This window comes from Bidens hawaiensis, unplaced genomic scaffold, assembly GCF_021521415.1.
Source record: "Bidens hawaiensis isolate Kalapana, Puna unplaced genomic scaffold, B.hawaiensis_p1.1 tig00063219_1, whole genome shotgun sequence".
Classification (NCBI taxonomy): Eukaryota; Viridiplantae; Streptophyta; class Magnoliopsida; order Asterales; family Asteraceae; genus Bidens; species Bidens hawaiensis.
Genome location: NW_027501302.1, coordinates 1,316 through 73,404, shown reverse-complemented (window position 1 = coordinate 73,404; position 72,089 = coordinate 1,316). Strand labels below are relative to the sequence as shown.

The 72,089-nt window shown below is 37.5% G+C and overlaps 1 protein-coding gene, 1 long non-coding RNA gene and 1 pseudogene across 3 annotated transcripts; 1 reads left to right on the top strand and 2 right to left on the bottom strand.

Annotated features, from left to right (window-relative positions):
* Positions 1-15,921: 15,921 nt before the first annotated feature.
* On the bottom strand, positions 15,922-21,798 carry LOC143603856 (F-box only protein 6-like). Its single transcript, XM_077080531.1, has 2 exons — positions 21,428-21,798; positions 15,922-17,330 (listed from the first exon to the last, which is right to left on the bottom strand). The coding sequence occupies exons 1-2, from the start codon at positions 21,541-21,543 to the stop codon at positions 16,091-16,093; spliced, it is 1,356 nt and encodes a 451-aa protein (XP_076936646.1). The 5' UTR covers positions 21,544-21,798; the 3' UTR covers positions 15,922-16,090.
* Positions 21,799-29,773: 7,975 nt separating this feature from the next.
* On the top strand, positions 29,774-34,870 carry LOC143603857 (4-coumarate--CoA ligase-like 1; annotated as a pseudogene). The gene is made up of 6 exons (XR_013148153.1): positions 29,774-30,336; positions 30,964-31,539; positions 32,519-32,702; positions 33,579-33,724; positions 33,809-33,876; positions 34,615-34,870. The product of XR_013148153.1 is annotated as a 4-coumarate--CoA ligase-like 1 (transcript).
* A 25,266-nt stretch (positions 34,871-60,136) lies between these two features.
* On the bottom strand, positions 60,137-60,964 carry LOC143603855 (uncharacterized). Its single transcript, XR_013148152.1, has 2 exons — positions 60,410-60,964; positions 60,137-60,314 (listed from the first exon to the last, which is right to left on the bottom strand). It is a non-coding gene; the product is annotated as an uncharacterized LOC143603855 (long non-coding RNA).
* Between the last annotated feature and the right edge of the window lie 11,125 nt (positions 60,965-72,089).

Here is a 72,089-nt window from a genome sequence, read left to right as displayed (position 1 = left end):
ATATTCGAATAACCATATTCATGGTGGGGTACATGAACCCAATAAGTGCGTCTATGAGTTAGGGTGTAAACGAGTTGAGTCGAGCTGAGCCCGAGATCAACTAGGCTCAATTAAAGTTCGTTTTCTAAAGTGTGTGCTTGACTCGTGAGTTGTTTCTCAAGCTCGGGTTCGACTTGTGTATCATTTATTAATTAATTTATATATGTTTTTAATTATTTTTATGAATTTTGAGAAAACCCTTAAACAAGCCAAGGCTTGAACTCGTGTTGTACGTTAAACAACCCAAAGCTCGGCTTGAGCTCGGTTGGGAAATGTAAACATAATACATAGAAGTTCGAAAAAGAAAAAAAAATAAAAAAATACACAAGGTTCTATAAGACTCGATAACTAAACGAGGCTCAACTCAAAAAGGCTCGCTCGTTTCAAGTTATTCTATAGATATTGGCTCATGTAATTCATAAACAGCTCGACTCATTTACACCATACTGTCACACCCCCATTCTAGGCTTAGGAGTGTGAACCATAGTTGGTACTATATTTGTAAATAAATCAGAGTAACGGGTTATAGCGGAAGTCTTTATAAAAACATAAGGATCGATAATATAAAATATTTACATTACAAAAGACGAAACAAAAGTATCATTTAGTATTTACTTGTTTATAGTTTACAAAACCACCATGTTTTAATATTTACACAAAATTATCTGAGTCATCGGATTCTAGAGCTTCTTTGTCCGTCAAGCTCTACTCTTGATTACCTGCAAAATGTTATTAAAATACGTCAGCAACGAATGCTGGTGAATATGTTGACGCTAAAATATTTTCTTTACTTAATTACCCCTCGAGACCACGTAAGTCTCGGCCCATCTTGGCTTATGAATAATCAAGTTAAAATAATCATCATAAATTCGAGTCTCTGCACTAGGTCACCTCAGCGAAACACCGCAGCGTTTATGACATAACTTAGGTACCATAAATATACACATGGTCATTCCCCACTCGGACGTAACTTAGGTCCGGCCCATCATGGCTGGAGGTCGTGACCAAGCGTGGTGCGATGTGTCCACCGCGTTCCACATATGTAAGGATCCAGACAAACGTATACCATAGCCTGAGGGCTGGCTTATACTCTTATTTATAATGTTTTTAGAGACACGTAGCCTCATGTAAAGTTTTACACATAACATGTTTGTTTGTTTGAAAACAAGTTTGTAAAAGTGGGGCGTATTCACCTTTCAAATGGGATCGGCTTCCAACACCGTCCGTTGAGTCTTTCTCGCTATCTCGCACCTATAGTACGAGTATAACTTTCATTAGTCGGATACACGATCCGGCTTAAGACCTTTAGTCTTATTTATCTCTATGAACCTTTAGTTCATAATCTCTTTTTACTTTAAAATCTTTAGTTGAAAAGTAATATTAATAAACCTTCAGTTTATTTATAAAAACCCGACGTTTCTTCTTCATTAAGAAACGTATTTCTTTCTTTATTATTTAAGTACACCCATTACACTTAAATAATATATTTTATAACAAAGAATATTTATACATATATATATATACTCATATATATATTTTATTTCTCTTTCTTTATTTTCTTTGTTTATATTCATCGAGTATAATTCCGACTTGGGATTAAGCCTTTATAATATTTTAATATTATTTTGGTCGGGCATTATGCCTACCTTGCTTGGCTTGGCAACACCCTAGTCACTTGGGCAGCACTTCAACGCCGTTCAATCGATACTCTTTTCTTTTCAACTCCTTCTCCTTACTTGGCACGCTTTTCGATACACCAACACTTTTGGCACGCACTTCGAGTCAATAACCGGGTTATCGAGGCAGTATTTCCTTCTTGTTCGAGATGTCGGTGAGTGGCACGGAAATCGAGGTGGATTGATGGCACGTATTTCGAGGTGTAGAGAGAGAGTAGTGAGAGAGAGTAAACTGAATTTTGGTGTGAGTTTGGGAAGATCCCATGGCCGCTATTTATAGGGCTGATTTTGGGTCCCATCGCGGTACGCGATGGGTTCCTTGGCTGGCCCATCGCGTACCGCGATGTAGGCCTGGCCAGTCACCCACTAGGCTTGCCACGTGGGGACACGTGGCGGACGTGTTGCCACTTGGCGACATACGCTGCCATGTGTCAGACAACCCCATTGCGGCTTCTCTGATCCATCGTGTAGCGCGATTGGTCAGAAATTTCAGATTTTGCAATTTAGTCCCTGAGTTTGGATTTTGACAAATTTGAGCCTTTGACTTTTAGAACTTGACATTTTTGACCCGAAATTTACGTGATGTTACACCTACATGCAATTAGTCCATGTGGGACGGTGTTACTTATTTTCATCATAATATAATGTAAATTATTTTTTTTTTAGTAATTTTGGTTTTGTTAACCTACCTTCATTGAAACATCCCGCCTAACCTATATTATTATACTATTATGTTTTCTTTTTCTTTCTATAATTTAATGTTTACAACTATTATGATTACTATTATTATATTTAAAAAGTTATTTGAATTTAACCTTATATTGGGCTTTCTTAAATTGAATCAAATATTTCTTTATGGGTTCAATTAACATTTTATTTATTTATCTAATAACCACTTCATCTTCTTAAAGTGTGTGGTGTTGGAAGTAAAAACAACTCATACAAATAAGTGTGTAGAGGGTTTGCAATGATTATCAAATAAGAACAATTCTTTTAGGGTCTTGATTCTTATTTATTTTTTTGTGATTATGTAACTTTGTTTGAAAAAAATGATATAAATATTAAAAGATTTGTATTTAAATAACCATAAAGAGAGATCGTGAAAACATGAGTAAAGTGGAATTGTATCTCGCTGGACGACCCCGTTCTTTGACCCTCTTTTTATCTCTTAATTAATTCGTTGCAAAGAGCCCAAAATGGATTTTAAAACTTTTGGTCATACTTTAATTGTGATTTCAACCTAATTTGACATGGATATTCAAAACAAAATTATTTGTAATTAAGGATAATCTTGTTAATAATAGTTAATAAGTTTTTGTACCCCTTTAAACAATACTTTAAATAATATATCTTATTTAATTCTTTTATATAACGTATAAAAATAGATATGGAGTAGCATGATTAACTCATGTCATCAATTGTTATAACTATCATCCTATTATTTTAAAAATATGATGAAACTTATAACTATTTAAAAGTTAGAGAGTACTCAAATAATAACGAAAGTCAAGACTCTTGAACTCCTACCCCCAAGAGCGTAGACACTCGAATGTCGTTTTGTGCTCACAAACGCGCATGTTGCGTTAGTATGTCACCCATTCAGTGATACATACTTTGACGATGTCATTCTTTTAATAACGTGTTATCTGAAAACACGACAAAAATAATAAATTTAATAAGAAATGACAAAAAAAGGACATTGAAAAATGACATGATGTCAATTCTTGTGATGAGGGCAAAATTGGAAAAGGGTAACTAGTGATGTTTATTTTCTTATAAATGTATAAATGGGGCCAAACATGAAAGCAACTACCCATCTTCAAGCTAAGTACAACTTGTTTTAAATATAGAGAGGATTACTTGTAGCATCCTCAATATGACAAAAACCCTAAAATTGTCATTTTCAAATAATTGGTCATGGGCTATAAATGGTGAAAAAAATATAAAATACAAACCAAGAAGACACCCAAAAGTTTTTTTATCTAACTTATATTTTCCTCGTGTTTTTATCATTTGAGTTTATGAATAGTTTAAATTAAACTTATAGTTGAGAATCTTGAGTTTTGTAAAAGATATCAATATACTATTGGTTGTATGCAATAGAACGAGATCTCGTGTCATAGAAGTTTAGATACAAACGCACGAAAATGATCAACACGTTGTCATCTTCGTATTGATGAAGTACATTCATGTTCAACAATGAAACTATCGCGTTTGTGATTTCGTGGTGAAACCCTCAAGTGTATTTTGCACCCATAAGTGTATTGAACTTCGGTTTAGACAGAGACCTCCAAACTATGTTATATTTTGCACCCATAAGTGCATTTTAGCTTCATAATCGATTAGGCTTGTAAAGTTGGCCTAATCAATTTAATTTAATAAACATAATTACAGTTTGTGGAGCCTATATCTAACTAGGGGTGTTCTTTGGGTTGTACTTTCAGGTTATAAGTTTTTCGGGTTAGGTTCCCAGGATTTGAAAATTTTCAATCTAGAACCGAACCTCGACCCTAATCTATCATGAATCTTTTTAGGTTAATCGGGTTTTGAGTATTTAACCTATTTTAGTCTACAAACATCAATAATCAATGAGCCTAACTCATGAAGATTGGGCTCAGGATACATACGCATTGGACTTTGGGCTTATAAATTGTGTTATTCATTTTAGTCCAAAACCACAATTTCTATTTTTTTTCAAGCCCAGTGTAATTGTTAATACTTAATACTTCATGTACCTTACCAACAATTGCTCTACAGTCTACACGTCCTAGTGCTACATTGTGCCAAGGTAGCCAGACGTCAGCATAAATACCACTCATCCACAGAAAAAATGATAAAACGTCTACCCTACTTTTACACACTTCCTTGAAAACGAATACTTCAACTCCTTGAGTCCAAATTAGTCATAATAGTCTTAATTTAAAGTTGTTTTCATGAGTGTAACCGACTACGGATAAATTAGAATGCTAGATTCATGAATTAAACGTATTAAAATCGAACACATGTATAAGATTCCATGCTTGCATAAATAATAAATGATGATAAACTACCATCGAAACCAGTTTGAATAACTACAGTATGTTTTAATAAATATTTAAATAGAAGAGTTAAGTGTCATTTTAGTACCTGTGGTTTGATCAATTACGCAATTTTAGTACTTTTTTTGAATTTTTCGCAACTGGCTACTTCAGGTTTCTAAAACTTGCAGTTTTAGTATTTTTTTTTAACTCCGTCTATTTTTGTCCGTTAAGTCAGGGGTATTTTAGAAATTTTGTTATTTTTAAAAAAAAAATTATCTTTTTTCTTAAACGTCTTCCCCCTTTATATATAGTTATTTGGTTAGAAACTTATTTGCAAATTCTAGGGGCCATACTTACCAAACACACAAACCTAACAACCCGCTACTCCTCGTTTTTCAGTGGTGATATCATGGAACAAATCAATTGGTGGACCCTACTCCCAACTACTCTCTAATTTCAAGAAGCCTAGACGAACGGGTAATTGTTATATGGCTTCTGCTCGTTTTCATGCTTTAATCAAAAGCCCCCTGTCAATTTTGATTGACAGAGGCGCTTGGTCGTTCAATTGGAGTAGTTTTTTTTCTAGGGTTCCTCGAGGTTTTGAGTCTCCGCCTTTGATGCCACTGTCTTTGAGTCTCCGACTGAGTGAGGTTTGTGGGTCTCGGACCCCAGCTCTGCCTGAGCACAATATTGACTTGGATGATCTCATTGGGTTGCAGTTAAAATTCAATGTGGTGGTGGTGGGGTTAGGCGGCTGTCATTATAATGGCCTGTGTTGGCGGAGGAATGGTTAGTTGTAGAGATGGGTGTTAGTGGGGATTGGGGCCATGGTGGGTTAGTTTGTTTATTTAGAGTTAAGTGCCATTAAAAGAAAAAAGTAAATAAAATAATTAAATTTATCATTATGCCCTTGACTTAACGGACAAATTAATCGGGGTTACCAAAAAGTATTAAAATGGCCAGTTTTTAAAACATGGGGTAGCCAGTTACAAAAAATTCAAAAAAAGTACTAAAATTACGTAGTTGATTAAACCACATGTACTAAAATGACACTTAATTCTAAATAGAATAAGTGAGTACTTAATATACTTTTTTTTCTTTTTGCTCTTTTTTATATCTCAAAGACAACATGCACAAAATTACCTTTTCTGAGTAAAGTTAAAAGAAAATTTGCCATATAAAATTGTAATATATATATTAAAAATATAAAAGAGGAAAAAACATAGTAGGGTCCATGCATGCTTGAAACGGTAACAAGACACTTATTATTGTATCCCTACCTATCTAGGTTTTGTATTAGACCAAGATAGGGGGTAGCATGATATATGCTTTTAAATTATAATAATAAATAAAAAGTAAAACAAAATCAATCGGTGTTAATGCTTATCGTATTTTTAAAGATAATGCTAGCTCTTCTGACTGCGGGGCCATCAATCGTGTATCTAGCCCACAACGAAAACAGTTCCACAAACTGGCTACCAGTGTGCCAACAATATGGGGACTTTTGTCAAGGTGCATCCGGTTCCCTCATAGGGTCATTTGGATCGATCGTCGTGCTTATATTAGCAATATTGCTTGGTGCCATAGCGTTATCTCGACAAGCGAAACAAGTAATTTGATTTGTACCCAAATCGTGTGGCTTGGACTACAATCTTGTTTAATTTTATCTTTTGTTTTGTGATCCATATTGTGTAACATATTTGAATGAAGTGTAACGAAGTTTAATTTAATTTTCTAGTATATTCTCATTTTTTTTAAAAGAAATGGATCATTTGACATTGTTTAATTATATACAATTTGCTAAGCTAGTACGACCACAAGATCATCAATCGATATTAAAGTCTTATCGTAGTACAGATAAGATTCGTATACTTTTGACGTTCGACCATAATAACCAAACAGAGAAATAATAATAGTAGTAGTGGTAGCGGTAGTGGTGGTGGTGGTCATGGTAGTAGTCGTGGCCATCATCATCTGATTCATCACTCTCGCTCTCATAGATGTCGATGAACTTAAGTACATAACTCCTTTTAAACCTCATAGATCTCCTATTAGGGAACAATTTTTTTTGAAGTGACATTTGATCGAGGGGATCTAACAAAAATATTGTGAACTCTTCTAATTTGCCGGTTTTTTAGATTCTTGATAGCATACATACTTCAAGATCAACATACTCCAATTTATATAAAGAAAACATAAGTAATAAAATGGACTTTATTTCGACAATAATATAAAAAAAAGGCTATTGATAATCTCAAAATTGGTAATGGTAAGTCACATATATTTTTCCGAGACAATACCCAGATCGTTACGCCTTTGTACGGGTCGGACAAATTATTTCACTACCTTACTGCCATGTCGTACTCTTGTTCGAACCGGGGACTTAAACCAAACTTCCTCTCAGAAGGATGGATGGGTGATTTAAGTGAGATCCAAATTACTTTTTATAATGCATTTTAACAATATGACGAAATTTGAAAATTTACATTAAAGTTAGTTGGTAACATGATATGTCTTTAGAAGTTTAAGTTGTTTATTTAAATTGTTTTCTTGACTATCCTTTACAAAATGTGGATTCTAACGTATTGAGTTCTTTTATATGTCGATTCTAAAGTCTAGTTTTTTTTTTCTCCGTACACATGTATGTAAGATCAATACTATACTTGTTCAAGAGTGGATTTGGTTCCAACATCATGGTACTTTGATGTTGATCAAGGTTTTCACTAGACAACCTTGATGCATTAATCCTTGACTTTCAAAGTTTATTTTATTCATAATCAGTGTGAATATAAGGGGTTGTTTGGTAATCTCATAAAGGTCAGTAAGAGACTACCTATTATAATGATTCATGCCGTCAAGATCAGGTAACCTTTTAAGATGCGTCAAGGTTGTCTAGTGAAAACCTTGACATCACTATATCATTAGAATGGTTATCTCTTAACCATTCAGACTTAGTATTATCTTTTAATCATTAAGAGGCAATACTTTAATGGTCACACAACCCCTAATCAAGTGAAGAAATAGACTTAGGCTAATGTTACTTTCTAAGTTTGGTGTTCCTCTCACCTTTGGAATGGTGAGTCACAATCCTCTTTAATAAGCATAAACTTTAAAAGTCTTTGATAATAGTCGAGCTTCTAGTTCTTTTTCAATAAAAAACAACGATCACTTGTTTGTCTTTTACCACATTCTATCATACCGAACTCGTCTTTCACATGCACGTTAACTCCTTTATACTATTATTTGAGTTTCCGTGTTTCAGTTGAGTTTCGATCCTCATCCAGAATCGCATCCAAACGTCTACTTTTATTTAAGATATATTTTAGTTTATTTAATTTAGAAAAAGATACATTAGACATTTAGACATCCATTCTATGTGTGTTAATTATAGCATTTGCTTTAACGCTTTTCAAACGGAAAATATATAAAGAAAATTTGAAGATTTATAGATGAAGGGACCACAAATAATTGGGAGACAGGGAAGGGTTGGTTGGAAGAGGTCTCAGGTGTTTTATATCCGGGTTAGGCTAAATATATCCTCCCTGGTTGCTTGTTATATCCTCCCCTTCTTGGAAAACTAACTTTCATATTAATCCTTGAAATCATATAATTACCAAATTAGCACAAAAGTAAGGATTTAATATTATTTTTTTTTACAAGTTGCGTTTTCTTTTTATGATTTCGAGTTTAGGGTTTTGGGTTTCGGTTTTAGGGATTAGGGTTCGGGTTTGGGGTTTAGGGTTCGGTTTCGGGTTTAGGGTTTCGGTTTTAGGGTTTAGGGTTCGGTTTCGGGTTTCGGGTTTAGGGTTCGGTTTCGGGTTTTGGGTTCGGTTTCGGGTTTAGAGTTTAGGTTTTAGGGTTTCGGGTTTAGGGTTTTTGATTTATTTTGTAAAAGATAAAGTGGTAAAGTAAGAATATTATAAATACATATACTATTAAAATTTAAAAAAGATATTATAACTATTTATAATATTAATATTAAAAATATTAATATTAAACAAATAAATTAATAGTAATACTTGATAGTTTTTGATTTGATATATGTAGTGGAGATTATCAAATGAAAGTAATGTTGTAGGGACTAGTATGTATATAAATAATGTTAAGAACTCATTGTAATTTATATAATAAGTTCATGGGGGAGTATATTTAGTAAAAAATAAAGTAAGGGGGATACGTTTAGCAGCACCCTTTATGTCCACATTAATATAACTTGCATTGAAAAGTTAGAGAGACCGAGTAACAAAGTATCACATTAAAAAAATGAAGAGAGACCGGATAAGACTTACTTATAATAGTTAATATGATATACAAATTTGTCTACTGGTTACTAGTATTAAGAATTGAAACTTAATCATACATATAGTAAATAAATTAACATGTAATAAAAAAATTAAAAAATAAATAAATTAAGAAGTCAAAAAGTTATTCAAAATTTTTTAACATGGAATGAATTAGTTTCAACACGTCATTAATTTGAACTAAAAATCTTATATCTGGCCTTACCGAAAAACAAAATTTTTTTTCATTATTGTAATTGTAAAGGTCGATGGGGAAAAGAAGACTCCCCACCACCAAAATTTGAGTGAATATATGCTAAAAATCAAGAAAAAGTTTTGTATTTTTTTGTTGATTTTTTTTTCCGAAAACAGAAAGAATTATAGATAAGACACTTATATTTGCTTGCCACCACCATTTGACGGTTGGCATAACTTTTCTATTTTATTTTTTGATAAATGCTAGAGAAGTAACTGTATATTAGTTAACCTTTCATTTAAACTTTAACCATTAATTTGTTAACCTTTTACATGTTTTATAATTCAACCAATAATTTTTAGTGTCTTACCCTTCTACTCAAAGACATGCCATCATGGTTTTACATAATTAACCATCACGATGGTTTTGTAACTATGTAATGAAACATGGCAAAAAGAGATTGTAACTCAAGATTAATTAGCTTCAATTATTAGTCTAAGATATTGCAAGAAAAAGGATATTAAGTACTTTAATAAAAGTATGATTAAGTTACTTTTTTTTCGCAATTGTTTACTTATGATATATATGCCAGCATGAAAGTCGTTTTCTTACTTCTATTTGTAAGTATAAGTTGTTGCATCCATCTTATGTTTATAAATTTGGCTCCTCGTGCCAAAAGAGTGGGTCCTTTAGTCAATATTGATAATGTGTTCAAACTAGATTGATTCGTCACATACTTTTCATTTAAGATTGAAGATTCTATAAAATTATTAAAGATAGACGGAACTGATTTATATAGTTTGAAATGGATGTTAAATAATTCACTCTAACGGAAGATATCACCAATACACTAACTTTTCCCTAGTTTAAAGATAGTAATCACCTTAGTACAATCGTTTCACTAATCTCAAGAGGTAGTGACCGTCTCTCTCTCAAATCGTCAAACAACTATGGTGAATCTCTCACAAACTAATCATTGTTACAAAGGCATTGATAACCACTAGGGCCGTAAACGAGCTGAGTCTAGCCGAGTCAGAGTGTGCTCGAGCTCGAACTTAATCGAGCTAGCTCGAGCTCGGCTCGTTTCTTTATCGAGCTGAAAAATCAAGCTCGAGCTCGGCTTGTTTAAAGCTCGAGCCGAGCTCGAGATCGTCGAGCCAGTCTCCTTCAATTTTTTAATTTCTTATTTTACAAATTTTGATATATAAAAGATAAAAAAAAATATAGTCTTAACATACATATTATAAAAAAATTAATAATTAAAACTTTATATGTATTATTTTCGTTATTCTTTTATAAGGTTTTACGTATCGAGTGACATTATATATGTATAAGTATGATATTATAATATATAGATATTAAAATTTAGGGTTTAATCTAAACGAGGCAACGAGCCGAGCTGACCCTGGCTCGAGCTTGACTCGTTCAGAAATTGAGCCGGGTCGAGCCGAGCTCATTTAGAATTGAGCTTTTTCGAGCCGAACTTTTTTCAAGCTATTTCGAAATAGCCACGAGCTTTTTGAACACCCCTAATAACCACACAAACAAAATGTTATCACGTGTTTACTTAAAAGGTTTGTTAATACTTGGCCACCATTTGAAATTCATTGATGATCCCACTTCACCTTTTGGGGGTATGCTCCCCACTACATTAAATATCTACTTACATGCACTTTAATTTCAAGACTATAAATTATAGTTTTGTCTCACCTTACTACTGAAATTTGGATCACTTTAGTTAAGTGTTATTAAAATCAAAATTTGACACTTTCCTTCTATATATGATCAGTTATAAGCATTTGATGAAGAAAGGGCTAGACAAATAAGCATTATAACATTTTGTTCAAATTTAACTCAACTTGATGGAAAACCAATAAAAATAAAAAAAAAACATTAAAAACCGACCTATTATGTGACCATAAATAACATAACATCTATGATGATTAATTTAATTGTTCATGCTGACTTAATAAGTTTATCTTTCAAATAAAATGTAAGGTTAGTAGTTAACCACGTGATTTCGTAAATATTTTTTATTTAACGCTTAGACAAATCCATTATTGGTCGTGATTAGGATATATGTTGAGTTTATACGAAATGGCATGTCTTAGATTCACCGGTGCGTTTTGAATGCTAATTCATTAGGTATGGATAAGACGAAAGTTATACACATCAACGGATATAGGTATAGATTAATACGTCTTGTTCTTTTGTGAACGATATTTTTATTATTTTTTTCGTTTAGTTAAAGGACGGACATAAAGCATGTCTCGTTCATTCATTTATGAGCATGAGAATTCCTTTATGTTTGCTTGTTTATGTATTCATTTAAGTTTTTACGACCGTTACCTTAATTTATGAGTTTAAAACCCTAACTTATTTCAGTCAGGAGATCCACAATTTCAGACCTTTACTGCTCTTGTTTCTGCCTCACCACCCTTCCGCCCTTCGGAGTCCGGCCAGCCAGTCGACCACCTCCCACCTGAGTCCCGACGACCAACCATAACTGTTTCTTCTCCGTCAAACATCAGGTACAACAGATACTCGATCGTTCGAAAGTAGAGCTGCTGCTTGTGATTTGTTGGTGGGTCTTCTTCAGTGATCTCGAAAGTTCAGTCTCCCCACTTTGAATGAAGAGCTCTCGGAAGGATACAGTGGCGATGGTTCTGGCTGGTCAGATACAAACCCCATCTACAACTACAATATATATATATATATGAAGGTATAGGCTGCTCTTTGGTTTTCAAGTTCATTAGGTTGAGTGGTTTTGTAAATTACTAAGGGGTAAATGGGTAATTTAATCTGAAAAGGAGAAATATCTATTTTATGCTTAGAGGTTGGGGAAATATGTAATTAGTGGTGTTAAATATGTAAAAAACCCATACGGAGTCTTACAAATTATTAAGTAAATAAATGTCTTACACACGAAAGTACGAAACAGAAAAATCATTAAGTTTATTACACACCAAATAAAAAAGCTAGGTTCATAAAGTCTTGCAATATAGTAAATAAAAACAATAGCCCTCAAATCTTCAACGCTGATCCCGTGACAGATCTGCAAAAAGGATAGCTGCATAAAGTCTATGAAAGATAGGGTTGGAGACCCAAACCGATTTCATACCCGGAACCGGGTTTTCAACCCTATCTTTCATAAAGTCTTTATGCAGCTATCCTTTTTGCAGATCTATCACGGGGTCAGCTTTGAAGAATTGAGGGCTGTCATATTACAATGCGTCACGACTGTGTAAACACATGGACAAGTAAGTAGTCTTAAATGATCTAAGCCGAAACAGCGTATGGCAAATTTGTTGCTTCAGATAGGAAAGGCAATTCATGGACCTTAGTAGACTTTGGTATGTTTTCTTAAAGTTGTTTTATAAAAACTTCTTGAATGTGGAATTACTTTCTTCCTGTTGGTTCTATAATGAAATGGTGTAAGAATGTCTAAAAACAGGTTGAACATGAATAAGTAAAAGTCAAATAATTATGTTTCTAAATTGAACAAACTACAACTTTTGATTTAGGGATTAAAGTCAGTAATCTAAAATTTCTCAACACCCAAAACACCAATAACACGAAATGAATACCCAATAACACACACCAATGAGCTGATTAGACAAAAACACCCAAAAGCAACAACCTAATTCATAAATTGCAACAAAAGTGAAGCATAATTCTTTTAGGGTCTTGCTTTTTTTATTTTTTTCTTTTTTTATTTGTGATTATGTAACTTTGTTTGAAAAAATATGATATATATATATTAAAAGACTTGTATTTAAATAACCATAAAGAGAGATCGTGAAGACACGAAGAAAGTGGGATTGTACCATGCTGGACGACCCTGCTCTATGACCCTCTTTTTATCTCTAAATTAATTGTTGCAAAGAGCCCAAAATAAATTTTAAAACTTTTGGTCATACTTTAATTGTGATTTCAACCTAATTTAACATGGATATTCAAAACAGAATCATTTGTAATTAAGGATAATTTTGTTACTAATAGTTAATAAGTTTTTGTACCCCTTTAAACAATACTTTAAATAATATATCTTACTTAATACTTTTATATAGTATAAAATAGATATAGAGTAGCATGATTAACTCATGTCATCAATTGTTATAACTATCCTCTTATTATTTTAAAAGCATGATAAAACTTATAATTATTTAAAAGTTAGCAAGTAAAATAATACGAAAGTCAAGACTCTTGAACTCCTACCCACAAGAGCGTAGACACTCAAATGTCGTTTTATGCTCACAAACGTGCATGTTGCGTTAGTATCTCATCCATTCAGAGATACATACTTAGACGATGTCATTCTTTTAATAACGTGTTATCTGAAAACACAACAAAAATAAGAAATTAAATAAGAAATGACAAAAACGGACATTGAAAAATGACATGATGTCAATTCTTGTGATGAGGGTAAAATTGAAAAAAAAAAGAAAAAGGTAACTAGTGATGTTTATTTTCTTATAAATTTATAAATGGGGCCAAACATGAAAGCAACTGCCCATCTTTCAAGCTAAGTACATCTTGTTTTAAATATAGAGGATTGCTTGTAGAGTTGTAGCATCCTCAATATGACAAAAACCCTAAATTTGTCATTTTCAAATAATTGGTCATGGGCTATAAATGGTGAAAAAAAAATAATAACAAACCAAGAAGACACCCAAGAGATATGACTTTGAAGTTTTTTAATCTAACTTATATTTTCCTCATGTTTATATCATTTGAGTTTATAAATAGTTTAAATTAAACTTATAGTTGAATAGTTGAATCTTGAGTTTTGTTAAAGATATCAATAAACTATTGGTTCCCTGCAATAGAACGAGATCTCGTGTCATAGAAGTTTAGATACAAAACGCACGAAAATGATCAACATGTTGTCATCTTCGTGTTGATGAAGTACAATCATGTTCAACAACGAAACTATCGCGTTTGTGATTTCGTGTGAAACCCTCAAGTGTATTTTGCACCCATAAGTGTATTGAACTTCGCTTTAGACAGAGACCTCCAAACTACGTTATATTTTGCACCCATAAGTGCATTTTAGCTTCGTAATCGATTAGGCTTGTAAAGTTGGCCTAATCAAATTAATTTAGTAAACATACATTTCAGTTTGTGGAGCCTATTTCTAATTAGGGTTGTTCTTTGGGTTGTAATTTCAGGTTTTAAGTTTTTCGGGTTAGGTTCCTCGGATTTGAAAATTTTCAATCTAGAACCGAACCTCGACACTAATCTCTCATGGATTTTTGGGTTAATCGAGTTTTGAGTATTTAACCAGTGCCAACTATTTTAGTCTACAAACATCTATGATCAATGAGCCTAACTCTTAATTACTAACACATGAAGATTGGGCTCAGGATACATACGCATTGGACTTTGGGCTTATAAATTGTGTCATTCATTTTAGTCCAAAACCACAATTTCTGTTTTTTCAAGCCCAATGTAATTGTTAATAGTTAATACTTTATTATGCTATGTATAATGGAGGACCTACAAAATGAGGCGTTTTGTGTTATGTTACGTCCAGTCAGCAAATGATAGGTTTTTGTTTTTGGGGTGTAATGGTGTTGTAGGCATATATATATATATATATATATATATATATATATATATATATATATATATATCACAAACACAATATAATAATAATAAAAACAAAAGGAAGTGAGGCGATAAAAACTCACCCCCCAATTTCGCCTAGGAAGGCGGTGTTCACGCCCCAAATCGGCCCACTTGGTCGCCCCTTTCCTCGCCCACTACGAATAGTCTTAGTGTAATGAGATTTTTTTAACATTTCAAACTGAAATTTAAAAGTCTATTTTACTTTGAATAAGTTCTCTGTCATGATAGTAATCAGGTAACTATTAAATTTGTATAAATTATTGTTTATTTTGCTTTAAATATGACCAATACTCATTAAAACTTAATGGTATTTGCTAATCATCAATTACTTAGCAACTTTGGATATGTATATTGGGACCAACTTAGGCGTGACGACAGAGCTGAACATGTTACTTTTGGAATTCAACAAAAAGGTGGGTTAAAATTGGACCCCTTCTATCTCTCTTAGAAAAAAAGGGTCATTTTGAAAATTTTCCTGTCAAAATTTATGGCATACTTGGCGTATTCCTATCGGCTGACATGATATTATTTCTACATCCTAATTGGGCATTATCTATATGGTCTATAAACCCATTAAGTAGCACCCTAATTAGAGGTGCACAAAATGGTTAGTTTTGAACCCGACCCGTAACCGGTTCCTACTTCCTACCCGTACGCGACTCATGGGTATGACCTGGTATTGGAATTCTCCCCATACTTGTACCCAAAACCAGAACCGGTTCCGCCATTACCCGGTAAATACCCGACTATACCCAAACCAGTTCCCATCCGACCCAGTTTTGATTTTTGTTGACCATACCCGAACCCGGTTCAGGTTCCTAAAAATACCCGTTTGTGCATCTCTAACCATGATATTAATATTAATTTTGTAGTTAAATATTAATCTTTTTAAGAGCTCCTCCACGCTTAATTCCAGCTCATTAAAATAAACAAGCCGTGTTTGCTCCTTTGATTTTGAACTCGAGCCCGAACTAAAGCTGGCTTAACTCGACTCGGTCACTATAGTTCACAACCCATGATCAATATAATATAAGATTTACTTTTAAGATATTATATAGTTGATTTTATTTTATTTACTATGAAAAAGAGTTAATGTAGTATTTGTAATTTTGTAAAAGATAAATATAAAAATCTGAAAGGTGAATTTTGAATTATTACAAAGATACATATAACACTACAATAGAGTTTTTAAAAAAGTGATTAAAATGTAACATACAGAACATTACCTACATGGCAAACAACGAACGGCTAAGCCTTAGCCGTCAAACACGGATAAAAGCTCGTCCCACAAGCGACCCACTGTCGTTTTCGACTATGTGGAAACACACAGTTCGGAACTTTAGACCATTCTTTCTTTAAAACATCATAAGTAACCAAGCGGTTCATCATTTTAGACCGAAGCGATAACATAAGCAACCCTCGGTTACCCAAACACGACATTTTAATGTGCTTACCGTAAAACTCTAAGCACCATACATTTGGCATTCTGTCAACCTCCTTCCACAACAGACTCATTTTCTGCAACTCCCATATGCAGACACATGTGGCGGCGTTCTTACTCACCAACCCGACCAACAATATCCTGCCGCCACACTCCGCCAGCGCGTGATCGCTGAGGTGGACAGGGGCCGGAACCGTAAACTGCTTCCAAATTCCCGTTTCCATGTTATACGATACAATCCCATCTGGATCGTACCGCAGAAAATACATACACCCGTCTACGGTCACAGGCTGCGACTTAAAGTTTAACGACAGTGGCAGTTTGATACACGCCGGCATGCCACCTGGACACGTCCACTTGTCGGTACTAGAATCGTAAACCTCGTACTCACCGTCAGACCGGACCCACATGATCTGGTACCCCAGTTTACCGGATTTGTGATTTACAGTCATCCCGACAACCACCCTTGACCAAACTTTGACCGATCGAGCCTGTAACTCACGGCACGATTGGGTTAACGGGTTACAGACATAGAAGCTTTTATGACCGATTTCTAGAAAACATATTAACCCTCCAGCAGAAGCCACGGGTAATATTATCAGCTTTGTGGGGACTGCAGGGGCTGTCGGGTGGTGCCATTTTCGTGAGACCGGGTCGTACATGGCACCCGTGTTGACATTTTCATGGGTACGCGTGTAGAACCATGGCTGAGTTTGAGCCACTTGACCACATTCAATTGAAAAGCTGTTGGAAGTTAATAACGAGTTCCAGTTCTGGCAAACTGATCTGAACCGGAAGAAGGTATCAACCGGGAGTCGAGCGATTACGGCTTCATATAAGTCTTCTGGGAATCTTTTCCAGATTTCTGGTTCCATGGTTTCAGTTGGGTTAGAGGTTTCGGGTAGTTTCTCTCGAGATCGATCCTTTCGGGCCCGTTTCGAAGGTGGGCCTTTCCCCGGCTCTAGCATTTTAAACTTTCCCGCCTGCATTACGAGATTATAGTATTCATCTTCTGATGGTTTATCTTCAAGGTTTAAGAGACACCATCTGCAAAGAAAATAAACTTAATATGAGTAATTTAAAAATCGTGTAACCTGTTAAAACAACTTAAATGGATACATTAACCCATCACAACTGGCTGCCATAATAAAAAGTATAGCAGGCGAACATTTTGATACCCCTTTTTTTATTCTAAAATGATTAATTTCAACTCGAGCCCGTTTTAGTCAGAACCTGTTTTAACCCGAATCAACTTGATACTTTTTAGATATTTTACCCATTTTGGCCCTAGCCCATATAACCCGGCACCTGTTTTGACCCGTTACCTGGTACAGCACGCCCCGATTCGTTCCCCTGGTTAGTTATTTTATAAAAAAGATATTTTGCTACACTTGAGGATATAGGGTATGTAGGATCACGGAACTCATCATACTTGATAATAATGTGATTATACAAATTTAACAAACCTATAAATCTTGAGTGCATGACTACTTCTAAGGGTCACAATGGAAAATATTTTGATATAAAAAGCATGAGGCATGATAAGATACTTTTAAACAACTACAAATCTTTCAACTGATGTAACAGGAGTTATTAGAGATAACTACAAATAGTTTTAACTTTGTATATGTGGATTTTGTTATCTAGGAAATAGTACTAGAGGCCCGAAAGCAATTTTTTAAATTTATCATATATAAGCTATAGGAAAGGAAACAGAGATGAAACTAAAGCTCACAGCAATATAAATTACAGTAATGAAAAGTTAAAGGATTGAATGGTCACTACATGAAATCACCGGCATCCCTTTTATGAGTACTAAAAGAACGGTGTACACACAGTTCAATACGATCCTAAATGTGACATTCCTGCCCAAAAGTGATGTTCTTTATGACCCTAACTGTTTTGGAATTAAAGCTGCATATGTTGTACATTTGTTAATTCACATTTTTATTTGTATTTTCATCCCATTTTAGATAAACCAGTGAATGCGAGTGTATATTGTTTGCAAATATAATAGGGTTACATAGACCTGTTACATAGACCAGGTAATTACACATAAATACCCTCTAGTTTAAAACCACATAACTAGTCTCATAGTGCTCTTAAGTAGATCCCCTGTTAAACATATACTGAAATAATACCATAATAGTTCGATTAAAATTCTTTCATGATGCCTGCTATAAAGAAAATTTAGCTCTCTTGTCAGCAAACCAAAGTGTTTTTTGTTGAAAAAGAGTAAAAGTTTAAGACCAATAGACAGAAACTACTATCAATTTACATATGGCTTAGCAGGGACACGCCTAATCTGATACTTTAGTTTAGGTGTCCTTTCCCTGATTTTAAGTGTTTAGATCTTCCATCATATGTTTATCAAATATCAACCTTAATGGATTTATCTGTGTGATTTGTTATCTGTTATGTTTTAAGGTAGAATTTTAAGTGTTTGATTGCTGTTTACAGACAATTTGTAGATAACCAAAAACTTGCATTTGCCTAAACATAAAAAGTGTCTTGAGTTGTGATAGGAATCATGCTATAGTTAGCCTCTAAGTGTCATTTGTCTATTCTAGAAGGGTATTAAGTGTAATTTCGTTTCTATAAATAGGTTAATAACTTCTTAGGAGGCAGGGATTAATTTTGTCAATGATAGGGTTTGATATATGTTGAGTGTGATAGATTGGTTTTAGGGAAGACAATAGGAACAAAATACACAAACGACGATTGTATTAGTGAAACGAGTTACAAAGATATTCCAGGGCTATGCCCTCTCTCCATCATCGGAGCCCTAACAAACTTAACAAAATTAATCCCTGCCTCCTAAGAAGTTATTAACCTATTTATAGAAACGAAATTACACTTAATACCCTTCTAGAATAGACAAATTACACTTAGAGGCTAACTATAGCATGATTCCTATCAAGTTGTCACTACTGAAATGAAGTAGACAGACGTTTGAGGTAGAAACAAAAACCAATAATGCAGTCTCAAGAGATGTGTTCAAACTTCATAAAATCCTTAATGAAAAGATGAACTGGTTTGAGCGATCACAAATGTAATAAGGACAAAAGTTGTAGGTAAACTTTTCAAGCATTGAAGATTTGATGATGGTATAATTTTATGATTGAGGAGGAAGATAAACTCGAATGGATGAAAGATTTACTTAAAGATAGAGTCATAGAGCGCAGTATTTAATGTTGTGCAGTTGTTAGAACTTTTTTATTCTGTTCATGCTCCATAACTATTACTCCTGATTTATTATCTTGTTCAATGATGTATGAGTAACAAGTAACGTGTTTTTGGAATTGTTTTGTTTATGTACATGTATATGTGTTTTAGTTTTGATGTTCATTTGTCTAATCGTATGTTTTTAGCTTTGATGTTCATTTGTCTAGTCACAAATGTTGTATTGCAAAAGAACATGCTAACACAGTTCTCTTAGGATATATGTACTTTGATCATTTTATTTTGTTTATAAGGTTGAACTGTTAATTCCATTCAAATATATAAACCAAGCATTCTAATGAAATATAGATCATTCCATTCCCTCTCTATTCCATTCCTTCCTCTCTCCATTCCATTCCATCATACCAAACAAACAATAATTAAATACTTAAAAATTCTCAGTTTACTGAAGGCCCCTAAACCTGATTACAACAATAATTCGATCACAATAGCACATGTTACTATGAATTAGAAAAAAATCATAACAAAATCACTCACAGGCACAAACAGGACTACGATTAACAACGTATTCAAATAATATCAACAATTCGAGTAATAAACGAACACTATCCACACAATAATCAAATTCGGCTTAAAAACACAACAGATAACAATCAATTACATCTCAAATTATACGCATATGTAAAGTATAACAATCGATCTACACAGCTAGGTAAACAAATTCTACCTTAAAACACAACAGATAGCAATCAATTACACCTTAAAAATTATGCGCATATGTGAAGTATAACAGTAAAAAAATTCAACCTAAAAACAAGACTAGATAACAAACAATATGTGAATTATAACAATTTCAGCCTAAAAGCACAATAGATACAATCAATTATACGCGTATGTAAAGTATAACAATCAATTGCATCTCAAATTACACACATGTGATATGTGAACTATAACAATCAATCACACCTCAAATTACTCGCACATGTGAACTAAAACAATAAATTACACCTCAAATTATATGCATATGTGAAGTATAACAATAAATTACACCTCAAATTATACGCATATGTGAACTATAACGATAAATTACATCTTAAATTATACACATATGTGAACTATAACAATCAGTAAACAGATTCAACCAAAATATACAACAAATTACAATCAATTACACCTCAATTTATCCGCATATGTGAACTATCACAATCAATTACACCTCAAATTATAAGCATATGTGAAGTATAACAATCAGTAAACAAATTCAACCTAAAACCACAACAAATAACAATCAATTACACCTAAATTATACACATATGTAAACTATAACAGTCAATTAAACCTCAAATCAGACGCATATGTGAAGTATAACAATCAATAAGCAAATTCAACCTGAAAACACAACAAAAAACAATCAGTTACACCTCAAAATTATACGCATATGTAAAGTATAACAATCAATTACACCTCAAATCAGACGCATATGTGAAGTATAACAATCAATAAACAAATTCAACCTAAAAACAATCAATTACACCTCAACTTATACGCATATTATGAAGTATAACAATCTGTCAATAAATTCAACCTAAAAACAATCAATCACACCTCAAACTATACGCATATGTGAAGTATAACAATCAATTACATCTCAAATTACACACATACGTGAACTATAACAATCAATTACACTTCTAATTGCACACATGTGTGAAGTATAACAATCAATTACACCTCAAATTAATCACATAAGTGAACTATAACAATCAATGAACAAATTCAACCTAAAAACACAACACATAACAATCAATTACACCTCAAACTATACGCATGCGTAAACTATAACAATCAATAAACAAATTCAACCTAAAAACACAACAAATAACAATCAATTACACCTCAAATTATACGCATATGTAAACTATAACAATCGATCTAAATAGCTAGGGCACAAACCGAATCACCTGTCACGGCGAGGTTGCAGCGGCGGCGGCGGTTGAATCACCGGCGGCGAAGGAGGAATATGAGTGCCGTAGAGGTCAATAAGCTCCTGAACTTGACCGATGAGTTGCCTCAACATATGGCCAGCTGAGCCCTAACATTTACATATTAATAATATTAATAATAATAATTAGCTGCTTCTTCTTCATCATAATCATCATGAATCATCTATCCGCCATCATCATCATTATAATACACTGGCTCCACACACACACACACACTTTCTCTCTCTAGAACACACACACTTTCTTCTCTCTTTCTATATCTATATGTTGTATCTATCTCTGTGTGTGTGGGTTTTGTTTTTTCTGTTTTTGTTTGGAGAAGAGGGGAAAATGAAGTTTGCTTAATTTTTATTTACTTTTTCTTTAACCACCAACCATGCTTTTTGGAATTGATGAGCAAATTTGATACCGGTATTGATTGGTAACGGACAACGATATTGGTGTCGTTGGTACTGAATCGATACCAAAGTTTTGAGTTTCGGTATCGGTACCGGTACCGGTACCGGCATCAGTATTTCCTGATTTTCGAGACCGGGATTTTTGGTACCGGGACCGGTCGGTAACTGATCTCACCCCAACTTTGGGATAAGCCAATGACAAAAGTCAGGAACGTAAACAAACCGACCTGTTTTGAGAGAGACTCGGAATTAGAAAAAACTCGATCGAGCCGAGATTAAACGAGCCAAACTCGAGCCTAAAACCAAGCGCGTTTAATAAATCAACTTGAACCCGACCTTCATTTATGAAACTCGAGCCGGCTTGTAAGCCTAAACGAAAATATGTCATCTATATAGTTTTTATAATATATATATACCATAATTGTTAATTAATATGTTATGAAAAATAACCAACTGATGTATTATGTGTTATAGAAAATTATTATAACTGAAACAAAATTAATTGTAAGTATATAAAAACTAATTAATAAATAGTAAATAAGTCGAGTTTGAGCTTCAAAACGAGCCAATCTCGAGCTAGAGCTCTGTGTATATTAACGAGTCGAACTCAAGCCTAGTCAACCTCGGGCATGGCTTGGCTTGGCTCGGCTTGTTTGCCCCCTAGAAAATGGCAACGCTCTTACACGAGTGATCACAAACAAAGTTGGGTAGTTTAAGTCCGCCATCACCTGTTTCGGGAAAAACCAGTCGCTTAAAGGCACACTACAATAATATTCGGTAGAAATCGAATTTAACTTAAGACTTTGTAGCCTACGGCCCAAACCTTCACTTATCTTTTAATGCTAATTGAGCTAAAATTCATTGGCAAATTTAATTTGTTAATTGTATATATAATAATATTTTGTTTTTTTATCAGTTTTTGGTTTGTTATGTTTTAGTTTCCACGTCAGCAGGCCCAAAAAGAGAGTGTGTGTACATTATAGTATTGACCAATAAGCTACTTTTGGCCCCCTTTTGTTCCTCATAAACTATATTTTACAAATATTAATATTTGGTAATGGTTAAATTCTTGAGTTTGGTGTAAACGAGTTGAGTTAGGTCCGAGCTTGAATCCAGTTACATTTGAAGTATTTTTTGAAACTCGAGTTCGGCTCATGAGTCAGTTTTTCAAGCTCGTAGTTAGCTCGTTTATTATTTAGTATTTAATTTATACATTTGTTTATTATATTTATATGTTATGAGGAAAATCTTAAACGAGCTTAAGTTCGGCTATGTTATATGAAGTCAAGGCATAGAAGTCTAAAAATGCAAAGTTTAAAAATACATAAAGCTCGATAACTAAACGAGTTTTATCTAATTCTTGGGTTCGGCTCATAATTCAAGTATATTAACACATTACTAAAAGTTATACTCGCTCCGTTTCGGTTAAAGTGTCTTAGTTTGAAAAACACAAAGTTTAAGATAGATTAAATTGTTGTTTTTTTTTTTGCTTACCAAATGACAATAATGCCCATGGAAATTGGGTCCATAAATATTGTTTATTAATGTTAGTTGTGTGTGTTTAATGGTAAACTTGGAAATTAGCTAATAAATTTTGAAAATATACATTTGTAATGGGACAAATAAAAAAAGAAATGTAGACGCTTTTAATGGGACGGATGGGGTAAATAATTTAAATTTAACATAGGCACAATATAGTGTTAATGAATCATTTTTTATTTTTTATTTTTACATTTTAATAGTTACTTTACCACTAAATTCAAAACGATTACGATAAGGTGTCAGGCAAACAGACAACAAGTTATGCCGCAACCCTCTTTTAAATAGCAAAGTCAATCATACTAAAAACAACGCTTTAGAACCTATAAGTCGAAGATTTACCATGCACAACACGTTAAACCGTATACATGGAATCATTTAGAATTAACATTTTCAAGGAGAAAAGGTGATTTAAGGCATATTAACTTTAATCATGTAATTGGTTGATCCTAAAAACAATGAGCAAGTGAGACCCACAAGGCCACACCTATGACCAAACGTCAAGTGAGAGAGACCCACAACCTATTGAACACATCATGAATGATTGAATTCAACAAACAATAATCCAAAAATATATTTCCATTTGTATACATATTTTCATAATCTTTAATTATAAATATAAATTTAATAGTAACATTTATAGTCTTTTATTTATATTTTCTAACCTAAACACATTTACAATTTAATTCATGGAAAGTTAAAAAAGTGAGATGAAGCATACAACGTATATAAGATTTATAAACTGAACTACTGAAGTTTTGTTGTTTTGATTGTTCTTGAGGCCGTCAACAAAGACCGCGGCGGCCATGTTAAAAAGTCTAAAGGCAAACGTAAATGAAAAGATCCTCGAGTTTGTTAGACATTATTCGAAGATCTATTGATATAACTCAAAATATCATTCTTAGAAGATCTGCAATTTTACTTAATTTTTTATTTGGTTTAAATTTTTTTATTCAGGTTGAACCAAACTCAATTTTTTTGAAACCGAAAACCAAATTACCATGTCGGTTAAGTTCCATCCGGTTTTACAAACAATGTTCGGGCTTCTCCCATTTAGTTCATACTTATATTACCGACTTACTCTATGATATTCGTATAATCTTACATGCATGTCACACGGATGCAATCGAAACTTTTGATTATTAACTTGTCTGGAAGCTTAACAATCGGTATCTTTAATTCTTAAATAAGTGTGAAATTAATTTGCACTTCCCATTTAAAAAGCATGTATCACTTTTAATAATCCACGGTGATAACAAACATTTCAATAACTTATCTTTGGTCTAATTGTATGCTGCTTACTTATCCAATTGTAAAGTGGTATGTTTAAATCTTTGCGAGTGTAAGGATAAAAACAAATAAAACGTTTATTTTATATAAAAAGTTTCGGATATATAAATTATCAATATGTACTTACTTCAAAGGTATTTTAGTGTTGCCACGTAAGCCAAGAATGGTCTGGTGAAGTTGGTTATATAGTGGAGTGAAATTGTCAAATTTATTCGTTAAATATATTTTATTTTCATGGTGGAACACACCTAGAACAAGTAGTTATAACGAATTCAAATGTTTTATTAAAGATCGTATGGTACTATACTAGCTCAATAATATTTCTCCAACTATGTAAACTAAGGCTATTAAGTGTGTTTCGAGATTTTCTTAGCTGCCTAGTCAAACATCACATAATATCCATACAAATCCTTTAAAGTAATAGAAAACCTCAAGTTTTAACGAACGTGAGAGGGGGGGGGGGGGGGCTTTAAAACCCAAGTTAAAACCACTATATCATCAGCGCCACGTATATACATTTACTTACTTGCATTCAAAAGTATGTGATGACCTAACCGAAAAAGCATTTATTATTAAATCATTTTTATATATAAAAAGATCAGTGAATATTTTGATTGGAGACAACCTTGCCCCATCAAATTTGCCCTTGTGGGTGTCACTGGGTGGCACACTAGAGGGGCGGTGCCCCTCTATGTCTTTTATGTAATGGTTAGGCGTCATTTTTTGTAGATGTGGCGAATACATGGGCTTTGACACCTTACGTGTGGTGCTCAATGACTCATAACACATTAACACTAAGCCTCATAGGGTAATTTAGTTAAAGCTCCATCACATTCTAAGTTACCCCTTTAATATTAATCGAACACAAATAGTCTCATAACATTTCTCTATTTGTGTTATCCTTGTTAGTAGATATATTTTTAACAAATTTATTTTATTATTATCCTAAACGATTAATAATTATTCAAAGGGGTTGTGGGGCCTAGTTATGATACTAAAGAGGGTTGGAATTTGAGGTAATAATGATTAAGGGGTGGGTAAAATAGTAATCATGAGTCATGATGACCATCATTATGTTGAGTGCAATCTCTCTTTTCACGTGTGCAGTCAAACTCATTTTCCTTTTTTTTGACGGCCCGCTAAGTAACGCCGGGTACCCTGTACGCGGCCCTCATTGGCTAAAGGTAGTCCGAGCCGACCACTAGTTCGGACGGACGGAGCCCCTAGCGGTCCACCTGTTGAGGGATTCACCGGATAAAACACGACCCCCACGCCCGCCAAACGGCACGACAGCGAGGAGCCGGTAAAACCGGATGAGATCAGGACTCGAACCCTGGCAAGCCAGGGTCATCCCTCATATCTCCTATATAAGTTGGTGGTAGTGAGGTTTGATCCCCCTACCTCTCACTTGTAAAGTGAGTGATCTAACATTGAGCCAATACCAACTTATCAAACTCATTTTCCTTAGTTTCACATTTCTCAAATTCACATATTCACGCGTACTTTAAAATTGGTTTAAAACAATTAAAAACAAATTTTACTAAAAAGAGACATACATGATAGATATATAGGAGAGCTAAGCAAAGTTTGAAATTTATTGATCGTTCACCCATTATTCATATGTTGCTTGGTTTGTATTATATGTTAATAAAATTTACATAAAAAAAAGTTCGTGTGTTTGTCTGAAAACCGATAACATGTTGTGTTATGCTCAGGGTCTATAAGTCGATCACGTTCGGATTGATCAAAACAATAAAACATGTTGTGTTATGCTCAGGGTCGTATCCAAGAATCACTTAAAATTTTGAGACATGAGACGAGTAAAAAAACGGGCCCCTAAAATTATGTTCTTAATTATATGATCATTTGACAATTTTACCATTAGGATTGACTTTCAAAAGCTCAAAATAGACTAAAACAAAAAAATAATAATAAACAAGTTACTAAAATAACTCATACAAAACACATATTAAGTTTTCCGTTATAAAAAAATAGACTCGTGACTTGGGGAATTGAACCTGTGAGATTGATTCAAACATTTTTTCCATTCATTTTATATGAGGTTATTTTTAAAACAAAATCATATTTAAAATATAAATATATACTTTTTAATAATAACGGCCCTCTCGAGAGAGTGAATGCTACACAGGTTTAGCTCATTTAACTAAATAGGTTGACATGTCAACCATTATAATTAAAGATTTTTATCTATCAACTCGTTTAACACATTTACAACTACATTACATCTCATTCAGAACACTTTCAATTCATCATTTTGATTTCTTATGAGATAAATGAACTAAACATATCATGTTTGGATTATGCATATTTAAGTTTGTCTAAATTAATGTTGTGGCGTTATACATTATTTAATGATGGAAAACAACTACAACTACCCATTAACTTTTTTAAAAACTTATATTTTCTAACATGTTGTGTTTAAATCGAAATAAAAGGTAAACGTGCAAAAGTTGTGTTGCTAGCTCTTTTTCAATAGCAAAACCTAAATCATTTGAAAATTATATTTGTTGATATTGGGTCATAACATTACTATTTATGAGCCGTTGGGCACGATTAAGTAGCTCCAAAACTATACGTGCTGATAGTATATATATGTAATATCGTGTTTGATCACTTTACATTAAACAACTTTTAACTCAAACTGACCCACCGTTGGACATTTTGAAAAGGCATTGATAAGCTCATCAACCAAAATTCAACAATATTTATATTGGTAACATATTAAAACTATATTTGTAATTAAATTTACCGTACGTTTTTGTTAGAATAACACTATTTATCATATAGTCTTTTAATGTGATTTCTATTGAAAAATGTAAAAAAAGTGAATTACTTTTTGAATCTTTTTCTCAACTTGACATTTCCATCTTGAACATGCATTATTGCTTCCCACTTGAGCTTCATCATTCTTTCCCTTACTCTCAAGAATTTGCCTTCCTACTCTTTCTCAAGAATAGCGGTATGAAACGTCTCGGGTTGACACATTGAAATTAACGTACTCGTATGTGATGAGGAACTGATCTAAAAGTTAGCAAACACTATATGAATATGCTTCATAAGAGAAAACATATAAGAAAGTACTCAAACTTAAAAAGAATATAACCCAGACTACGAGTGGAATTACAAGGCCCGTAACTCAAGCTATGAGTGAAATTACGAGGTCCAACTGTCAGACTCGAAATCCACCATTTTCTTGTGGTCATTCATAATTTAAGTTATTATTCAATGTATAAATTTCATTTTCGTTTGTAATTTAGAAAACCCTGCTCCATTATAATAGTTTTCATACTAAAAAAATTCAATTAACAATTTTATTCTTGAGAATTACTTTCTCTGTATTATTTTTTTCGGTTCCGCTTTGCATCAATATGTGACTTAGATACTTACTCGCATAAAAAATATCTACAAACAATACACGATCAAATAAGTTGACAAGTAAAACGAGATTGCGGGTTGATGAAGTTGTAAACGAGTTAATCAATCGTAAAAGTGGGTTGAAATACAACTGTTAACGTACCATATAAAAGTTAAATAGCTTTAAGTTCTAATTTTAAGCAAGTTAGTTGGTCACTACGTTTATTTACAACTTACAACCTAAAAATCTTAAATGATCTGATTATTAACTTGGTTAGATGGGTTGGCCCATTTTTTGTACGAACTTATTCAAATAAAACTCATTATTAACTTGGTTACATGGGCCCTAATTACTTCATTTATACATATTTTGCCACTCCTATAATAAGTAAAAAAAAGTTGTTAAAAAGGGATAATAAATAAAAATTGATATCATTTTTTTAATAACTAGATGGAAATGTTTGTAAACATTTTCTCAATTTGAATTAATTCCGACCAATAAGTGAATGATTACATTGGGGAAGGTTCATGTACATTTTGATCTTAACATGAGTATGTAGAAAATAATGCTAATTAATTTAAAAATGCGAACGTAAGAAACATTACCAACTACAATACCAATCTACATAAACAATGACTTATAGTAACAAAGAAAAGAACCTAAAAACTACAACAAAAGAATCAAAATCAAGAACAAATTATAATAACAACATATACCAGCAAATACTTATAACAGCAAAAGAAAACATCTAATAATAACAACAAAATATAAATAAGCAAATAATTATAACGTCTCATAATCGAAAATGAGCAAATACGAACAAAAATAGCAGCAAACACCTATAAAAATAAACCTAATTATAACAACAAATTTGTTCTCACCATTTTCATGTTAAGAATAAAATGTATTTGATCATGTTTTTATTAAAATTCAATAACCTTTTAAAATATTACAATTTTATTTAAGTTGGAGACTGAATTTATTTTTAATTTTGTAACTATCCCAAAGCTATTTTTCTAACTATCCTAAAGTATTAATTTATTTTTACACGAGTTTCTTAAATATTTATTTTATAATTCTTATCTTGCATGCAATATATGTATTTGGGTCAAAGTACACGAACATGGGCCAGTTGGCCCATCCATCTAAATTATTATTTATTATAGTAAATCATTTAGCTTTTCTAACATATGAAAAATAGAATGAAACAAAGTTTAAACATTACATGATAACAAAGAATATAACAAAGTATAATGTTTATGATTTTGAATCAAATACAAATGAAATTAACATGTTAATTGTGAGAACCAAGTAGAGTAATTACATCATAAAATAATTATGTAATTACTCTATGATATAATTGCATAACTATACTTATATATATGATTACTCTACTTGATTATCACAATTAACACGTTAGTTTCATTTGTACGTTAACTTTCCCCTAAACATATCTTTTTTACTTAAAATTGCCATAATAAACTAACTATTTATACAAGGTTTTATAATTATAAGAATCCATAAAGAACTAAACATAAGTAAAATTTTATTTAAAAAAAAAAATAATATATTAAAAAAGTAATAAAATGCTCAAATACTTAACATTTTAAACATTCTACAAATGTATTCAAATATTCAAAACTTAAATTTAGATGTAGATTATAATAAAACAATTTGTGTGACTCAACAATCACCAACCTAAAAAATTGATCATGACAATCCCACCTTATTCCTAACCTCATCCTAAAACATTATTATCGTACATTCAAAACTTGCCAAACCCCTATACATTTATGTCCATATTCTTGCATGTTTCTTTCATACTATCATTACCATAAAAAAATGGAACACACCACAAAAGATTTAACAAAGGATGATGAGGAAATCATTTTCCGAAGCCGTTATCCGGCTGTTCCTATTCCCGACAACCTCACATTGCCAGAGTTTGTGCTTAAGGACGCGGAACTGTATGCCAACAATGTGGCATTTGTGGACGCGGTCACCAAAAGGTCGTGTACTCATGGTGAAGTTGCTAGGGACGTTAAAAGATTTTCTAAGGCGTTTAGGTCACTTGGACTTAGAACTGGTCACGTTGTGGTTGTCATACTCCCTAATGTCATTATGGAATTGTGGCTTTAGGCATTATGGCAGCCGGTGGGGTCTTTTCTGGCGCGAATCCATCTAGTCATTCGTCTGAGATCAAAAAACAAGTTGATTTAGCTGAAGCCAAACTTATTGTAACCGATGAACACACTTACGATAAGGTAATATAAAAAACAAGTTCATTGTCTCATCAGTTTGGTTTATAGATTTTTCAGTCGAAATCGAAAACCAATCTGGACCGAATTTAATTAATTCAAAAGGGAACCAAAACCGAATAACTTTTTTCTTATTTCTTTTTAAAAATATTTTAAACTATTTTTAAAAAGTCGGCAAACGTAATGAATTTAGGTATATATAATCTTGTTAATTGTAAAGTAATAGATTATTATACATTTGATAAAAAAAATATTGGAGTTACATATTTATTAAATTCTTATAAATTACTTAACATAAAATATAAAAAAAATTAGGAATTCGGTTTGGTTCGGGTTTTCGGTTTTTTTTACATGCAAAATCAAAACCGAACTGATAGTGCGGTTTTTACAAAAACAGAAAACCAAACCGTCGGTTTTTGTTTCGGTTCGGTTTTTTCGGTTTCGGGTCGGTTTTTCTGGTTTCTTGCACACCCCTAATTATATATTATTTGGTTTAAATTTTTTTATCTAGTTCAAACCAAATTCAAATTTTATGAAACCGAAAACCAAATTAATATTTCGGTCTCGGTTACATTCGTTTTTCATTTTAATCAGTTTCAACCCGAATAATAAACACCATCTCTCCTGTAACAGGTAAAGGAGCTAGAACTCCCTGTGATCCTCGTCGGCGAAGAGCGCGTCGAGGGAACAATCTTCTGGACCGAACTCCTCGACGCGGCCGAGCGCGCTAGCGACGCCGGGATCGAACCCGCCATAAGCCAAAACGACCTTTGTGCCCTCCCATTCTCATCAGGCACAACAGGACTATCCAAAGGTGTCATGTTAACACATAGGAACATAGTTGCCAACTTATGCTCAACACTCTTTAGTGTCAACCCTGAGTTTATAGGCAAAGTAACAATTCTAGGGCTAATTCCGTACTTTCACATCTACGGGCTCGCGGGTATCTTATGTGCAACGTTGCGAAACAAAGGGAAAGTTGTCGTGATCGGCCGGTATGATTTATCGACCGTTTTGAGAGCGTTGATTGAACATGAAGTGCATTTTGCGCCTATCCTGCCACCGATATTGCTCGGGTTGGTTAAGCATCCGATTGAAGAGGATCTTGCTAAGTTGCAACTTAGATCGATCATGACTGCGGACGAGCCACTTGCGCCCGAGATTTACGAGGAGTTTCGGAGGAAGTTTCCGCAAATTGAAATTCAAGAGGTGAGATTATTATCGGTAAATGAGCAGAATGTCTATTTTGCTGGTCAATGTTGATAAAACGTCCATTTTAGTTATTTAACCAACCAACTTTCATAATGTCTAAATGTCCATACTAGAAAAACGAGCCTACCTTTTTGGGTTATTGAGCCCGAGCTCAAGCCAAATGTATTTTTAAGTTTTACTTCTTTTATATTTCTCTGTGTTAATTTCATGCTACACGGCCGAGCTTAAGACGAGTATTGGGTTGTTTAAAGTTCTACGCAAGCTCGGCCCAAGTGTAGGCTTGTTTTAGTTTTTTTCTAAAAAAATATAAAAACCATTAAGAACGTATATAAATTAATTATAAAAATAAAATAATAAACGAGTCGAGTCCGAGCTAAAAAACCATGAGCCAAGCTCAAGCTTTAGAACAAGAGCTCAACGAGTTGAGCTCAAGCTCTTGTAAGTCAAAACGAGCCGAGATCGAGCCTAATCGACTTGGGCTCGACTCGTTTGCACCCCTACCTAAAACTCATCGACCTGGTTGCTTTTTAATCATTACTTGACTAGATTTTTAACTAACCAGATTTTGAGACTTGTTTAAAAAATCTATGTCGAAAGCCAAAATTTCGTAGGACGCCTAAATAATCCCATCGGCTCCGGCGATTTAAAAAATAAAACTAGCAACCCAACAGTTTTACAACATGTGTCAAAATCTGGTTGCTTAAAAACCCCTTCAAGTAATGATTAAAAAATGATCAGGTCAATAAATTTTAGGATTAACATTCTGATAATTAGTTGGTCAGATAGACTTTTTTTTTGACAACTACCGATCAAATAAACATTTTGTTCATTATCCCAATTTTTTAGTTTACTTTTGCAATCAAATGTAAATATCCAATTAACAATTGTGATAGGAAAATATACTTTTAAAATGATTTGATTATTAATATTGATATAATATTATGAATTGTGTAATTGTTTGAATTAATATTTATAGGCTTATGGGATGACTGAACATAGTTGCATAACTTTAACACATGGTCATCATATTGCTAAAAAAAGATCTGTTGGTTACATATTACCCAATTTGGAAGTGAAGTGTATTGATCCTGATACTGGTCATTCTTTGCCTGCTAATACACATGGGGAAGTATGTGTTAGGAGTCAATGTGTGATGAAAGGTAATAACTAAATGATTATTGTATTTATGCGTGTTATCGGTTTGGTTTTCTGTTATCGCATGATTTGGATAATATTCGATAGTAAAACCGGATAAGAATTCGATTCGGTTTACAATTGGTGACTTCGATTTTATTTACTATATTTGTTTAAAGTTTTTAAAATATTTAAAATGTTTTACTATATTATTTGTTATTGAATTGAGTTATTTAGTTTTATTGGGTACTTCAACTTAAATAACTATTATTTGTTATTCAGTTTTATTGGGTTATTTGGTATGGTTTAGTTTTCGGTTTAATCAGATTTAAATCAAATAATTAGGGTTGTCTCTGAGAATGAGAATGCTAGAGACCTGAAGGGCCATGTGCGGGTAAAAAACGGGCCCCTGAATATACAATTATTTGGGTTGAAATATGAATATGTTTAATTATTTAAAAAATGTGAAAAAAGGCTTTTGTTTTATAACTTTTAGTTGGGTTTTGAATTTAGTTATGCCATTTATTTAAAAGTTCTGTTTATATAAATTATATAAAGGAATCTTAATAAAGAGAAATTACATCAATATACTAATAAAAAAGAAGGATAAATACAAGGCATGAAGGTTTCAAACTTGAGATCTTTAACTTAAAAACAATGAAGCCTACCGACGAAGCCAAATAACAAATTTGGTTTTCATTTATTGTTTGTCATATATATATATATATGATCTAGAAGTTAATTTTTTATTTTGGGCATTTGAAACTTTTGGGCCTTGTGTGGTGACACGACCTGCACAGCTCATGGGATGGCCCTGCGAATAATGAACGTCCTTAATTGTATCGGAATCAATGAAGATATATTATGTTTTGATTCATTTTTTGTTGTGACGATTGGACAAGGTTACTACAAGAACGAAGTTGAAACGGCTCAGACGATTGACGAACATGGGTGGCTTCACACGGGCGACATTGGGTACATTGATGATGAAGGTGAAGTGTTCATCGTCGATCGTTTGAAAGAGTTGATCAAGTACAAAGGATTTCAAGTACGATTTTTTATACAACTTAGATATTATTATTCAAATTAAATTATGTCACAAACTGGTTTAATTTGTTTGACACGTTAAAAGGTTGCACCGGCTGAATTGGAAGGAATACTTTTAGGACATCCTTCTGTGGAAGATGCTGCAGTCGTAGGGTAACTAACTTATTTTCAAAATAGTTCGTTGTGACCCGAACATAATTTGATCATAATTTGTTTTGACTCGAGCCCAATTTGACATGAACCATTTTGTCACGTTATCATTATAAGGGTGTTCAAAGTTAGATATCCGGACTTTAAAATATCAGGTCCTTTCGGATAGTGGATTTTAATCATTTCACTACCCAAATCCAAAAAATCAAATAGTGAAATATCCGGAAAACTAACCGGAAATTATTATAAAAAATATGGAAAAAATTATTAATATAGAAAAATTTGGAAAAAAGTCGGATTCCGGACTTTCGGATAGTGAAACGAGTATCAGAAAATCTGGAAAAATAATTATTATAAAAAAGTTTTAAGGACTACTTTTAAAAATATTTCGGATACCCGAAAATTATCCGAAATATTCGAAAATTATCTGAAATATCCGAAAAATTATTAGAAATATCCAAAAATTATACGAAATTTATAAATAATATTTATTATTTAATTAAAAATATATCCGAACTATCCGAAAATTTTCACAATCACTATTCGAATCCGAAAATTTGGATATCCGAATTTTCGGATAATTCAGTTTTTAGATATATTGGATACGGATTCAGATTTTTTGTACACCCTAGTTACCAAACCCTACCCAACCGGTCAATAAATCTAATAAACCCCATATGTGTCGGGCTTTAACCAAAATAATTACAAATTATTAAATTTAAAAGCTATTGATTTATGTAGGTTGCCTGATAAAGAGGCAGGTGAAATACCAGGGGCAAATGTGGTAATGAGCAAAGATGCACAAGAGAGTGAAGAAGATATGATGAAGTATGTAGCTGATAATGTAGCACATTACAAGAAGGTAAGGGTGCTTCATTTTGTAGATGAAATACCTAAATCACCCTCAGGCAAGATCATGAGAAGACTCATTAAGCAAAAGATGTTGGAGAAGATTGAGATAGGGAACAATAAGAAGAATAGAATGCTTTTATTTTAACTTTACTTGTTATATCTTCTTTAACTTGTTGAGCCAAAACAAATAATAACTTCCTTACATTTCATCCTTTAATTATTATTATTATTATTATTATTATTATATTGTTATTATGATTGTTAGGGCTGAAAACGAACCAGACGTTCAACAAACAATTCAGCGGGAAGTTCATTTATGTTTGTTCGTTTATTAAATGAACGAACATGAACAAAGACCTCGTTTATTCAATTGTGTTCGTGAACGTTCGGTAATATGTTCATGAACGTTCGTTCATGTTCGTTTGTGTATGTTGTTCATGAATTTTTTTTACATTTATTTATTGTATCTAAACATTTTATATTCTTTAATTTATTACTCCTAAGTCCTAACATAAAATATGAAACCATTTTCTCATATTGTTTTTGCATTGTTCTTATTCCTTTCTCATTATTCACATTGATGAATACATCGAACTCAATCTCTAGGTTTCACTGATTTTATTTGTGTTCGTGAACCGTTCATGAACACATTCATTTTCTTAATGAACGAATGCGAACATAAAATCTCGTTTGGTATGTGTTCGTAGTTTATGAGCACATTATATCCTTAACAAACAAACAAACACGGACAATGTCTTGTTCGTGCTCGTTCGTTTTATTTACAACCTTAATGATTGTTAAGAAAGTAATGGAAATATACTTCGTCCACCTAATTTTGTAAATTTAAATTAATAATACAAATTTTCAACTACAAATATAAAAAAATGTAAAAGAAAGGGGATATACCAAGGGTAGTTAGTGTCAATGAACATAAATTTATGGCTAATGAAATACCCAAACTACCCTCCGACACGTTCATGAGAACTTGAGATGTTTCATTAAACTAATCATGAGAACTTGAGATGTTTCATTTATGGTGAAGAAACACTAACCTGACCCCGGGCAGATTACTGGTAACCTGGGGGTTGGATAGCTGTTTCCCACGAGGGGTTAGACCCTTGGAAGATGGTTCTTCTGATAACCTGCAAAACAGACACCGTGAGCTCGTCACTGAGAAGGGGGGGGGGGGTTCCTCCTTGTGACCACCCTCCGGCGTGAGAATCAGACTAGATTGCTCTTTAAATATAAAAGTATATTAAGAGATTGCTAGAGCAGATATCAGGTATAATATGATAATGTAGTAAGATATGTTGTTGGATCATACCAGATGAGATCAGATGGTCATACCATTTGGGGTATTTATAGCCGAAGGTAGGTTTCCAAGGAGGTATGGCCGGCTGCAACAGTGTTCCTGTTCATCAACAGTAGCCTACGCACGTGCCCTGCTGGTAGTTGGTGGGTAGGCAGCGGCTGATAGCGACCAGGCCTGCTGTATACTATTCCCTTTCCACCAACTGCCGGCTACGCACGTGGTATGACAGTAGTTGGTGAGTAGGCAGCGGCTAATAGTGATACAGTACAGGAGCATGCTGCTCGCCATACTGTATCAGTGAGCTGTCGTATCCCTGATCAGATCTTTCGCCCATACCTCGTCAGGTACAGTGAAAGGTCCTTCAGTATAGACTGGCTTATTTGGGCGGGAGTATTCCCCCTCCCGCCTCTGTGCGGGATTGCTCCCGGCTTTGCTCATTCCTTCAGGTGACACTGAATGATCGAGAGCTAAGTACCTAGTGCGTGTAGCCATGCTGCGCGGGTGGCCTTCCCTCATGGCTTGTATCCGAGGCTGCGGGAACAGGCGGAGTCCTTCACCATGGGAGGCATTTCCTGCGGGACCAGCTTGCATACTGCGCGTAAGGACGTCACTTCTCTGAGCATGGTTGGTCCTGCGGATCCAGTTGGTCTCTGCGCAGACGTTCCTGTTTAAGGTGAGTCTTGCGGGTCCAACTGGGCTCTGCTGGGACCTACCTCTTCAAGTCCCCCCAGTCCAATGTTCTTCTCATGCGTGTTTAATAAAGTGAGGTGAACTTTTGGACTTAAGCAAAGGGTTTTGAAAAGGGTTTTGTAAGGTTTTCCATGGGAAGTCCTTGTCACTTGCAGAAATGCCCGAGTTTCCTGCTTGGTCTTTGGGTATGATGCGGGTAGGTCTGTAACCTCTTCGCAAGTCAGGAGCATTGAGTCCCAGTTGTGTGGATTCTCCATGAGGTTTTGGTAGTTTTGAACATAGTGATCAATTATGTTAAAACCACCAATTCCATCCTGGCGCTTCAAACAACGTAGTTCTCAACGTTCCCGCTATGCGGGGATGTTATTTCCGTTTCCGCAAGCATTGCCCAGAAGATCCTGCCTGGTTTCAACTCCCAGCGGAGCGCTAGGTATGTGAAGGGTTTTGCCTTAACACTGTACCAGCGCTCGTCTTATGGTTACTTTACTTCCAAGGTATTCCTAGCGTCAATTCCCTGCAGGTGCTAGGTACGTGAAGGGTTTTGCCTTTACACTGTATCCGCGCCTGTCTTATAGTTATTTGGTTGCCGAGGAATATTTGGCTTCAATTCCCTGCGGGTGCTAGGTACGTGAAGGGTTTTGCCTTTACACTGTACCCGCATCCGTCTAACGGTTACTTGTTCGCCAAGGTTTACTTGGCTTCAATTCCCTGCGGGTGCTAGGTATGTGAAGGGTTTTGCCTTTACAGTGTACCCGCATCCGTCTAACGGTTACTTGTTTGCCAAGGTTTACTTGGCTTCAATTCCCTGCGGGTGCTAGGTATGTGAAGGGTTTTGCCTTTACACTGTACCCGCATCCGTCTAACGGTTACTTGTTTGCCAAGGGGTAAGGGGTATTTTCCCGCTTACTTTTTTAATATTTTTTAAATTTTGAATTTTGAAATTCGAAGAGTTGGTGGAAAGATAAGAACAGTCCAAACCTCTGAAACGTCGTGCGACGGTTTCTTCTGACTGTCAGGACGTGCAGGAAGTTATGGTGACGTGACAGAACATGGTCATTCCAGTCGCTTTTTCAGGCGCGTGGGCACGATTTTTCGGGCGCGTGGCCGCGAAATTACTGGCACACGTCCTTTCAACAGCTGTTGCCAGCCTGCTTTTTGCCACGTGTCATAGTTTCGTTGCACCTTTGATTTCTCTCTCCTCCGCATTAAATTCACCGCATTAATTGCGATTACTATATAAAGGGGAAGAGGGTTATTTGCAATTCACACTTTCACCTTTCTTCTTCTTCTTCTTAGTGATTTCCGGCAAATACTCCCCTTTTTCAGGCAAGCATTTTCCCGAAATCACTTCTCTTTCTGCAAAAATGTCTTCTCATGATGCCGACGATCAGAAGACTGCTGGCGAGTGCCAGTGTTCTCTTCCTGTCGATCTGTACCAGTATATCGTCAGGAAGTTCATGCTCGAGTCTCTCGAGCCTGAGTTTCCTGAACCCCACCATACTGTGTACGATGCCCCTAGTGGCAAGATCGGGGTTTATGCTGCATTCTTTGTCTACGGGAACCTTAGGTTCCCGTTGACAAAGTTTGTGTACCGTGTCCTTGAGAGGCACGGCGTTCATTTGACCGAGCTGCACCCCATGGCGATCGCCAAGATTCGTCATTTTGAGTGGGTGTGCCGGATTCTGGGCATCGAGCCCCATGTGGACCGCCTGATGACCTTCTACACTTGGAGGTGCATCCAGGGGTGGTACAGTCTTACAACCCGGATTAAGGGTTTAAAGATTTGTACCACCGAGCGGAGTCTTCGCTCGTGGAGAAGAGAGTTCTTCTTCATATCCGCTCGCGCCATTCCCATTGCCATGAAGTTCAAGAACGGCCAGGCACTTCAGAGCCTTCACGCCCTCAACTACGAGGAGGCGGAATGGTTCTCGAAGATATCCCGGGTCCAATCCCCGGTTTTCCGTTTTCCGGAGTCAGCGATGGTAATGCTGGGGATGAGCCGAGTGTGGAAGGCGGCGAATGCGCAGAAGGTTCCGATTGTCCTTGAATATGGTTCGAACTCTGTCCCTTATGGTATGTCTTGTTTCTTTTTGTTGATTTTGACTTTTTTCTAACTTTCCTGTTTATTTCAGAGGGGAACGACCTACAGTCGCTCCTGAATCCGCGGGAGGAAGATGGTCCCGCACGGATGGGTACTCGTGCTCTGGACGAGAACGAGTTGCCCATCCTAGAGCAAACTGCGAGTCGGTTCGTGGAGGTTTACCCGCCGGGTCAAGAGATCCTGAGCCACCGACGGCCTGGTAAGCCTATCTTCTACCCTGAACCCCTCAATGCTGTGCCTGCTGCTGGAGTTCTTGACATTTCTTCTTCTGAGGAATCCGCAGAAGGTCCTCCGTTGGTGCGGAAGAAAAAGACTGCTGCCGGCGTGAAGGGGAAGGAGAAGGCCACAGCTGATCCAGTGGTTCTATCTGACACGGAGTCAGATAGTGAAGAGGTGGCGGGGAAGCCCGGTGGTGAGAAGACCACTGCTCCGGAGGCTACGACCGTTACCTCCGGAGAACCAACGAAGACGACGGTGACCGGTTCCAAGAGGCCGGCTCCATCGGGTTCCTCCCCGCCCGTCCGTACGTTCAGGGTCAAGAAAACCCGTAAGTATAATCATAATGCCTTTGTAGATTTGTCAATAATTTTCTTTTTAACACTTTCTTCTTTGTGCAGGCGTGGATGTTGACGCAATCCTGGGTGAAACGCAGGGGAGTACTTCCTCGTCAATGATGGTAGGCTCGGTCAGCCTTCCTGAGGCGTCGACCCAGTCGCCTGCGCTTGCATCCGCTGGTCCAGTTGGTCGCTCCGTCGAACCAACTGTTCCGGCCGAGATGACTTCACCGCCGGCCGTGAGTGCGATTTTTACAGCATCCTTCACGGAACCGGCGGTTACTGCTGCTTTTAAGGAGGCGGCGACCGCGGCGGAGACAACGTCGGCGACCACGGCGGCTGCCACCATGCCCGCGCCACCGGCACCAATGGCCGGGCCATCAGGTACGCGCAGGGCTTCACGCCGATCTTTGCCACCTTCCCGTCTGCCTGACCTGTTGGATGGATTTCCTTTAGGTTCAGGTGATGGGTTTGGCGGCTATCGGCCTGTCATTGACCCTACAGGTGCGTAGGGTTCCTTTCTTTTTCCCTTATGTTTTTCATCATCTTTTCCTTACTGCTTTTGTTTCTTTTGCAGTGTCGGATTCCAATGAAGTGTATGTTCCTCGATGGAACATACGCCGAGGAACAACCCTTCGCACACCCGTGGAGTGCGTGGACTGGGCTCGCCACGCTGCTCCTCCGGGCGCGTTGGGGGAAGCCATGGTTAGCTACCAGGAGGGTAGGCTAACTAATGAGCTTCGGGTTCTCCAGGCCCGGATGCAGCCGCGCGTCGAGCTGCTTTGTCGTGAAAACGACAAGTTGAAAGCAGCTCACGCCAAGGACATATCTGAGGCGCGTGCTCTTCGGGAGGAGAACCAACAGCTGGCGGCAGCTGCCGCCGACAAGGAGAAGGCCTTCAAGGCCCTCGAGGTTGAAGTTCAGGCGCGACTCGAGGCCCGCTCCAAGGCTGCCCAAGCTGTGAATGAACAGCTTCGGTTGGCCAGGGAGACTGCGCGAAACGCAACCGAGAGGGCTGCCAAGGCTGAAGCCGTTGCTGAGCCTTTGCGTGTGGAGAATGAGCAGCTTAAATGCAAATTAAAGGCTCTTCAGCATGCTCATGACGCCTTGGCAATGGAAGATGCCAAGAAGCTGCAAGAGATTCTTGACCAGAGGGGGGTGCTTGACCAAACCGAGCGGAAGCTTAAGGGCGTCGAAGAGGCTGCCGCAAAGGAAGTATTACTTGCCAATCTGAACCAAAGCGAAGCCGAACGCGCCCGTGACGAAGTGCAAGCTACCCTCCAATGGCTACTTCGAGAAGCGTTGCCTCAGGTATGTTTAGATTTATCTTCACGCATTTCTTTTGTAAGAAAAGGTTCTAATACTTGTGTTTTCTTTGTAGGTTGTGCGTCGGGTCTTTTCAGAGACCTCTTACGATGATGCTATGACCGCAGCCCTCAACGCTTCTCATGATGATGGGGAAAAGGCCGGCTTCATGCTTGGTCTAGGGTTTGTTGAGAAAGGCGTCCCGCCTTCCAACTTCCCTTTGTTCAATGTGGATACTGAAGCCATTTATGACCAAGCATTGAACCAATACGCCGCCTTCCCGCATCCAGTGGTGGAGAAGGTGGACGAAGTAGCTGCTGCTGATGATGGGTTAGCTGTCCTCAAAGCGTTCCTCGAACCACCCCGTTCTGACGGAGCGGGTCCAAGTGGTAGCGGCCCTGAGGCTTGATCCTGAAGATCCCTTCCCATTGCTAAGACTTGTATAGTTTTTTATTTTTTCTTTTAGGCGGGTAGTTACCCGGCCATTCTTGTAATATATTCTTGAAATATTAATCTTTTTGCGTATAAGATTGTTATTTCCTTCTTTGGGTTCCTTGCTTTATAAACTTATGACTTGCATACTTAGTTTAAATTAGCAATTTTCCAAGTGTTTAGAATAAGAACCTTTGAACGTGGTTGATAGTGGGTTAAAGTTTCGCTTCCTCCTTCGTGATTGTGCGGGTAGAACCGTCACTTGCACTTGGTAGGATGGCTAAACTTTAACTTTTATCTAACCTGCGTGCTGGTTTTTCTTACTTTTTGAGGATAAGTTAACCTTTGAACGTGGTTGATAATAGGTGTGAAGTTTTGCTTCCTCTTTCGTGATTGTGCGGGTAGAACCGTCACTTGCACTTAGTAGGATGGCAGAACTTTACCCTTATCTGACATGCGTGTAGGTTTTCTTTGCCTTTTGAGGATAAGTTAACCTTTGAACGTGGTTGATAATAGGTGTGAAGTTTTGCTTCCTCTTTCGTGATTGTGCGGGTAGAACCGTCACTTGCACTTAGTAGGATGGCAAAACTTTACCCTTATCTGACCTGCGTGTAGGTTTTTCTTACCTTTTGAGGATAAGTTAACCTTTGAACGTGGTTGATAATAGGTGTGAAGTTTTGCTTCCTCTTTCGTGATTGTGCGGGTAGAACCGTCACTTGCACTTAGTAGGATGGCAAAACTTTACCCTTATCTGACCTGCGTGTAGGTTTTTCTTACCTTTTGAGGATAAGTTAACCTTTGAACGTGGTTGATAATAGGTGTGAAGTTTTGCTTCCTCTTTCGTGATTGTGCGGGTAGAACCGTCACTTGCACTTAGTAGGATGGCAAAACTTTACCCTTATCTGACCTGCGTGTAGGTTTTTCTTTCCTTTATAAGAATTTTGTTCTGAACCGTTCGACGCGCGGTTGTCGATAGGTTAGTGTTCATTTTCCTTTCATGATTCATGCGGATAGACCGGCACTTTCATTTAATGGAATAATTGAACTCCTTCAACTGACCTGCGTGAAAGTTTGCCACGTTATTGGGTTCGTGCGGGTAAGACCGCCTTCCCACGCAATGACTTCACGTAATGTGAATGCCGTCACCAGTGTTGGATAGTTTTAACCGTTCGACGCGCGGTTGTTGATAGGTTATTATTCAGTTTCGTTAATGATTCATGCGGATAGACCGTCACTTTCATTTTTGGGTGCTGAACTTTTTCCCCTTCAACTGACCTGCGTGAAGGTTTGTCACGTTTTTGGGTTCGTGCGGGTAGGACCGCCTTCCCATTCAATGACTTCACGTAATTATGCGGTGAAAACCGGCATATTAGTGTCCAGAAAAGTATTAAATGTAAAATCATCAGCTTCGATATTCTTAAGAGAATCATTTCCATTAGAAGTGGCTCTTGGCCTTTTCTTTACAGATTGGAATTGATTTACATGCAAAATGTGTAAATGAGCTCCCTTCCTTGTTGGGATGGGAGTGCCATCGAGCCGATACGCACCTGGTTCGGGATCTCGTTCTTTACGCAGCATGTAGTCTCGATTTTGAAGCTGGAATTGATTCGTGTTTTCCCCAGCTGGGGTTCTATACGCACCCGCCTGCTCAGCCTTTATTACGCCACGAGGTGCGCGAGCGTCCCATCTCTGACAAATGCTTCGACCATATCTTTTACATCTATGCATTCTTCAGTGTTGTGGCCCTTTGTCTTGTGAAAGTCACAGTATTTGCTCCGATCTGCATTGTGACGATGTCGGATTATTGGCGGTTTTGGCCATGGGAGCCCTTCAGTGGCGAATATCTCAGTGACGCTTTTGGTGAGTGGCGTCCATCTGGAGTTCCGGTGCGACTGTACGTTATCCCTTCCGCCCAACCGATTTTGCAAGCCGGATGAGGTGTCAAAGTTTACCCTTGACTGCCAGATGCCTAGCTTTCGTTTTTTATTTAATCGGGCGGTGAGGACGTTGTCTTCTCTCGTCCTCTGGGTGTAGAGGTTTGTGCTCTGTGGGAGATCTCTACCCAGTTGCTTCTCTGTTTCCGCATAGCGTTTTGCTGCTGTCATGATGCCATCCCATGTGGATGGCATGCCATCTTTACCCGTTAGGGTGCGGATGAGCTCCGGGTCATGTGCGCCCTGGATGAAGGCAGCGCGAACAAGATCTTCACTGATATTGCCCAAACTTAACTTCTTTGAGTTGAAGCGAGTGATGAAGTTTGGCAGAGATTCGTCCTCCTCTCGTATGCATTTGAGGATTGTCCATTGCTCCTCGGTATACTTCCGTTGCTGGCTGAAGTGTTGGCTAAACTTCTGTTGGAAGTCTGCCCAGTCGTAGATGTGGTTGACCGGTAGACGATCGAACCATGCTCTAGCAGCCCCAACCAGCGTCATTTGGAACATGTAACACCACGTGGGTTCCGTCCAATTGCTGACGGTTGCCCCTGCTATGAACCTGTTCAAATGATCGTCTGGATCAGATATACCGTCATATGTGCCTATGTTGGGCATTTGTTTGGCACTCTTTGGGGCGATTGCCTCAGCAATGTCCCTCGCAAATTTGGACGTTCCTGCATTTGCAACGTTTGGTCTGAACGTTTTAGAGAAGTCTCGTGGACTTCCACCTGTGCTTTTTGGTTTGAAGGCTTGTCCAAAATGCCTTTTCGGTTGGGATTCCGTTTCCTTATGCTTCCCTTTTGCCCTATGGCGAGGGTTCGCGTCGGAGTCGGATTCCTCCGAGTCATCCTCCCAGTATTCGAATTCGTCGGCCTGTTGCACGGAACGCAAGCGTTCGTCCAACTCAGCCTGGAATTCCTTTTGTCGTGCCTCCGCCCATGCCTTAACTTCATCGAGAGTTTGGCGGGGGAGTCTTCGTTTCTCAACCTGGGTATCAGTGGATCCCAGTAGGCGATCATTTACTGCACTTGCCCCAGCTTTGGTAAGTGGGGTAGTGTTCGTAAAATTTACTTCGCTTGCCCCGGCTTCGGTAGCCGGGGTAGTGTTTGTAAAAACTGTGTTGCCGGTATTCCCCCTAGTAGCAGGGGTTATGGTTACCGGAATTTCTCTAACCATCTTTGTAGAAGTTTGAAAAAACTGAGAAAAATAAAGTTCTAGCTTTATGCACGGATGGCGCCAATGAAGAAACACTAACCTGACCCCGGGCAGATTACTGGTAACCTGGGGGTTGGATAGCTGTTTCCCACGAGGGGTTAGACCCTTGGAAGATGGTTCTTCTGATAACCTGCAAAACAGACACCGTGAGCTCGTCACTGAGAAGGGGGGGGTTCCTCCTTGTGACCACCCTCCGGCGTGAGAATCAGACTAGATTGCTCTTTAAATATAAAAGTATATTAAGAGATTGCTAGAGCAGATATCAGGTATAATATGATAATGTAGTAAGATATGTTGTTGGATCATACCAGATGAGATCAGATGGTCATACCATTTGGGGTATTTATAGCCGAAGGTAGGTTTCCAAGGAGGTATGGCCGGCTGCAACAGTGTTCCTGTTCATCAACAGTAGCCTACGCACGTGCCCTGCTGGTAGTTGGTGGGTAGGCAGCGGCTGATAGCGACCAGGCCTGCTGTATACTATTCCCTTTCCACCAACTGCCGGCTACGCACGTGGTATGACAGTAGTTGGTGAGTAGGCAGCGGCTAATAGTGATACAGTACAGGAGCATGCTGCTCGCCATACTGTATCAGTGAGCTGTCGTATCCCTGATCAGATCTTTCGCCCATACCTCGTCAGGTACAGTGAAAGGTCCTTCAGTATAGACTGACTTATTTGGGCGGGAGTATTCCCCCTCCCGCCTCTGTGCGGGATTGCTCCCGGCTTTGCTCATTCCTTCAGGTGACACTGAATGATCGAGAGCTAAGTACCTAGTGCGTGTAGCCATGCTGCGCGGGTGGCCTTCCCTCATGGCTTGTATCCGAGGCTGCGGGAACAGGCGGAGTCCTTCACCATGGGAGGCATTTCCTGCGGGACCAGCTTGCATACTGCGCGTAAGGACGTCACTTCTCTGAGCATGGTTGGTCCTGCGGATCCAGTTGGTCTCTGCGCAGACGTTCCTGTTTAAGGTGAGTCTTGCGGGTCCAACTGGGCTCTGCTGGGACCTACCTCTTCATATGGCTAATAATTTTTTATTTACCTAACTAAAAGTGAATAGAAATACATTTTCTATACCAACTAAAATTATGTAACGATTTCTTAGGTTGCTTGTTGTGGGGCTGTAAAGAAGACGCCAAAGCCGACACGGTCAGCCTTTAACACCAGCATGCTAAGGCCCCAACGTTAAATGGGTTCGAGTAACACAATAACAAGTGTTAAAATCTGGTGGGGCCAACACAAATAACTAATCATATTTTTTTCTATTATTTAATGTCTAGTTAAACCACAATGCACGAGTTAACATGGTAGTTATAATCCATTATCTACATAACAATGACGTGACACTTTAACTAACCCAACCACAACAACTAGCCTTAGCAAAAATGCATTAGACTTCAATAACCTTTTAATAAAAGCATAAACGAATCAAATGAGTGATTGTATAACCCATAAACTAATATTTTTAGTAACTTTTTTTTTTAAATTTTAACATAATTCACACAAGATCGATTTACTAAATAGATTACATGTTAAACTAAGGGTGAAGAGGTGTGTGGCGTCATCGGCAAACCCAATCAAGCTCATAGGGTTTTAACGGGAACACAAGCGTAATTACATATTTTCATATGTAATTACGTACTAAATATACACTGATATAATTACATAAGTACATATGTGAATAGTATATTTTTATAAACAATAGATCCGTTTAGCCTCTTAAACCTAATAAGACTCAATATGTGAAACTCAATCTCGAGCTTGTTAATTAAACAAACCCCAAGCTTGTCTCTATAAACTCGTGGACGGCTCATATTATTTACACACCGCTTCAAAATTACCGCACTTACAACATATTAGATAATTTTAAATTTTAAATTTAAGAAAACATTAACAACTTAAAGTTTTTTTTTTTTTTGTCTCATGAGAGAGTCGAAAAGCCAAATTACATAAAACAAGCATCTAGTCCACTTGATTAAATCGATGTGTTTGATCTTTTTATTTACACAATGAATGAATTATTATAACCCATATTATGCGGACCTTTGTACCTGATTATAACTCACACGTAGCTTTCAAGCCCTTTTCGTGAAATTGTACTTTGTCCTATATCTAAAACTAACCTGGACCCGTTTAACGGTAACACTATACCCAGGAACCGACCTAATTTTTAATACTGACGGGTCTCTCGAGTCCTAGAACCGTTTGTTAGTTGGAACTGATTTGTACAACTTATAAGCCATTCTTGTAGACTCAGTCCGAATTTTTGGTGTTTGTAGGACCTAGAAACCGACTATATTGTATTTTAAACAGGTATGATTGGTTTGATTTGACGAGTGAAACTCGATTTATGCTCACCCCTATAATATAACAAAAATCTTATAATGCAACAAATATCTTTCAAGCCAATTCTTTTTATATTAGAGTTGCATGCATTTATGAATTCAATGTTAAATGCACCATATTATCAAAGATAATCACACGTTTTTCATAGGTGTTTATGCTTAGAGCAACCGACCCAAGGTTGTTCAAAAAGCTCACCAACAACAATATAAATACATCAGGCTATGTAGAAAAATATGTTGGGTTTTAAACGGTGGTTCGGAACGAAAACGGACAAACCTTTTGGACCCGTTTTAGTTATTTATGTCGTTTCGATAATTATTAATCTATATTAATAATCAAGCATATAAACGAAACAATAAAAGTTAATATATCGTTTACAATATTTATTAATCCATATTAATAATTAAGGATATGAACATGTTATAAAAAACGCAGCGGAAAGTTAAACGATATAAAACGAACCATAACCGAAACCCAAAACCCGGATCCGATTACAACAATACGAGTACTAAAAAAACGAGTAAATAAACAACCATAGATAAAGGTATTCGATATACCTCGGTTATACACAAACCGGGAAGACACCAAAGGTTAACGAGAGAGCTAGATGACACAATCAACAACCAAAAGAGGGTCAGGCGGCGGCGGCGGAGCTCCGGCAGTGCGTACGGCTCAAATCTGGAGGCTTTAAGCAACGAGGTACGCCAATGGTCAGCAGCAACAGCTAACACGGGCTTCCAATCACCAAATGGACCTCACCGGAAAAACGATGGTCGCCGGAGAAGACGAACCAGTCGCCGGACCCTCTTGGACGTATTTGGGTCGGTCACGTTGACTTGACCCGAAACGTCCATTAAATCCAACAGTTTCTCACTTGGACGTATTTGGGTCAAGTATCACAACGCTGACAGTCAGAGGCGTTCTAGCTACACATAGCTGTCCCCAACCGAATATGACATTTTAAATCCATAACCAAAGTATCTTGGAATACCATATTGCAAGACAATGAATTTACAGTAATCGTTGTCATCTATCCTTTCTGTATAAGACATTAAATGAACTATGAGACATGGATCATATCATTCTCATATGGCGTTCAATTATTATAATTCTCGATATAGAGTCAAAGTGGTCCAATCAAACACACAGTTAGTTTGGGTGAGGCCTCACACTTTACCAGTTTGAATCAACGAGGGCGCCAATATGTCTAACTGTTACATTTAAATGTAAGAGTACAGAATCCCATCTTGACTACATACAACTCCCACTGAACTCCAGAACATTCCCAATCAATGCCTTTATGGCTGGCAGTTACGCAACAGCGGTTGACATGATCAAAGAATATCCTTCGGTAAACGAAAGTTCTAATATGTATCTCAGGTCTAAGGATACTAAATGAGCATACTATTATCAAAACATCTTATGATCAAGATCCATGAAGATGATTTGATGCGAGTTACATCCAACGTCATTCATAATGAAGTCTGTGAGTTTGGAAGTCAGCTACTTGAATCCAAAGTCAGAATAGTCTTAATTCAGAATCGCTCCCACGAGTATGACCGACTACGGATAATTTAGAACACAATATTCATGGATTAAACGTATTAAAATGAACACAATTGTATCATTCAACTTTGCATTTAACCATTAAATCAAAAGTGAATAGAAAGGTACAACTGATAAAACGTTCATACATCCAAATACTAAATCAAAATAAATCACTAGCAAGTCTAAGCCCGATAGCATCTCTATGCAGATCATGCTTGTCCAGAGTCATCGGCTTAGTAAACGGGTCAGCTAGATTTTGATCTGTGTCTACTTTGCTTATCACGATGTCACCTCGTTCCAATATTTCCCGAATAAGATGGAACTTCCTTAGAATGTGCTTGGTTCTGTGATGAGACCTTGGCTCTTTGGCTTGAGCAATAGCACCTGTGTTATCACAGAATATCTCGATTGGTTTGTGAATACTCGGAACCACATCGAGATCGGTGATGAACTTCTTCATCCAAGCAGCCTCCTTAGCAGCATCAGATGCGGCTATATATTCGGATTCGGTGGTAGAATCCGCCACGACACTCTGCTTGGAGCTCTTCCAATAAATAGCTCCTCCATTGAGAGTGAAGACGAAACCCGACTGCGAGCGAGAATCATCCCGGTCAGTCTGGAAGCTAGTATCAGTGTAACACTTTACAGTGAGCTCCTCTTCCACTCTCCCAAACACCAAGAACATGTCTTTGGTCCTATTCAAGTACCTTAGAATGTTCTTCACAGCAGTCCAATGGGCAATGCCAGGACTCTGTTGAAAACGGCTGGTCATGCTCAAGGCATACGACACGTCAGGTCTAGTACATAACATGGCATACATGATAGAGCCAACCGCAGAAGCATATGGAATTGCTTGCATACGTTTAGATTCAATGTCCGTTTCCGGAGATTGTGATTTGCTCAACACGGTTCCCTTAGTCATTGGAACAACTCCTTTCTTGGAGTTTTCCATTGAGAAGCGTGCCATCACTTTGTCTATGTAAGTACTTTGACTAAGCCCTAGAATCCGCTTAGATCTATCTCTATAGATCTTTATTCCCAGAATATAAGCGGCTTCTCCAAGATCTTTCATTGCAAAACAAGATTCCAACCATAGCTTAACTTGTTTAAGCATAGGAATGTCGTTTCCAATGATCAGTATATCATCCACATACAAGATGAGGAATGATATAGTGCTCCCACTAGCCTTTCTGTAAACACAAGGTTCATCTTCGTTTTTGACAAAACCAAACTCTTTGATTTTCTCGTCAAAGTGAAGATTCCAGCTTCGAGATGCCTGCTTAAGTCCATAAATGGACTTGTTCAATTTGCAAACCTTATTAGGATATTTTGGATCGACAAAACCTTCAGGCTGAACCATATAGACATCTTCAGAAAGATGTCCATTAAGGAAAGCGGTTTTGACATCCATTTGCCATATCTCATAATCATAGTATGCAGCAATGGCAAGCAATATCCTAATTGACTTAGTCATAGCAACGGGCGAAAAAGTTTCATCATAGTCAACACCTTGAGTTTGAGTGAAACCTTTCGCGACTAGCCGTGCTTTGTAGGTTTGTACATTTCCATGCATGTCGGTTTTCTTCTTGAAAATCCATTTGCTCCCTACTGCCCGACAATCGGGGGGTAGCTCAACCAAGTTCCAAACTTGGTTATCATGCGTGGACTGCATCTCAGCATTCATGGCATCTTGCCATTTCTTGGATTCCGGATCCAAGATAGCAGACTTGTAGTTAGTAGGCTCGTCCCCAGATTCGGCTACTAATAAGACTTCGGCACCATCTAGATGACATAAGTACCTAGAATTTGGTACGGGAGTCCTACTACTTCTGCGAACGCTTGTGTTCACGTCTGATGTATCAGCAACAACAACTTGTTGATCAGACTCTCAAACTTTCTCAGCAGTTGATTGTGGTTCTTGAATTTCTTCAAGATCGACAATGTTACTTCTAGTTCCTTGACTAAGAAATTCTTCTTCAAGGAAGTAGCCCTTCCTCCTGATAGAAATCGTATTTGTATCAGGATGAAAGAAGTAATAACCGCTCTTGTAGTAATTGTGACATCTGCCCCGATCCGACCCGACCCAGGTACCCGTTTCTCTGACCCGATCTCTCTTTTATTATTTAATATTTATACTTGTAATTTATTTTTAATAATAATATATATTTCCTGCCCGCCTCTTTCTCCCTCTCTCTTTCCGCCTTCTCTTCCCTCTTGTCCTTTGGTTCTTTCCGCCTAAGGATGTCTGCAGCTCCACGCGCCAGACTCCTTACATGGAAGCCTGCGTGAAGACATCTTGTTCATGCGATGCGTGAAGAGAACTCTTCTCGCAGCGCGCTAAGAATGCATGTTCTTCCCGCAATGCGCTAAGAATGTATGTTCTTCCCGCGATGCGCTTAGAATTCTTGTTCTTCATGCAGCACGCTAAGGATGTGATTCTTCCCGCAGTGCGCTAAGGATTGTTGTGCCAGCCTTCGCGCTCGCGCACTCAGCCTTCCCGCCCTTAACCCTTGTATCTTCTGTTTAAATCTAGCCGTTTGCTTTTGTGTTGTCTTATCTTTTGAGCTGTTGACCTAATCTGCTTTATGTCTGAAAAGTTACTTTCGGCGCAGCATGCGCACCAACCCCATTGGTTGACAGATAAAGTGACTGACATTATCTTTTGAGATCTGCTTTTTCCATGCTTGACCAGTAACTTTATCTGTCCTCTCCCATGCCTTTTTCTGAATCCTGTCAGCCTTTTCCTCTTTTTCCCTGCTACCATATCTTTTGATATCTTTTGCTTTTGGATTCTTATGCTTTTTGATATCTTTTGCTTTTTAAGATCTTTTTCCCTTTTCTAGGGATTATGTCTCCTAGGGTTTTTCTATAAATAATAATAATATTTCATAACACATCACACACAAAACACTTAATCTCTCCTGTTCTCTTGCTCCTTGCTCTCTCTGCCGTCTTCCTCTCTGCCTCCGTCTTCCTCCTTGTTCTTCCTGCTTTTCCGGTAATATATATTATATATAATAGTTTACTTATTAATTATGCTAACTTATAATCAAGACTTAAAACCAATCATTAAAACAATAATCTTGTTTATAGGTTAACTTGTGCTTGTTTAAAGTTGGTTCTTGCTTTATCTATCATCGCATCTTTATCAAGTGAGTAATCTCGTACCTAATCCCTTTTTGCTTTTAAATATTTTGGGATGTTCATGTGTTCATACAAAACTTGAGTCTTAAACTTGTTTATGAACTTTAGTCGCGCAGTATCCCATGTGTTGAGGACGTTTACTTGGCTGTTTATTTGTATGTGTGTATCATTAACCGCTTTGTTCGGCCTATTCCGCAGTTCCGTTGGTACCATTAGTTGAACACGGGAGACCTATCGTTTACGGTTTTCTTTGTTTACACTTGCACAGATGTTTTCTCGTTTTTATGCTCAATTGGGAGCATGGATTGAACTATGATCTATGAACTATCTTAGGCTTGATCACAATCTGATTACACCCTTGTTAAACTCTAGACATACACGTGTTGCGCGCAGATTTACTGTGATTATCTATGATTATCTATTAAACTTGATTTCTCACCAACACGCAAGTGTTTGACGTTTATTTTAACACATGTTCAGGTTTGCAGTAGCTGTTTTGGAGCTTGTGGACACGTAGGACGTTTTTACTTTTGGACCTAGAATTAAAATGTATCAAGACAAGTTAATGTTGTTTGAATGTTATAATTTAAAATATATTGATTTATGTTTGATTTATGTTCTTTATTTTCCCCGCCGCGCGTGCGCGATAAAATGTGTATTAATAACTATTGACACCAATAGTGTCGCGAGTAATGAAGCAATATGTGGCGCCCCGATGTATAATCCGCCTTTGGTCGGGGTGTTACAGATTGGTATCAGAGCTCGTTGACTTTAGGATAGGTGGTTAGACGTAACGGCCTAGAATACCTAAGAGTCCCTTCTCGCGCATGAGAGAAATCTCATGTTTGCGCGCTTATTGTTAATTACTCGTTATTTATGAATATGCTCGCGCTTGCGCAGTATATGATTTTATGTTTTATTTCGCGATATTTCGATTTTTGTTGAATTTCGATTTTATTGATTTTACTTACATATTCGTTTGTTGGGGTTGAAAATCCGAAAAGTCATGGTGATACATGAATAGTTGGTTTTCAATTTCCATTTACGATTATGTTCTGAGGTTGGAGACTTGAAAAGTCATGGTGATACATGAATTGTCAACCTCCAATACTCATTTTCTTGTATATTTTATATTGAAGATTGGAAAGTCATGGTGATACATGAATCGTCAATCTCCAATACCCGTTTACTAGCTATTTTAAATTGAGAACTCGGAAAGTCACGGTGATACGTGAATTGTCGATTCTTGATTCGAATTTGTTACCTTTATTAAAGTCTGCATTTAGGATCATTTATTTTACTTTAACTTTTGATAGTATCTAACTCTGCGAAACCAAGCTTTATAAAGTTAAACTTTGCGATAAAAACCAAGATATTAACTAAAATTAAAACTTTTATAGAATGCCTCCGCTATCTCGCCGATTTCAGAGAAGAGAAGCCTCGCGCGTGCGTAGACAGCAACGTTCCCAGGAAATGGCCGCCGCAATAGCCCAAGCTTTGAGCCAAAACAATGCTAATACCTCCAGTTATAACATTAAGTCCTTTAATGCGGGTAACCCTCCGAAGTTCACAGGTCTTGAAGGAGCCACCGTGATGCTCCAATGGCTTGAGAAGATTGAAAACACTTTCCTCCATACCCAATGCCCCTCAGACAGACGAACCCTATATGCTTCCAGTGTCCTGGAATCCAGAGCGCTTACATGGTGGAATGGAGTAGCTCATGCGCGTGGCGCAGAGGCTGCTTCTAGCATGACATGGGAGGAATTCAAGGAAATTCTTACGCGAGAATTCTGCCCTCCCAACGAAGTTAAGCGCCTGGAGGAGGAATTTTGGAATCTTAAGCAATACAGCGATGAAGCGCGCGAGTACGCGACGCGCTTCCACGAGCTAAGCTTACTGGTCCCTCACCTTGTTACCCCTTCCCGCCGAGCAATCGAGAAATTCCTTGGGGGTCTCCCCATGGAAATTCAAGATTCTGTATGGGCCAGAAACCCAGTAACCCTCTCTGACGCCATCGAATTGGCCGCTGTGCTCAGCGACAACCATGTCAGAACAGGAACCTTGTTCCTGCGGGGAACTGAGAAGACCAAACCCACCAAGACTGTCCCTGAACCAACAGAAACCAAACCAGAACCCTCAAACCATAACCAGAAACGTAGGCGCAGACAAGCCTATGCGCTTACCAACCCGCCCATTGTCCAGCAACCAATTTATCAACCAGTTTACGCGCCTAACCCACTGTCAACCTACCCAGCACCTCCTGTAGTCCACAACTATGCCTTAACCAATCCAGCACTTACTGCCCCGCCAACTAAGAAGCCTTACACAGGAAACCAACCCTTTTGCCCAACCTGTAGACTTCATCACCCACCTCAAGTCCCGTGTCGACAATGTAACCGATGTGGCCGCGTAGGTCACTCCGTTGAGTACTGTAGAACCCCTCCCTCCAATCCGATTGCGCCAACACCACCAGCCTACCCGCAGAACCCACAGCCAACTTACCAAAACCCACGACCCAGATCGTGCTTTAACTGCGGTGATCCAAGTCATTTCCGGAACGCGTGCCCAAGGCTACAAGTTCAGATTACACAAGCGAATCCGGTGAACCAGATTTCAAACCAAGTGACGCGTGGACGAGCTTTTAACATAACCGCGCACCAAGCGCAAGCGAATAACGACGTAGTTAATGGTACATTTTTGCTTAACGGATTTTATGCATCTATGCTTTTTGATACTGGCGCCGATCGAAGTTTTATCTCTCGCGCCTTTGAGCAGAAGCTTGCGCGACCGCGCGATGACTTAAAAGAAGATTTTTCAGTTGAATTGGCTAATGGCGAAACTGTTTTAATAAACTCGGTAATTAAAGATTGCACGCTTAACCTTAACGAAAACGATTTTCTAATCGACCTCATCCCCATGCCTCTTGGAAGCTTTGATGTTATTATTGGTATGGACTGGCTCTCGAAGAATCGCGCCGAAGTTATTTGCGCCAAGAAGTTGATTCGCATACCTCGGGAAAATGGTGATCTTCATATCTACGGCGAAAAACCCTCCAGTGGTCTTAAACTTATGTCTTGCGCCGAAGCCCAAAGACTCATGCGGAAGAAGTGTATTGCATTTCTAGCCCATGTGGTTAAACCCGATGAAGGAAAGAAGCTTCGCGATATCCCTGTTGTGCGTGATTTTCCTGAAGTTTTTCCTGATGATCTTCCTGGTATCCCTCCCGCTCGTGAAGTCGAGTTCCGTATTGATCTTGTCCCTGGTGCTTCCCCCGTGGCTAAATCTCCTTATCGTCTTGCACCCGCTGAGATGCAAGAATTGGCCAGCCAACTTCAAGAGTTGACTGCTAAAGGATTCATTCGCCCTAGCTCTTCGCCCTGGGGTGCTCCGGTGTTGTTCGTTAAAAAGAAAGATGGATCGTTTCGCATGTGTATTGATTACCGCGAGTTGAACAAACTCACCATTAAGAACCGGTATCCCTTACCGCGTATTGACGACCTCTTTGATCAACTCCAAGGTGCCTCCTGTTTCTCGAAGATTGATCTCCGCTCTGGTTATCACCAGTTGCGTATCCGCGATGAAGATGTTCCGAAGACTGCTTTTCGAACTCGTTATGGCCATTTTGAATTCTTGGTCATGTCCTTCGGTCTAACCAACGCACCCGCCGTTTTCATGGATCTTATGAATCGGGTGTGTAGGCCTTTCTTGGATAAATTCGTGATCGTGTTTATCGATGATGTTCTGGTGTATTCTAAGACCAAGGCCGAGCACGAGCAACATCTTCGGTTGGTATTGCAAAAGCTTAGAGCCGAGCAACTCTATGCTAAGCTTTCCAAGTGTGAATTTTGGTCTGATGAAGTACAGTTTCTTGGTCATGTTGTAAACAAGATGGGTATTCATGTCGACCCATCCAAGATTGAAGCAATCAAGAACTGGATTACGCCATCCTCTCCTTCCGAGATCCGTTCTTTTCTGGGCTTAGCTGGTTATTACCGGCGCTTCATTTCGAACTTCTCGAAGATCGCTTTGCCTTTAACAGCTCTGACGCACAAAGGTAAACCGTATATTTGGGGCTCGAAGCAAGAAGAAGCCTTTCTAACGCTCAAGCGTTTGTTGTGTGAAGCTCCTGTTCTTGCACTACCTGAGGGTAATGATGATTTTGTCGTGTATTGCGATGCATCCAACCAAGGTCTCGGTTGTGTTCTTATGCAACGAGGCAAGGTTATCGCTTACGCATCAAGGCAACTCAAGGTTCATGAAAGGAATTATACAACTCACGACCTCGAGCTTGGTGCAGTTGTTTTTGCCTTGAAGATCTGGAGACACTACCTTTATGGTACTAAGTGTATCCTCTACACTGACCATAAAAGCCTTCAGCATATCTTTGATCAAAAGGAACTTAACATGAGGCAACGCCGATGGAACGAACTCATCAGCGATTACGATTGTGAGATCCGGTATCATCCTGGTAAGGCTAATGTGGTAGCCGATGCGCTCAGCCGAAAACCCTGCCAACTTAACTGTATCTTGCCGCGCACCCAGCTTCACTTCGCGCCGATTCAAAGCAACCTTGAATCGCGTATTCGTGACGCGCAGCGCGCGTCCATCAGTAATGGTAACCTTCGCGCCGAGTTAGCGTGTGGCGCGGAAGCACTCTTTGTCCCTAATCTGAGTGGAATTCTCTGCTATCTCAATCGCATCTGGATCCCTTGTGATGAGAATCTTCGCGCTGATATCCTGAGTGAAGCGCACAAATCTCGGTATTCTATTCATCCTGGCACTGATAAGATGTACAAGGATTTGCGCATTACTTATTGGTGGCCCGGTATGAAAAAGGATATTGCTGTGTTCGTAGCTAAATGTCTGACTTGTTCTAAAGTGAAAGCTGAACACCAACGCCCATCTGGTTTGCTCGAACAACCAGAAATTCCTACGTGGAAATGGGAAGGTATAGCAATGGACTTTATTACCAAGTTACCTTTGACAGCAAGCAAACATGATAGCATTTGGGTAATAGTGGATCGATTGACTAAGTCTGCTCACTTTCTGCCCATTCGTGAAAACTACCGTGTTGAGCAACTCGCGCAGCTTTATGTCAAGGAAATCGTCTGCCGCCATGGTACTCCTTTGAGCATCATATCCGATCGCGATGGCCGTTTTATATCTCGCTTTTGGAAATCTCTCCAATCTGCGCTAGGAACTCGCTTGGACATGAGTACGGCATATCATCCTCAGACTGACGGTCAGTCTGAGCGAACTATTCAAACTCTTGAGGATATGCTCCGATCTTGTGTTCTTGATTTTGGAGGTAATTGGGATTCACACCTGCCTTTGATCGAGTTTTCTTATAACAACAGCTATCATTCCAGTATCGGTATGGCCCCATTTGAAGCACTTTACGGTCGTAAATGCCGCTCCCCGATTTGTTGGAGCGAAGTGGGTGAAACTCAAATCACAGGACCCGAACTTGTTCAAGAGACAACCGATAAAATCGCCAAGATCCGTGATCATTTGCTGACTGCCAGAAGCCGACAGAAGAGTTACGCAGATCGTAGGCGAAAGCCTCTCGAATTTCAAGTTGGTGATCTTGTTCTCCTCAAAGTGTCGCCTTGGAAAGGTGTTGTCCGCTTTGGGAAGAAGGGTAAGCTTGCTCCTCGTTATGTTGGTCCATTCAAGATCCTCGCGCGTGTGGGAAAAGTTGCCTACAGACTTGACCTGCCGCTCGCGCTCGGTAATGTGCATCCAACGTTCCATGTTTCCAATCTCAAGAAGTGTTTAGCTGACGAGAACCTTCACATTGCACTTGATGAAGTTCAAGTTGATGAATCCATGCATTTCATTGAGAAGCCTGTTGAGATTATGGATCGCGAGGTTAAGCAAACCAAGCGCAGTCGTATCCCTATCGTGAAAGTTCGCTGGGAGTCCAAGCGCGGAGCCGAGTTTACATGGGAAAGGGAAGATCAAATGAAGATCAAGTACCCGCACCTGTTCTCTGCGCAACCTACTTCGAGATAAATTTCGGGACGAAATTTCTTAAAGTAGGGGAGACTGTGACATCTGCCCCGATCCGACCCGACCCAGGTACCCGTTTCTCTGACCCGATCTCTCTTTTATTATTTAATATTTATACTTGTAATTTATTTTTAATAATAATATATATTTCCTGCCCGCCTCTTTCTCCCTCTCTCTTTCCGCCTTCTCTTCCCTCTTGTCCTTTGGTTCTTTCCGCCTAAGGATGTCTGCAGCTCCACGCGCCAGACTCCTTACATGGAAGCCTGCGTGAAGACATCTTGTTCCTGCGATGCGTGAAGAGAACTCTTCTCGCAGCGCGCTAAGAATGCATGTTCTTCCCGCAATGCGCTAAGAATGTATGTTCTTCCCGCGATGCGCTTAGAATTCTTGTTCTTCATGCAGCACGCTAAGGATGTGATTCTTCCCGCAGTGCGCTAAGGATTGTTGTGCCAGCCTTCGCGCTCGCGCACTCAGCCTTCCCGCGCTTAACCCTTGTATCTTCTGTTTAAATCTAGCCGTTTGCTTTTGTGTTGTCTTATCTTTTGAGCTGTTGACCTAATCTGCTTTATGTCTGAAAAGTTACTTTCGGCGCAGCATGCGCACCAACCCCATTGGTTGACAGATAAAGTGACTGACATTATCTTTTGAGATCTGCTTTTTCCATGCTTGACCAGTAACTTTATCTGTCCTCTCCCATGCCTTTTTCTGAATCCTGTCAGCCTTTTCCTCTTTTTCCCTGCTACCATATCTTTTGATATCTTTTGCTTTTGGATTCTTATGCTTTTTGATATCTTTTGCTTTTTAAGATCTTTTTCCCTTTTCTAGGGATTATGTCTCCTAGGGTTTTTCTATAAATAATAATAATATTTCATAACACATCACACACAAAACACTTAATCTCTCCTGTTCTCTTGCTCCTTGCTCTCTCTGCCGTCTTCCTCTCTGCCTCCGTCTTCCTCCTTGTTCTTCCTGCTTTTCCGGTAATATATATTATATATAATAGTTTACTTATTAATTATGCTAACTTATAATCAAGACTTAAAACCAATCATTAAAACAATAATCTTGTTTATAGGTTAACTTGTGCTTGTTTAAAGTTGGTTCTTGCTTTATCTATCATCGCATCTTTATCAAGTGAGTAATCTCGTACCTAATCCCTTTTTGCTTTTAAATATTTTGGGATGTTCATGTGTTCATACAAAACTTGAGTCTTAAACTTGTTTATGAACTTTAGTCGCGCAGTATCCCATGTGTTGAGGACGTTTACTTGGCTGTTTATTTGTATGTGTGTATCATTAACCGCTTTGTTCGGCCTATTCCGCAGTTCCGTTGGTACCATTAGTTGAACACGGGAGACCTATCGTTTACGGTTTTCTTTGTTTACACTTGCACAGATGTTTTCTCGTTTTTATGCTCAATTGGGAGCATGGATTGAACTATGATCTATGAACTATCTTAGGCTTGATCACAATCTGATTACACCCTTGTTAAACTCTAGACATACACGTGTTGCGCGCAGATTTACTGTGATTATCTATGATTATCTATTAAACTTGATTTCTCACCAACACGCAAGTGTTTGACGTTTATTTTAACACATGTTCAGGTTTGCAGTAGCTGTTTTGGAGCTTGTGGACACGTAGGACGTTTTTACTTTTGGACCTAGAATTAAAATGTATCAAGACAAGTTAATGTTGTTTGAATGTTATAATTTAAAATATATTGATTTATGTTTGATTTATGTTCTTTATTTTCCCCGCCGCGCGTGCGCGATAAAATGTGTATTAATAAATATTGACACCAATAGTGTCGCGAGTAATGAAGCAATATGTGGCGCCCCGATGTATAATCCGCCTTTGGTCGGGGTGTTACAGTAATATCCGATGAAAATAACTTTTGCGCCGCGGGGATCAAGCTTGTCATCAGACTCACTTGTGATATAAGCATCACATCCCCATACTCTAAGATAAGATAATTTGGGTTTCTTTCCCTTATGCCATATCTCATATGGAGTCTTGTCTATCTTCTTAGTTGGAGCTAGATTGACAATGCGGGCGGCGATCATAAGGGCGTAACCCCAAAAGGAGTGAGGCAAGTTAGTTCTACACATCATCGATCGAACCATGTTTAATAAAGTTCGATTTCTCCTCTCGCTCACGTCATTAAGTTGGGGTGTGCCAGGTGGAGTGAGCTGTGAAACAATTCCATGCTCTTTTAGATGAGTGATGAACTCTGTGCTGAGATACTCTCCACCTCGATCTGATCGAAGTATCTTAATGGTTTTGTCAAGTTGTTTTTCCACTTCGCTTTGAAACTCTTTGAACTTTTCAAAAGTTTCGTGCTTGTGTTTCATAAGATACACATAAGCGTATCAACTATAATCGTCGATAAAAGAAACGAAGTATCTTTCATGGTTTCTAGTCATGGTTCTGAAAGGTCCACATACATCAGTATGTATGAGTCCTAACAGATCACTTGCTCGTTCACTTTTATTAGTGAAGGAGTCTTTGGCGAGTTTGCCAGCTAAGCAAGACTCACAATTCTTAAAAGAGTCTGATCCTGTGGATTCAAGAATCCCTTCGGATTGGAGTCTTTTAACTCTTGCCTTGCTTATGTGGCCAAGTCGACAATGCCATAGATAAGTATCATTGAAACTAGCCTTGATACGTTTTGAAAGATGATATACGTTGTTGTCAGGTTGAACATCAATCTCATAAATACCATTTCGAGGTTTAGCCTCAAAATAAAAGATATCATTTAAGTAAGCAGAAATAGTCATGCCATTAAGAACGTACTTAAATCCTTGTTCAAATAACAATGAAACTGAAATGATGTTTCTGGTCAAGCCAGGAGCATACAAACAATTATTTAAAGGAAAAACTAGGCCAGATGGACAAGTAAAATGAAATACTCCAGTTGCCAGAACTGGTACTTTCTTCCCATCTCCAACGATGAGTTCCATGCGGCCTTTATTCAGTTTCCTCCACTTCTCAGGCTCCTGCAAGACATTAACGATGTGGTAACCACATCCGGTATCAAATACCCATGTGTTGCTAGAGACAGTGAAAAGTTCAATAACGTATATGGAAATACCTCCAGAAGAGCCTTCACCATTGGCTCTCTTCTTTCTGATCTCAGCAAGGTGCTCGGGGCAGTTTCTCATCCAGTGCCCCCATTTGGTTGCATTTGAAGCACTTGCGCTCCTCAAAGGGCGGCGGCTTTTTCTTTGCAACCACCTTGTTAGTGTTGGTGGCAACATGGGCAGCAACAGTAACTTTCTTCTTGCCTTTTCCCTTAAAACCCCGATTCTTTGGTTTTGGCTTTTTGACACCAGCAGATCGAATCATCAGAACCTGATTGGTCCTAGAAGGAATGTTCATCTCAGCCGTCTTGAGCATGTTATGAAGCTCCGACACTGTCTTCACCCAACCATTCATGTTGAAATTCATTACGAACTGGTCGTATAAGTTGGGGAGAGAGTTGAGAATGAAATCCGATGCCATCTCATCGGGCATGGGATAATCAAGTTTCTTGAGCTGATCGATGTGCCCCTTCATCTTTAGAACATGAGCACTGACGGGAGACCCCTCTGCCATCTTGCAACTGATGAGTTGTTTCATGGTGTCGAAACGTTCTTGACGGGCTTGTTTCTGGAACATGCCCTTGAGTTGCTCAAGCATCTCATAGGCACCAAAGTCTTCCAAGCCTTTAGCAAGCTTAGAAGTCATGGTGGCTAGCATAATACAGGAGACCTCAGCCGAGTCATCCTTATGCTTGTCAAGAACTTTTCGTGCAGCGGCTGTGTTGTTTTCAGGCTCGGTTGGAACAGGTCCATCGAGAACATACAGGCGCTTTGCCATGGTGAGAACAAGTCTTAAGTTGCGGTGCCATTCGATGAAGTTGGTACCATTCAGTTTATCCTTCTCAAGGATAGTCTTAAGGGCGTAGGGGGAAATTTCGTTTGACGACATCTGATTAATTAAGCAAAAGTAAATTTTGATTAGTATTTTCGACGTTATAGTCCTATTATTAATGACCCAATAACATTAATTAATTAGGAGTATGAGAATCTGGCTTCCAGTTATAAAGGCAGCTGTAGCACACAACATTAATAAGTGGTTAGGCAGACTGACAACGATTGCCAATTGTGAATAGAGCACAACTCTCGGTTATGAGGCCTATAAAGACAACGATTGTCTGTATAGATACGTTTAGCCTCATCTTTGCCTATTTTAAGTTTCCAGACAGCTTTAGCACGTAACATGAGAGTAAAATAATAGTTGTCCTAGTACCGTGACGTGTGAAAGGGCCGGATGTGTCAACGAAGCGCTTTCACCTTGATGGGATATGCTAGAAAACAAGTGCGGTGCTGTAGCTCCAAACACTCGAAATTTCGCAGTATGCCTCAAGTGTGACTTGTAGTAGGATTGGCATAAACTATTGGTTTTAAATTGGGATTAATTTTAAAATTTACCAAATAGAGTAAAAGTCAAATTTTACTGTATTTATTATCGGGACGAATAGATGAACCCTTTCATCTCTCAGGACACTCAGTTTTAGATAACCTATTAAAAACTAAGTTTGTCGCGATATGAATAACCAATTTTAAGTTAAAATAATTTATTAGTTTTGGAAATCAAAACGATTTTAATTTGCAAACAAAATCGGTTAAAAATGTTTATTTTCCAATTTATTTGGTATTAGGTCGGTGATATTATAATCCTATTATAAACAATTCAAGCAACCACAAATAGCAAATAACAATAATATGTAAATCCTTACGGCCAAAAGGTGATCGGTCTCGCTAGAGCCAATTAGGGAGACCGATCGGGTCAAGGGGTTCACAACACAAACAACCACAAGGATGGACTTCTCCGTGCATCCCGTCATCTTGTCCGAACTCCCACTAACTCCAAGATGTCCATGAGCTCGTCCTCGGTTATCTTCGCGTCTTCTTAATTACAAATTTATAAACTAACAATAATATGTCCTATTACAAATTTGAACCATCTTTATGGCCAAAAAGAAAACCGAAAATTAAAAAATAACCTTTTTACAACTTTTGAACCAACCGTATGGCCAAAACAAGCTCAAACACCAAACACAACCAATCAATCACATAGGTCGGGGCCGGATTTACATATTCACAATAAACAAATTTTGGGTCGTTTTGACTTGGTCAAATAAAATAAACAAAACTTTGACCAATCCAAAATCACCCGAAAATAATTCTAGATCTATAAACTTTAAACGATTTAAAGTTTAAGATGTAGATCCGGTTTTAAATGAACCGGGATCGACTCGTACGTTGTAACCGCGGCTCTGATACCACTGTTGGGTTTTAAACGGTGGTTCGGAACGAAAACGGACAAACCTTTTGGACCCGTTTTAGTTATTTATGTCGTTTCGATAATTATTAATCTATATTAATAATCAAGCTTATAAACGAAACAATAAAAGTTAATATATCGTTTACAATATTTATTAATCCATATTAATAATTAAGGATATGAACAAGTTATAAAAAACGCAGCGGAAAGTTAAACGATATAAAACGAACCATAACCGAAACCCAAAACCCGGATCCGATTACAACAATACGAGTACTAAAAAAAACGAGTAAATAAACAACCATAGATAAAGGTATTCGATATACCTTGGTTATACACAAACCGGGAAGACACCAAAGGTTAACGAGAGAGCTAGATGACACAATCAACAACCAAAGAGGGTCCGGCGGCGGCGGAGCTCCGGCAGTGCGTACGGCTCAAATCTGGAGGCTTTAAGCAACGAGGTACGCCAATGGTCAACAACAACAGCTAACACGGGCTTCCAATCACCAAATGGACCTCACCGGAAAAACGATGGTCGCCGGAGAAGACGAACCAGTCGCCGGAGAAGATGAACCAGTCGCCGGAAAACCGTATATAGGGTTTTAATCACGCCGGGACTAACAGGGAGTTGCGGTGGTGATTGGAGAATGATATTAGAGGTGGTGTATGTATGTTTGGTGGCCGGAATTGCTTCGCCGGAAAAACGGTCACCGGAATTGCGGCGCCAGAATAGTGTTAGCAGCTAGGGTTTCTTGTTTTTTTTGAGTTCCTTTCATAAATAGATAAATAGTATGTATTTATAGGTAATTATCTTAGGGTTTAATAATTAACCATCTTGGGCTTGAGCCCAATCAAACAAGTCCAGTCCATATGATTATTTTATGTGTCGGGCCTAATTAACCTTTAAGTAGGCTTTTATCTCGTTACTCCCGGTGTAACTCTATCCGGGTCACGTTCGGGTCGGTCACGTTGACTTGACCCGAAACGTCCATTAAATCCAACAAAATAAACTTTCGATATTGTTACAATCAACATATGTGAAGGCCATGTAGACGATTTTTTGTTGACCTCAATGTCATATAGTCATATAGATGTTTTACCAACATAAACCATTATTCATTCACTTTTATCAATTATTCATTGCTTAACTAAAAAAATAGAGTGATAGGTAAACAAACAACAAACTGCATAAGAAACTCTTTCTAAATGACAAATCCGATCCTATTAAAACCGAAGCTTTCGTTATTTTTGCATTTTGAATACAAATTTATATCATCTTATAAGAGAAAAAAATTATATGTTCACCTTAGCACTTTTATTTTTGCATTGCCATTTTGTTAACTTTTGATCATTTATAGAACATGGTATATGATATCCATGTACACGACAACAACATGTATATGCACATGAATACGTTAAAAGAAGTAGCAATATGAAACCGATTACAATCATTTAATATTTATATAAAAACAAGGGTTATGACCCGCGGCGTAATGTTTTTTTTTAAGTTTGTTGCAATAAGCTTGAGACGAAAGTAAAAGGAAGCATTGCATTTCATCTGCACTGTGTTATTTGGATGTATGAACGTTTTATCAGTTGTACCTTTAGTATTTGCCCCTTTAGTATAACCTTTGTAATTATAAACCTTAACTTTAGTAGTAACTAAAGGTACAACTGATAAAACGTTCATACATTTAACCATTAATTTTGCCCCATTAGTTACTACTAAAGTTAAGTTTTATAATTACAAAGGTTATGTAGTTGCCATTGGGTTTTCCCATTAGTTACAAAAGATGAATAGGCGGCAATGAGCTTGCGCAAAAAAGTGAGCTGTAGTTCAAACTGTCCAAAAGATCATATGGGGCACCAGCTTCCTGGTTATGTTAAAGTTGATTTAGTGCTTGGTCTTCTTCACCGTTGGTTCGATATCTGTTTTTAGTTAAACTTCTCAGTTACATTAATATTTGTAGGTTATAACAGTAAAATTGTATCAGGTTGTCTTGAGTGTACCTGGTCGTTGGTCTTGAATTCTTTAGGATCCACAGTGTTTTTCAGTTACTTTTTACTTGCAAAGTAGTTTATATAAGTAGTCTTTTTAGCACATCAGCATTGGTTGTTAATGGTTCTAATTGTCTTGCCAATGAGTATGCATGCTGTTGTACCTTTAGTGCATATATGCCCATTGTATTATATGATTTGAAGGAAACAGTAAAACAAAATTAATTTTGCATGTTTTGAATTAATTTGTTAATTGTTTTTAAGTGACCCAATGATGCAAAGACGTGTACACAATCCAATATTTTTTTAGATGTATTAAATATGTATGCTAGAAAATAATTTTTTTAAACCGATAAAAGAAAGACAATTATATATGTATAACTTATGACACAATTTATATAAAATAAACAATAACTCTTTAGTTAATGTTTTTTTCTAAATGCAATGGCATATTATTTAAGTAACAAAAATAGTTGGGTGGATAAATGGTCTGTACGTTTGTGTTTATATTGTTTTGTTCAACGTTGTCCCCGTACCAGATGTGCCAATACTACTTTAATAAGTTAGAAAATGGCAACATGTATTTTTGAAAAGTGTGGCTTATTCGACCTGCTCTGTTTATGTATTAATGTTTTATTTGATGTGTACCTGTTCTTGGTGGGTTTATGATTGCAGTTCCGGCTATGTGATCCCATAAAAGAAATTTATTCATACTCTTAGAATAATTTTTCTTTGATAAATATGTAAAAAAAGTAGGAAATTGCACAGAAAATGTAATGGGCGTGCTTTATCATGGTGGATAGAATATTACATTTTAACAATCATTTGTTTACAATATGTAGCATATGCATTCAAATACGAATCATGTGTAAGAACCTTTTTGTTATTTTATATATATATAAAAATACTTTTCCCCATAAAACAGTTGCTTGTTTACTAAACGTACATGAGCTGGTATTATTAGTTAATTTGGTGGCCAAATGTAGAGTATGTCTTAATCTATCGATTTTTTTATAGCAATCGGTTGTGAGTTTATTACCTATGAAATTGTGACCTGGATTACATTTCTCCCGTATAAGTGGGTTAGTAGATGTTTTTTTTTTCTTATTCTTATTATGTGTAACAGCTAAATATTTACCTGTCATCTTGTAAGCTAATTTTTCTCATTGTGCTTCCACATCTCTTATGTACTGGCAATAAAATCCGACTGGTTGGTAGATTCTTGCTGAAATAGTTACATCATAGCCATGGGCGGATCTAGTATGTAGGATACGGGTTCACGGGAACCCACTGAGTTTCGGATTTTAAATAGGATGTCTATATAAAATATTGGAGTGAACCCATATTATTAAGTGAAACCATTAAGTAAATCTTGGTGCACTGGTAAAGACTTTGTCCCGCTATACTAACAACCCGGGTTCAATTCCCTTCCTGTGCGCCCCATTTCCATAAGGGTTTCTGTCATTTTTGGATGCACACAGAAGGCGACTAGCACTAAAAACTGATCCAACTTTTGTAGACTTGTAGTGAAAAAAATTAGTAGATTGTGGCCATTTGTGCATAATAGGCTAAAACGTTTGAGTTTTTGGTTCTGATTACCAGCTAAATTACTTGGGATAACATTGGCTAGAAAATATATATTCATATGCTTTTGTTGGTGACTAACTATTGAAGCAGTTGCAATATGGTGTTAAGTGTTAAGATGCAAAACCTTCTACATTGTTTCATATGAAATTAATGGTATTGCTAAAGCACCTACAACTTATCCATTATTGTGTGTTATTATATATTTTCAATTATGAAAGTAACAAGGAACAATATGTGCGGTCCAATTGAGTTTGGATCTAGAGGTAATATTCAAAGAAGGTAATGTAGATATATGAAGAACCTGGATTACCAAACACAAAATATATCACTTAAACCACTTTCACAAATTGTCATATATATATATATATATATATATATATATATGAAGAACATGGAATACCAAACACAGATAGTATCACTTACTCACTTTCACAAAATCTCATAATCCCCTAGCTAGTCTCATAGTCGTTCCTCACGAAGTCATGACGGCATTGTGATTCAGTCTCTAAATTTTAAGCACTTGATCATTAAGTTTTGTTTAGTTGTGTACTTGTGGTATAAACTTGAATGATTGAACGACTAATACCAAATTTGAATACTTCTTTAGTTTTTATTATGATATCGTATTTTATAATGTTCTTCGATTTGACCCGACCGACCCGAAAAATTTAACGTTTGGTTGTGGGTAATTTGAAATCTGAAAAATTGTGAACCCATAGGAAAAAAATCCTGGATCCGCCACTGATCGTAGCATGAGCCTATGCAAAGTTTCGTATGACTCATGTTTGGAGTATGCAACAGCTTCAATGGCATCGAGCTCCTGTTATGGTAAAAACAAATGTTAAGTCAATATTAAAAATGTAGTTGTTGGTAAATTTACATGTTATATGTACATGAACATCCACATATAGTCGTCGTCTTGCATGTGGGATCCATTTCTTGACGACTCTGATTTCGAGAGGTGATGCGGGCGGGTGACTATCGATATCACGTGTGTCCATCCCATCTGTTTATCTTTTTAAATAATGTAAATGATGAGAAAAAAAACATGTTACTAAACAGTTCATTTTTATTGGTATAGATAAAACGTATATGCACGTTATGAGGCTATATAGTATTTATCTCGTTAATGAAGTCAAAGTATACTATATTCTTTGTTCTTAAATTTTTCCTTTTAATGACGATTTGTAGTGATTCTGGGATGTTGCTCTTGATAATGCTACGTACAATTGACCAAATAGCTTCTTTTAACCTAACATCAACGCAAGATTACACATAAAACTGAATAAACATCAAAAGCCTATTCAAATCAACACCATGAAAACAGACTCCTCCTATTTTAAGAAACACACATAAATGCAAGATGACGCATGAAGAGGTAGGTCCCAGCAGAGCCCAGTTGGACCCGCAAGACTCACCTTGAACAGGGACGTCTGCGCGGTTGGACCCGCAAGACTCACCTTATACAGGGACGTCTGCGCAGTTGGACCCGCAAGACTCACCTCGAAGAGGGACGTCTGCGCAGTTGAACTCGCAAGACTCAACCTTAAAGAGAGACGTCTGCGCAAAGACCAACTGGATCCGCAGAACCAACCATGCTCAGAGATGACGTCCTTACGCGCAGTACGCAAGCTGTTCCCGCAAGAAAAGCCTCCCAATCGTGACGTACTCCGCCTGTTCCCGCAGCTGCGGATACTAGCCATCAGGGAAGGCTACCCGCACTAACAGCAAGGCTACACGCACAAGGCACTAACTCTCAAATAATTCAGTAATGTCACCTGAAGAGGGAATGAGCAAGCCGGGAATTCTCCCGCCCAAATGAGCCAGTCCGTACGCTACTGGAGGACCTTTTGTACTATACCTGCCAATGTATGGACAAAAGATCTGACCAAAGCTGCGACAGCTCACTGACAACAGTACGACGAGCAGCACACTCTAGTACTTAATGTCACTATCAGCCGCTGCCTACTCACCAACCCTTGTCGTGGCACGTACATAGCCTGCAGTTGGTGGAAAAGGAATAGTACACAGCCGGCCATGTCACTATCAGCCGCTGCCTACCCACCAACCACCAGCACGGCACGTGCGTAGCCCACAGTTGGTAGAAAAGGAATATTATACAGCCGGCTGTACCTTCTTGGACACCTACCTTCGGCTATAAATACTCCAACACCTTGGAACGGTATCATTATCTTATATCTTCATATATTATCTGATATCTGCTCTAGTCATTTCTCTTAATATACACTTATATTCAAGAGCAATCTAGTCTGATTCTCACGCCGGAGGGTGGTCACAAGGAGGTACCCCCTTCTCAGTGACGAGCTCACGGTGTCTGTTTTGCAGGTCATCAGAAGAATAACCATCTTTGCCGGACCAAACCCTCGTGGGAAACATCTACTTGACCCTAAGATTATCCGTATCTGCCGGGGTCACTTTGTGTTTCTTCAACGCATAAAATGGAACAAACATCGTAGAACAAATAGAAAAGGCTAAGAACAACTGCGGTAAGGGAAGAAGATGGGTTTGATTTGATGATCGCCGTGTCAAATTAATCTGTTCGTGTGGTAGAAGATTTGAGATGGTAAAGCTGACAATACGTGTTATCATTGTGTGGTTGTTATTCGATGTTGGGTACGGTGGAAAGGTGAATTGATGATGGTAATGTAGGAATTCATGAATAAATAGTGGTTATGTGAGAGGGGGTATGTTGGTTTTTGATATATATATATATATATAGGGGGTAATCTTGTAATGTTTTGTTTTTGAGTTTTTTAATCAAGGAAAGAATAGGAAAGATGAGGGAAGGATAAGAAAGGGAAAGAAAGAAATTTTTTTTTAATTAGATATGTTCTTGAGTTTAAAGGAAATTAGAGGAAAGAAAATGATACGTTTCACTTCTATGTATATACATTGTCACTCTGAGTTATTGAACTTTTCATAACTGGTCACCTTAAGTCCCCTTCCACTTTTAACAAAAATAAATGAATTAAACGAATTTTTTTAACAAAAAAAAACCGAACTACCTTTTCAACAAAAGTTAACGAACGAAACTACTTTCATAACAAAGATAAATGGACCAAACTATTTTTTTAACACACTAAACGAAACGAATCACTATTTTTAACAAGTAGTTCATTTCGTTTAACAAAATAAGCGAATCAGACTACTTTTTTAACAGAAATAAATGGATCAAACTTATTGTTTAACGAAAATAACAATCGAGCAATTTTTTAAACAAAAACTAACTAACCGAACTATTTTTTTTTAACAAAAATAAACTAACGGAATTACTTTTTTAACAAAAATTACTTTTTTTAATACAAATAAAAAAACAAACTAGTTTTTTTACTAAACTAAACGAACTGAACAATTCGCTTTAACAAAAACAAACGCATCGAACTACTTTTTATAAAAAAAATATACGAACCAAACTTATTTTTAACAAAAAAAAAGAACGAATCGAACCATTTTTTTTACCAAAAATAAATGAACCAAACTTTTTTTAAACAAAAATAAGCGACCGAACTTATTTTTAACAAATATCGTCGTAGCTTGCGCTAAGGTGGAGTTCATTACTTATTTTAGAAGTAGTTACGTCTGTTTAGTTTAGTTAAAAAGTAGTTTGGTTCGTTTATTTTTGTTAAAAAGGTAGTTCGGTTGTATATTTTTGTTAAAAAGGTAGCCTGGTTGGTTTATTTTTCTTAAAAATCAGTTCGGTTCATTTATTTTTCTTAAAAACTAGTTCGATTCGTATTTTTGTTAAAAAATGTTTGGTTAGTTTATTTTTGTTAAAAAAAGCTCAGTTTTTTTTTTGGTTAAAAAAAAGTCCGGTTAATTTATTCTTGGCTGATTATAGTTTTGTTGGTTGATTACGGCTTGATTGGTTATAGTTTGGTGGTTAATTATTTAATTTGGAGGAAATTTCTAAATATGAACAAAAACTGAGTAATCACTTAACCTCAAGGACTCATATGGATCTTATAAAAGGGTAAACTAGCAATTCCACATTTTAAGGGACTCAAATTGTTCGTTATCGAAACCAAAGGGACTCAACTAGTTCAAAAAAAATTTCAGGGACTAATTATGCCTCCACCCCGAATTCAAGAGAGACATAAACAATAATTTTCTCTAAAATATATTATATTTTAAATACAACTCGTTGTATGAAATTTAAACTCAACTAATTTGTTAAATGGGCTTTAATAAAGTTCGAATTAATTCAATATTCTAATAAACAAATTAAGTAGCATGTTTACACCGTAGATATTTGATAATCATTTTTTGTAAATTTGAGATTTTAGACTTCTTATTAAACCATCTTATTAACCAAAAATAATAAAAATCATGTTTATAAAGTTTATAATAAAAACCATTTTATTTTTACACACCACGTACTAAAATCATTTTCACAAACGACTATATCATTGCGACTAAATGTTACAATATATGGGATTAAACTCTTAATCTCTTAAATGTTACAATATATAGGATTAAACTCTTAATCTCTTGTTCTATACCTTGCAATCTTATCACATCACAGAAAATTAATTAAAACAAAACTATTACTTGTATTACTATTGTGCAAAATGATCATGTTATATATAACTAGTTGGGTGTCCGTGTGATGCAGCGAGGTACGCGTATAAACATGACCTCAAACACGTAATCGGAGTCAATACGCACCTGACCTAGCATTGGCATGCGCGTAACCCTACAATAGTATGCGTGTACATGGTTTAAAAAGGCGTTTGGATGCGCGCCTCGGTGGAAAAACGCATAAGGCTATGTGTAGTAAAGGGGCTACAAAATGGAGGGATTTTAGACACGTGGCAAGGGGCGATATATATATAGCCCGGGGGCGGTGTTGTAGCCCAAAATTCCCTCCTAACTACTTTCTCGCCCCGTGTCGCCCTATATTTACCGCCCACTACACTTGCCTAAGAGTCTTAGCCTCATTAGCGTATACTAAAACCTAATCCTCGACCTTTGCAAGATGTTTCAAAGTGGTGAGGCGTTGAGGGGAGACGTTGAGGCTTAAGTCTCAATAGAAGTAGTGAAATATGCCAATTATTTTAAATTTTATGAACTTTTTACCCATTTAGCGTTTAGTAAACTTAACTGGTGGGCTAGTTCAACATTTATTGTTAGTGGACTTAAAAAAAATTATCGATTAACCGTATAATGGTTAGAGTTTAGTTGGTGTGCCTTCTTTCACAACAACAAGCAACACATACAACGGGTGACATGGCGGGCGCCGATGGGCGCTCAACACCACCAAGGGGGCCCCTTGGTGGTGGGGCGCCGATGTTCAAGGTGGTTGTGACGCTGGGCGCGGATGGGGCTTGGATGGTGGGGCCCTGTCTCTATCTCTCAAACACACATACATACATATATATGTGTGTGTATGTGTGTATATAATGGCGCCCTTACCATAGCGGGGTATTATTGGATAGGGCTTCGATGCCCCCGGTACTTACGTGACGCTGACGTGGCACAGTGGAGGGGCTTCGAAGCCCCCACCATAGAGGATGGTCTAATCACAACAACAAAAACTACTTTATGATGCTTGTTTGTTGGTGAACTATTTTATGATGTTTATTTTTGTGCTAAATTAGGATGTTGAACTATTCTATGATGTTTAATTTATTATTGTACCAAATTAGGTTTTATGGGGAAGATTCATGTACATTTTGATCTTAACATGAGTACGTAGGAAATAATGCCAATTTATTTATAAATACGAACGTAAGAAACAATACGAACTACAATACCAATCTACATAAACAATGACTTATAATAACAAAGAAAAGAACCTAAAAACTACAACAAAAGAATCACAATCAAGAACAAAA

Excerpts from the sequence above, each read along its gene's own strand:
- LOC143603856 (XM_077080531.1), bottom strand. The coding sequence starts at position 21,543 with ATGTTGAGGCAACTCATCGGTCAAGTTCAGGAGCTTATTGACCTCTAC. Across the intron at positions 17,331-21,427 it reads CTGCAACCTCGCCGTGACAG|ATGGTGTCTCTTAAACCTTG; the intron begins GTGATTCGGTTT and ends TTTTCTTTGCAG.